At 35.3% G+C, this 72,089-nt stretch overlaps 3 protein-coding genes across 3 annotated transcripts in view; all 3 read right to left on the reverse strand.

The window, feature by feature from the left end:
• Positions 1 to 10,649: 10,649 nt before the first annotated feature.
• On the reverse strand, positions 10,650 to 15,351 carry LOC130247389 (uncharacterized). The gene is made up of 7 exons (XM_056480615.1): positions 15,339 to 15,351; positions 14,425 to 14,568; positions 14,157 to 14,360; positions 12,675 to 12,824; positions 11,135 to 11,308; positions 10,989 to 11,018; positions 10,650 to 10,882 (listed from the first exon to the last, which is right to left on the reverse strand). Exons 1-7 carry the CDS (start codon positions 15,349 to 15,351, stop codon positions 10,650 to 10,652), a joined length of 948 nt encoding a protein of 315 aa, XP_056336590.1.
• A 7,398-nt stretch (positions 15,352 to 22,749) lies between these two features.
• On the reverse strand, positions 22,750 to 56,973 carry adgrf8 (adhesion G protein-coupled receptor F8). Its single transcript, XM_056481117.1, has 33 exons — positions 56,928 to 56,973; positions 56,577 to 56,666; positions 55,227 to 55,330; positions 54,938 to 54,986; positions 51,743 to 51,886; positions 50,611 to 50,766; positions 50,379 to 50,525; positions 50,126 to 50,185; positions 47,725 to 47,868; positions 45,199 to 45,357; positions 44,943 to 45,089; positions 44,321 to 44,374; positions 43,597 to 43,746; positions 42,670 to 42,828; positions 42,330 to 42,476; positions 42,073 to 42,135; positions 41,676 to 41,813; positions 37,107 to 37,265; positions 36,832 to 36,978; positions 36,413 to 36,643; positions 33,756 to 33,856; positions 33,568 to 33,635; positions 33,334 to 33,470; positions 33,016 to 33,210; positions 31,222 to 31,422; positions 30,723 to 30,878; positions 29,490 to 29,665; positions 29,233 to 29,403; positions 27,601 to 28,962; positions 27,064 to 27,105; positions 26,621 to 26,680; positions 26,439 to 26,490; positions 22,750 to 26,297 (listed from the first exon to the last, which is right to left on the reverse strand). The coding sequence occupies exons 2-33, from the start codon at positions 56,587 to 56,589 to the stop codon at positions 26,212 to 26,214; spliced, it is 5,178 nt and encodes a 1,725-aa protein (XP_056337092.1). The 5' UTR covers positions 56,590 to 56,666; positions 56,928 to 56,973; the 3' UTR covers positions 22,750 to 26,211.
• Positions 56,974 to 62,845: 5,872 nt separating this feature from the next.
• The window catches only part of LOC130247390 (adhesion G protein-coupled receptor F4), a 17,409-nt gene continuing 8,165 nt past the window's right edge, over positions 62,846 to 72,089 (reverse strand). Inside the window, exons 9-17 of the mRNA XM_056480616.1 lie at positions 71,844 to 72,044; positions 71,589 to 71,738; positions 69,973 to 70,148; positions 69,716 to 69,886; positions 67,388 to 68,776; positions 67,016 to 67,057; positions 64,224 to 64,283; positions 64,062 to 64,113; positions 62,846 to 63,920 (exon numbers count right to left, since the gene is read on the reverse strand). Of these exons, the coding sequence (XP_056336591.1) occupies positions 63,829 to 63,920; positions 64,062 to 64,113; positions 64,224 to 64,283; positions 67,016 to 67,057; positions 67,388 to 68,776; positions 69,716 to 69,886; positions 69,973 to 70,148; positions 71,589 to 71,738; positions 71,844 to 72,044 (2,333 nt within the window). The 3' untranslated portion in view covers positions 62,846 to 63,828. The remainder of the gene's footprint in view (positions 63,921 to 64,061; positions 64,114 to 64,223; positions 64,284 to 67,015; positions 67,058 to 67,387; positions 68,777 to 69,715; positions 69,887 to 69,972; positions 70,149 to 71,588; positions 71,739 to 71,843; positions 72,045 to 72,089) is intronic.

Consider the following 72,089-nt stretch of genomic DNA (forward strand, 5'->3'; position numbering starts at 1 on the left):
GATCAGTGATCCTACTATCAATGCTGTTGATCTCAATGTCAATCAGATATTCAGTCAGAGGCAGAGACACTGTAGAAAAAGAGAGAAAAAAACATTCTGAAATTATGGCTGCTTTAAAAATAACTAATTCAAAACCTTTAATAATTTTAACATGTATTTAAGCATAATAATAGATTGAATCAACATTTATAGCAAGAATTACTTAGAAAAATCAAACAAACTACATCAACAACAACAACAACAAAAAACACCAACAACAACTAAACCATGATAAAAAAACATTTTGATATAGTTACCATTGCATGGGTTACTGTTGCTGACTGGTTGATTTCTGTCTGTTACAGTAAACGCACTCAAGCAGGAACAGTTGAAATTCCCAATTGAGTTGTTGCAATGAGAGTTTGGACCACAGACCTCTGATGACTTGAGACATTCATTGACATCTTTATTAAAGGAAGAGATGAAAAAAGTATTGTCAATTTTAGTAACAATGATGTAAATATTACGAGTTGAGTCATGTAAATTACAGTAATTTATAGTTTGTCACACTTAAACGAAAAAACAGAGAATGAATAAAAGTACAAATGCAGTTGTAAGAAACAATACTTGCTGTAATCATTGTAATTAATTGATTATTAAACCTGGTATTTTTAAAAGACAATGAACATAAAATTGAATACATTTAGTCAAAGAATCAAAACATTTAAAAAAATATGCAAAGTTAGTTTCCAAATCTACAAAATCACATGCAGGAATTTACCTTCACATGTGTTGTTGATGCTGATGGAGAGACTTGAGTTTGCTCCAGTGAAACCATCCAAACATGAGCAATTGTAACTTCCTATTTCATTTGTGCAGTTGGAATATGGACCACAGACAGGTGGACTGAACCGACATTCATCTATATCTATTAGAGAAACAACTGAAATATTATATACCTAAAGCTCACAGAAATGTTTACACAAACTGCAAACACACAGCAGCACTGGACAATAGATTTTATAACATGACATATAGAAATCAAGTTCAGCTGATAATATTTACCCCAACATGAGTTGTTGACGCTCACAGGACTGTCTGTATTAGAGACATTAAATCCATTCCAGCATGAACACATGTAACTCCCAATCCTGTTAGTACAGTCTGAGTATTGACCACACACTGATGCTGCATCTTTACATTCATTGATGTCTGAAAAAGAAAGAGCACAAATGCAAAAATCAAAGGTTTTAGAACCATCAAGAGTAGGTGTACATTTAGCGGTTTTCGTTACATTTAGTCGATCATATGTAGCCTATACTGAGTAATATCCTTATTAAATATACAACTGCCTGTTGAAAATAAGGAATATAACTAAAATGTCAATAAAAACTAACTAATCATGTCTACTATTATTATTATTATTATTTATTTTGCTATTCTGCACATGCATGGTAGTTCATCATTTGGTGTGATGGCTGTTCTGCTGCTGCGATGGCAGGGAGTTCACTTAAACTCGTCTTGTGTAGACAGTTACAGAAAGTATTTTCAGTCCCTTCTTTCACTTGTTTAGCCTGTGCATTTCAGACTCCTAGAAAGTTTTAGTTTTGCCCACCAGAGGGAGATGCTGTAGCTTGGTATTCTGCATGTTGGTTTGTTTTTTTGTGGAGTTTTGCGTTCTTCTTTTTGTATCTGTGTTATGCTTCTTTTTTTAAGAATGTTTAAATGCTGATTGCAATGAACTAACACTATTCCTCAAACCATTATTATAGAATGGAATAAAATCCACTTTAACCAACATTTATAAGAAAATTAAGGCATTGAAAAAATATCCCCCACATCGGTTAGTAGACAAAAAGTTTCTGGTTGTGAAGAAACACAGTGAGGTACAATAGCTGAAAGATGCTTGTCAAAAAAGAACCAGGTCAAAACTATTTTGTTTTATTTGAAACTCCATTTAATTTCAAGCTAATTTAGTCCTATAAAATAAGAGCATGAAGTTCTGCAGTTCTGCTTTCCTGTCAGTCAGTCCAGTTTAACACTTAATAGTTTCCTATGAATCACATAGCCAATCAAGTTGAAGAGTAATAGAGACTAAAGAACAGACAGTTCAAAATTCTTCACGAATTGTTCCTCACCTCTCTGGCAAAGTGAGCCCTCTGAAGGGAGAGCCTGAATGCATCCACAAGTGCTTCCCACAATGCTATCGCACACCTGATAGGCCATGCAGGTGTTACTGGGCCAAACATGATCCACCTCACACTTGCACTCATACTCTGTTCCATTCAACCCACACACTGTAAAACAAGGAGATTTATTTATTTGTGCTTAATCTATGGATTTCTGCTAAAACTAAACTCATCTTAGTATGTGACATGATGAACAGTTCTGCTCTCACCAGTATTCATGTCGATATCTGTGATGTTTGTGCTGCTGCTCAGAGTCAAAGGCAGGCTGATATTTCTGACAATATTTCGTAAGTTGTCCACCAGGAAAATGTCAAAGAATCTCACATCAATGTCAATCAAGTAGTCAGAAGAAAGAACTGGAGGAACAAATAGAAGCAGGTTAAAAAAATGTTTTCCACAATTATACTCCTGCATTGAAATAAAAAATCTTTATTTTGTTTCCAATAATTTGCAACAAAAACATCTCTAATATCATTTACCAAATAGCCTGAGATTAAAACTAAATGTTTGCTATTGTGTTGATTATATTTGAATGACAAAAAGTCAATTAAAAAACTTCAATAGACAATGTGTTTTTCACAAAGTTCTTTACAAACAAAAAACAAGCACACAATCTGACTGTTCCAACACTAGTTATAAAATACAATTAAAAAAAAAAGCAGGAAAGCAGCGAAAAATAAGGGGAAAGATTCACCTTGGCAGAACTGTCCATCAGCTGGAAGGCCACTGATACATGTGCATGAACCATTAGTGATGACATCACAGGCCTCATATGCATGACACGTGTCATTTGGCCAAACAAACAGACCCTCACATTTACACTGATACCGCGTTTCATTCAAAGAACACACTGGAGAGCAGAAGAAGAGTCCAAACATCAGATATCTTCATTAATGGAAGTATTTATGATGTATAATTTTAGATAAACAGCATCACAAAGCAGAAACAGAGATCATACCAGTAGTGATGTTGATTTCTGTAATGTTAGTGCTGTCACTGATTGTGTAGGGCAAACTGAAATTCATCAGAAGAGTCCTCAGCTGATCAGTGAACCTATTATCAATGCTGTTGATCTCAATTTCAATCAGATATTCAGTCAGAGGTAGAGACACTGAAGAAAAAGAGAAGAAAATACACAAATGATCAGTATTCCTTTTTATATGCATGATAATCAAAGTGAACAACACAAAATTATAAACAGACAATGATGTTTGGACCAACAGAATTTATCAAAATTACCTAAAAAATGCCTCCATGTATTTAAGAAACTTGAATCGTGGTTGAAAATGTAAAAAGCAGAAACACACACACAATGCCATATAATAGAATGAATTGTTATTTTGTTTCACATTATCTTAAAATAAAAATCCAATTTATAATAATTTAACAGGAACAATGCACTATAACATTGTTATAAGTTTAAACAGACAATGCTCCACAAAGAGGCTTCAAGCAAAATGTTAATTTACAGCCTCGGTCACACTGAGATGCATTTACTACATACAGCACTTACCATTGCATGGGTTACTGTTGCTGACTGGTTGATTTCTGTCTGTTACAGTAAACGCACTCAAGCAGGAACAGTTGAAACTCCCAATTGAGTTGTTGCAAACAGAGTTTGGACCACAGACCTCTGATGACTTAAGACATTCATTAACATCTTTTTTTTATGGGAAGAGTTGGAAAAAAAAGGTTTTGTCAATTTTAGTAACAAATAAGCAAACATTAAGATGTAAATTAATTTATAGTTTGTCACACATAAATGGAAAATACAGAATGAAAATAAAAGTACAAATGCAGTTGTAAAAAACACTACTTGCTGTAATAATTGTAATTAATTGATTATTAAAAATGTTATTTTTAAAAGACAATGAACATAAAATTGAATACATTTAGTTCCAAAATCAAAACCAGTACAAAAAATATGCAAAGTTAGTTTCCAAAAGTACAAAATCACATGCAGGAATTTACCTTCACATGTGTTGTTGATGCTGATGGAGAGACTTGAGTTTATTGCTGTGAAACCATCCAAACATGAGCAATTGTAACTTCCTAATTCATTTGTGCAGTTGGAATATGGACCACAGACCGGTGGACTGAACAGACATTCATCTATATCTATGACAGAAAAAAAAGAAAAATTATAGACCTAAAGCTCACAGAAATGTTTACACAAACTGCAAACACACAGCAGCACTGGACAATACATTTTATAACATGACAAATAGAAATCAAGTTCAGCTGATAATATTTACCCCAACATGAGTTGTTGACGCTCACAGGACTGTCTGTATTAGAGACATTAAATCCATTCCAGCATGAACACATGTAACCCCCAATCCTGTTAGTACAGTCTGAGTATTGACCACACACTGACGCTGCATCTTCACATTCATTGATGTCTGAAAAACAGGAAGATGATTCTGCATAAAAACAGTGTTTCTGAACTATCAGGAGTTACTGAAGAAACTCATACTGGTCATGTTACTAAAACTACATTCAGTGCATATGAAATATAATGGGATTTCTCACCTCTCTGGCAAAGTGACCCCTCTGAAGGGAGAGCCTGAATGCATCCACAAGTGCTTCCCACGATGCTATCACACACCTGATAGGCCATGCAGGTGTTACTGGGCCAAACATGATCCACCTCACACTTACACTCGTATTCTGTTCCATTCAACCCACACACTGTAAAACAAGGAGATTTATTTATTTGTGTTCAATCTGTGGATTTCTGCTGAAACTAAACTCATCTTAGTATGTGACATGATGAACAGTTCTGCTCTCACCAGTATTCATGTCGATATCTGTGATATTTGTGCTGCTGCTCAGAGTCAAAGGCAGGCTGATATTTCTGACAATATTTCTTAAGGTGTCCACCAGGACCAAGTCAAAGAATCTCACATCAATGTCAATCAAGTAGTCAGAAGACAGAACTGGAAGGTAAAAAAACAAACAACAAAAGAAGGTAAACAGAAATCTTTGTGCACAAAAACAATATGAAACAACACTAATATTAAAACACAATAACATAAACGTAAGAAAACAGAAAGTAATACTTAAAGGAGAAATGAGTGATTTTGCAGAATGATGTCATCGTCTCACCTTGGCAGAACTGTCCATCAGCTGGAAGACCATTGATACACGTGCATGAACCATTAGTGATGACATCACAGGCCTCATATGCGTGACACGTGTCATTTGGCCAAACAAACAGACCCTCACATTTACACTGATACCGCGTTTCATTCAAAGAACACACTGGAGAGCAGAAGAAGAGTCCAAACATCAGATATCTTCATTAATGGAAGTATTTATGATGTATAATTTTAGATAAACAGCATCACAAAGCAGAAACAGAGATCATACCAGTAGTGATGTTGATTTCTGTAATGTTAGTGCTGTCACTGATTGTGTAGGGCAAACTGAAATTCATCAGAAGAGTCCTCAGCTGATCAGTGATCCTACTATCAATGCTGTTGATCTCAATTTCAATCAGATATTCAGTCAAAGGCAGAGACACTGAAGAAAAAGATAAAAATATACATAAATTACAGCATATTATTAAAAAAAGTGTTAAATATATGGTTTTAAATATAAAAGTATTTTTAGATCATTATTTTTAGGCTAAAAGGATTAAATACAACTTTATTTCTATTCATCATAACATGTATTAAAGTAGATTTAATCAAATCTGATAATCCAGTAACAAACATCTAGTCAAATAATAGTCTAAATCAATATTTCAGCCAAGTTTACTTGAAAAATGAATAAAAAGATAATACAATATATTTTGACTTACCATTGCATGGGTTACTGTTGCTGACTGGTTGATTTCTGTCTGTTACAGTAAACGCACTCAAGCAGGAACAGTTGAAATTCCCAATTGAGTTGTTGCAACGAGAGTTTGGACCACAGACCTCTGGTGTCTTTAGACATTCATTCACATCTTTATAAGAAATTGAGAAAATAAGAATTGCTGATGTTAAATTACCTTTTAATGAACAAGCGTAAATCTATAAATTAGGATAATAATGAACTTTCACATGCAGCTGTAAGAAAGACTAATTTGAATAATTTTAACAAACTGATTTTAAAAATAAAAACATCAGAGGGATAGTTCACACAATACAGAAAATTTGGTCTTTATTTATTGACCTTTTACTTGTTCCAAACCTGTTTGCCTTTCATTGTTCTGTTGAACACAAAAAGCTTTTTTAAAGAAGGTTGGAAACCTGTAACCATTTACTTCCATAGTATTTGTTTGCCCTATATGCAAGTCAATGGTTACAGGTTTTCAGCTTTCTTCAAAATATCTTATTTTCTGTTCAACAGAGTAAAGAAACTTAATGCTTTGGAACAACTTAAGGGAGAGTAAACAGTTAATACATTTCATATTTGGATGAACTATCCCTTTTAGATAAAGCATATTACGTTATAATACCAAATCACAAAGTTCTTAAATTCAAAAGCAAAACACGACTAACTTACAGACAAAAAATTATTCAGAATTTACCTTCACATGTGTTATTGATGCTGATGGAGAGACTTGAGTTTATTGCAGTGAAACCATCCAAACATGAGCAATTGTAACTTCCTATTTCATTTGTGCAGTTGGAATATGGACCACAGACAGGTGGACTGAACAGACATTCATCAATATCTATTGAGAAAAAAAGGTTTCATTAATTTAAATAAAACTTGAATTGTAATACCAATATTGTAATGTTACTTTTTAATTAATTTAAATTGCTTATTTTAAGTTAGACATAAAAAGACCTCTGGAATCTAAAGAAAAACAACAGAAAAGACATCAAAACTAGCTGATAATATTTACCCCAACAAGAGTTGTTGACGCTCACAGGACTGTCTTTATTAGAGACATTAAATCCATTCCAGCATGAACACAAGTAACCCCCAATCCTGTTAGTACAGTCTGAGTATTGACCACACACTGACGCTGCATCTTCACATTCATTGATGTCTGAAAAACAGGAAGATGATTCTGCATAAAAACAATGTTTCTGAACTATCAGAAGTTACTGAATAAACTCATACTGGTTATGTTACTAAAACTATATTCAGTGCATATGAAATCTAATGTGATTTCTCACCTCTCTGGCAAAGTGACCCCTCTGAAGGGAGAGCCTGAATGCATCCACAAGTGCTTCCCACAATGCTATCACACACCTGATAGGCCATGCAGGTGTTACTGGGCCAAACATGATCCACCTCACACTTGCACTCATATTCTGTTCCATTCAACCCACACACTGTAAAACAAGGAGATTTATTTATTTGTGCTCTATCTGTGGATTTCTGCTAAAACTAAACTCATCTTAGTATGTGACATGATGAACAGTTCTGCTCTCACCAGTATTCATGTCGATATCTGTGATATTTGTGCTGCTGCTCAGAGTCAAAGGCAGGCTGATATTTCTGACAATATTTCGTAAGTAGTCCACCAGAAACAAGTCAAAGAATCTCACATCAATGTCAATCAAGTAGTCAGACGAAAGAACTGGAAAAACAAACAACAAAAGCAGGTAAACAGAAATCTTTGCGAACAAAAACAATATGAAACAACACTAATATTAAAACACAATAACATAAACTTAAAAAAACAGAAAGTAATACTTAAAGGAGAAATGAGTGATTTTGCAGAATGATGTCATCGTCTCACCTTGGCAGAACTGTCCATCAGCTGGAAGGCCATTGATACATGTACATGAACCATTAGTGATGACATCACAGGCCTCATATGCATGACACGTGTCATTTGGCCAAACAAACAGACCCTCACATTTACACTGATACCGCGTTTCATTCAAAGAACACACTGGAGAGCAGAAGAAGAGTCCAAACATCAGATATCTTCATTTATGGAAGTATTCATGATGTATAATTTTAGATAAACAGCATCACAAAGCTGAAACAGAGATCATACCAGTAGTGATGTTGATTTCTGTAATGTTAGTGCTGTCACTGATTGTGTAAGGCAAACTGAAATTCATCAGAAGAGACCTCAGCTGATCAGTGATCCTACTATCAATGCTGTTGATCTCAATTTCAATCAGATATTCAGTCAGAGGTAGAGACACTGTAGAAAAAGAGAAGCAAATACAAAAATGATCAATATTCCTTTACATGCATGATAATCAAGGCAAACAACACACAATTATTAACAGACAATGATGTTTGTATCAACAGGATTTAACAACTACTTTTTTAAAAATACACCTCCATATATTTAAGCAACTCTTTTCATAGCTGAAAATGTAAAAAGCAGAAACACACACAATGCTATATAATAGAATGAATTGTTATTTTGTTTCACATTCTCTTAAAATTTAAAAATCTAATTTACAGCCTCGGTCACACTGAGATGTATTTCCAACATACAGCACTCACCATTACATGGGTTACTGTTGCTGACTGGTTGATTTCTGTCTGTTACAGTAAACGCACTCAAGCAGGAACAGTTGAAACTCCTAATTGAGTTGATGCAATGAGAGTTTGGACCACAGACCTCTGATGTCTTTAGACATTCATTCACATCTTTATTAAAGGAAGAGATGAAAAAAGTATTGTCAATTTTAGTAACAATCATGCAGATATTAGGATTTGAGCCATGTAAATTTAATTTACAGTTCGTCCCACTCAAATGAAAAAATTAAGGATAAATAAAAGCACAAATGCTGTTGAAAGAAACAACACTTGTTGTACTCATCAATTGATTAATTGATTATTAAAGCTGTTATTTTTAATATATAATAAATATACAGTTGAATACATTTGGTTAAAGAATCAAAACTATTTAAAAAATATGCAAAGTTAGTTTCCAAAACTACAAAATCACATGCAAGAATTTACCTTCACAGGTGTTATTGATGCTGATGGAGAGACTTGAGTTTATTGCAGTGAAACCATCCAAACATGAGCAATTGTAACTTCCTATTTCATTTGTGCAGTTGGAATATGGACCACAGACAGGTGGACTGAACAGACATTCATCTATATCTATTAGACAAACCAATGAAAAATTGTATACTTAAACCTCACAGAAATGTTTACACAAACTGCAAACACACAGCAGCACTGGACAATACATTTTATAACATGACAAATAGAAATTAAGTTCAGCTGATAATATTTACCCCAACAAGAGTTGTTGATGCTCACAGGACTGTCTTTATTAGAGACATTAAATCCATTCCAGCATGAACACATGTAACCCCCAATCCTGTTAGTACAGTCTGAGTATTGACCACACACTGACGCTGCATCTTTACATTCATTGATGTCTGAAAAACAGGAAGATGATTCTACATAAAAACAGTGTTTCTGAACTATCAGGAGTTACTGAATAAACTCAAACTGGTCATGTTACTAAAACTACATTCAGTACATATGAAATCTAATGTGATTTCTCACCTCTCTGGCAAAGTGACCCCTCTGAAGGGAGAGCCTGAATGCATCCACAAGTGCTTCCCACAATGCTATCACACACCTGATAGGCCATGCAGGTGTTACTGGGCCAAACATGATCCACCTCACACTTGCACTCATATTCTGTTCCATTAAACCCACACACTGTAATTGAAAGATAAACAGGATACATTCATTAGGATCCATTAAAAATGTAAAAATGACATGATAAGTTCCACAAATGAATACTATTAAAGAAACTATTTTAATGTGGGTTGATGTGACACTGCTTCATGTTCTCACCAGTAGTGATGTCGATATCTGTGATATTTGTGCTGCTGCTCAGAGTCAAAGGCAGGCTGATGTTTGTGAAGAGATTTCGCAGGTATTCCACCAGGAACACGTCAAAGGAGCTCACATCAAAGTCAATCACGTAGTCAGAAGGCAGATCTACAATAATAATCAAAGGCATTTGAGCAGAATACAAAGTGAAACAATGTACTCTCATTCTAAAAACAACAAAAAAAGAAAAAAGAAAAAAACTGGTTTTTCTTGATGCCACTGCTGCCTTGAGTTCTAGAACATTGTTGTGATGCAACAGAGATCAACGGATATAGATTCATATTATTTTATAGTCATATACAATTACTGATATGCTGAAATGTAATTTGTGCTATTTTCACTTTTTCCCCACCATAATAACTGGATTATTATCAGATTAAAATATAAATATAATATTATGAATACTTGCAATTTTTTTCTGTATTATATTTAAAACAAATTGTCTTATTTGTTTTAAAATATCAAGTTTATTGAATAATATTGTTGCCTTTCAGAGTGATGAATGTAATTGCTGACCTTCTTTTAACTGGCAGAACTGTCCATCAGCTGGAAGGCCATTGATACATGTACATGAACCATTAGTGATGACATCACAGGCATTGTATGCATGGCACGTGTCATTTGGCCAAACAAACAGACCCTCACATTTACACTGATGCTGCGTTTCATTTAAAGAACACACTGGAGAGCAGAAGAAGAGTCCAAACATCAGATATCTTCATTTATGGAAGTATTCATGATGTATAATTTTAGATAAACAGCATCAAAAGCTGAAACAGAGATCATACCAGTAGTGATGTTGATTTCTGTAATGTTAGTGCTGTCACTGATTGGGTGGGGCAAACTGAAAGACATCAGATAGTTTGTAAGCTGATCAATGATGGCTGAATTCTCAGCATCTATCTGGACTTCAGTTATATATTCAATCGAAACTGGAGTCACTGCAAGAAAGACATAAGAGTCATAAATATTTACTCTTCTTTTAATGTGCATGAAAATACTTCAGTGATCTGAACACTGAGAATAACAACAGACATTTGTATGTACCTGTTGGTGGTTGTGCACATGCTGTGTTATCTTTTAGAAAAATAAGAGAATAGATTAGAATAAAATACTTGCACGCAGGTAACGTCCTGTAAGTGACCCACAACTCTTCTTTATAAATACAAATATAAACTGCGTTAAATTCTTACTTGTAATCTCACTGGCTGTTTGACAGAACTGTCTGTCACTTGGAATAGCACTGATGCAGCTGCATGTGTTGTTAGTGATGATGTCACAGCTCCCATATTCTTTGCACTTTTCACATGGCCAGAAATACTGATCCTCACAGACGCACTTATATCCACCATCGCTGAAATTGCACACTAAAAAAAGATACTCTATATGTAAATACCCAGCAAGCATTTGTTTGTGTTTAAAATAATCTAATAGACATCTAAACATATACATCTTGGTTAAGTGAAGTTTTACAAACTAATTTCGAGCGTAGCACGTGATATTATTGATTGCGGCTGGCCTCTCATCTTTAATTAGCAATAATGCAATCAGATTGATTCAAGCCTACAATAAATAGACCCCTTTCACCCTACTACCTTATCTCTGTTTTGGTAGAAAACCCCTTACCACCCCATCTCCTCCTTTTCTTCCCTTTACCAGGGGAAGCTCTAGAGATCTACCTGGTCTCAGACCCCCTTATATGCTTATAGACCAGGCGAGAGTCCTGGGCTTAATTATCTCCAAACTCAGGGTTCTCTCTTGGGACAGCATGCCAAACCTGCTATTAGAGTTCAACACATCCAAGTGTGAACTCTTGAAAATAATGCAACATTTGTGCAGTCAGTGAATATCTTATAAACATCTAACAATATTCCAAAAAAAGACTAGTATTCAATTAGACAGGAATGAATGACTAGTGAAGTCTGTCTAATATGTCTATTTTTGTTAGATGTCTATTAGATTTTCATGGACAGGCCAAATTTTGCCTTATTTTAAGCCAAGCCAAGGTGTCAACATTTAGATGTTGATTAGGTGAGGTTTACTTATAAACTAATTCCGAGGGGATCACGTGCTTATGATTGACCACAGCTGGTCCCGCATTGGCTAACACATGATTCACCAATAAGATGGTTCCAGACATACTATAAATAACCAGAGTTTCATACCTCAGTTATTTTCATCTTGAAGAATCCCACCCCTACTCCTCCTCCCTTTTCCTAGACAGGGTAACACAGCAGCCCAGTGATAGCACTGTTGCCTCACAGCACAGATGTCACTGGTCCAAGTACTTACTAGGCCAGTTGATGTTTCTGTGTGGAATTTACATGTTCTTCATGAGCACACATGGGTTTCCCCTGAGTTCTCTGGTTTCCTCCCACAGTCCAAAGACATGCGACATAATTGAATTGAATTGACCAAGCAAAACTGACACCATTGATGAGCTCTTAGTCAGCAGTATATATCTCTTTAGCAATCCCTATAATGTGATAAGCCATAAATAAACCAGGGGAGTTATCGAAATCTACCTGAGCTCAAACTCCTCTCTCATCCTGCAAACGGGAGGGAACCCCGGGCTGGAGGATCTTCTAAACTCAGGGCTCTCTCCCGGGACAGCATGCCAAACACACTTTATAATCAATCATCAGCTAAGCGTGAACTCTTGAGGCATGAGCACGTTTTAAACCAATCACTGTTACTGTATTTGTGTTTGCAGGGTCATATGATGTTCTTTACCTGTTGTGATGTCCACATTTAATACTTCAACCAGTTCATCTAACTGCAGTGGAAATGTGGTGTTCTGCAGATATCGCCTCATCTCATCAATCACTGAGATACTTGTCGATTCCAGCTCGATTTCAAACAGGAAGTCTGTGAAGGGTAATTCTGTAAAAAAAAAAAAAAAAAAAAAAAGAGTAAATATTTTGTACTTTTTTATTACAACATATACAGTTGAGAGTAAAATTATTAACCCTCTTACAAAATTTTTATTCTTTTTCAAATTTTTCCGAGGTGATGTTTAATTGAGATTTTTCACAATATTTCCTACAATATGATTTCTTACAATAAGTTTTATTTCTTCTAATGTGTATTTTATATAGCACATTTATCGTGTATGGCCATACACCCAAAGCGCTTCAATCATGAGGGGGGGTCTCTCCACACCACCACCAGTGTGCAGAAACCACTTGGATGATGCAACGGCAGCCACAGGATAACAGCGCCAGTGCTTCACCACACACCAGCTATTGGTGTAGTAGAGAGAAAGTGATAGAGCTAATTCAGTGAATGGGGATGATTGGCCAAGATGGGTAAGGGCTGATGGAGGGAATTTGGCCAGAACTCTTTACGAGAAGTGCCATGGGATTTTTAATCACCACAGAGAAACACAACATCAGTTTGACGTCTCATCCGAAAGACAGCGCTCACTGACAGTATAGTGTCAGGTTAAGCGCACCTTATCTAATGGCCTCACTAATATTAGCAACCTAGTTTTCCCATGTGGTCTCCCATCCAGGTGCTGACCAGGCTCAGCCCTGCTTAGCTTCAGTGAGTAACTGGTCTTGAGCTGCAGAGTGCAGAGCTGCAACCTTCTCTCCATTAAACAGCACTTGAGAAATGCTTTTAAAATAAAATAGAAATTTCACAGGAGGTCTAAACATTTTGCCTTCATCTGAATGCATAGTTATGTACAAATACATAAAAAGTAGTATTTATTATTTTCCAATATTTTTGTCAGTTGCCAGATAGGTAGAAACATTGTACCCCAAAATGAAACGACAAAATAAAGAAATAAATTATTCATTCATTCATTTTCTTTTCAGCTTAGTCCCTTTATTAATCTGTGGTCGCCACAGCCGAATGAACCGCCAACTTATCCAGCACATGTTTTATGCAGCGGATGCCCTTCCAGCTGCAACCCATCTCTGGGAAACATCCATACACACTCATACACTACGGACAATTTAGCCTAGTAAATTCACCTGTACCACGGCTTAGGACTGTGGGGAAAACCAGAGCACCAGGAGTAAACCCACGCAGGGAGAACATGCAAACTCCACACAGAAATGCCAACTGACCCAAACAAGGCTCGAACCAGTGACCTTCTTGCTGTGAGGCGACAGCACTACCTACTGCACCACTGCATCGCCAGAAATAAATTAACTTTTTAAAATTTATTTAATTAAGTAATTTAAAGGTTTTTTTCATGACTCTTACCGCTCTTCAGCACACACATCTCTCCATCACTCGGGACACCGCCGATACATCCACATGAGCCGACAATGATGTCATCACAGGCCTCGTATGTCTTACAGTTGTTGTAGGACCAAGCATAACCATCTTCACATACACACTGGTATTCGGTCACATTTGGCTGGCACACTAATGGAAAATAATAGTTATTGAACAGAATGTTTACACCTTATTAAAGACAAAGATATAAGAAGGACGTAAATGGTTTTGATCACTGGTTTAACCAGCTCACCTGTTGTAATATTTGCAGCAGTAACCTCAGTATTGTTATCCAATTGAAGAGGAAACGTAATGGAGGCCAGTGACGCTCTGATCTGTTCAATCACCACAGCTTGAGATGCATTTACTTCAATAACCACAATGAACTCTTGTAGCTCTATGGATATGGGAAAAATAATGAGATTTTAATAATCAAGTAGGGCTGTTGAAGAACAAGAGAAAAAAAAATGCCTAAAATCAACGGCAAATAATATGAAGTAAATAAATATTGATTCTTTACAGCTATATTATTACAAAAGAAGTCAAAAAAAGAGATTCAGACCTGTACTTCTTGGCATTCTGTGATGCAGTTGCCCATCGATGTAGTCAAACTGGGAAAGATACAACATGCATTGATTTACTTTACTTGTTTATAATGTGAGTTGATTATGGCCAATGAATTATAATTTTTGATAATTCGTTTTTATCCCTTCTAAAATGCGAAGACACTTTTAATATCTTTTTTGCAAGTGAATCTAAAAATGTCAGGAATCTGAATGTTTTATGTTCCTACAGTATAAATAAACCATCCCCTACCTGTAAATTAAAACTTGTTTCTGGGATGTCAACTGTTGCCACAACACACACATGACTCAGCAGGACCGACAAGATGATTACCGCAAAGTACTGTAACATTTGTCCTGTATCTGAAGAATTGAAAATTGAACACAGAATGTGTATCATGCAAACAGTAAACAAAAAAACAACAACATTCATGAGCACTTATTTTAAGACTGATGGTCTTGAAAAATATATTGAAAGAAAAATAGAATATTTGGACTGCAAGGAAAATAATGTCATTATATCAGAGCTATAGTATATTTTAGGCTGATGTAAACTGTGGAAAAAGTAGCTACAGTGAGACAAAAAGTAAGCAGATTTTTGTACCTTGATTGCCCATGTTTCTCATTGATGTCACTCAAAATCCCTTAATATTATATCCTCCGAGCAAAAGGTAATTGCATGGCTCATCCTGAGACCTTAAACCTGTAAAATAAAATAAAAACTTTCATATAGGGTTTTTTTTTTACAATAAAGTACTGGTTAATATGTTCCTAAAATTTTAGTGACCAGTAAAAACTGATTAAAAAAAACCAAAAAAAAATGTCTATGTGTTATTAAAGGTTCTGTATAATTTAAAGAAAACATGTAGACCATGTAATCAAATTTAAAGATTACATATCAACCTTCTTTACTTAATTTAAAACAATTAAAAAATAACAAAAACAAAGATTTCAGGTATTTAGTCATTTTCTTCTGTGGTCAAACAATTCATAGTCTCACATCATATTACAAATGCAACATAGAATACATTTTATAACCTTAAAAACATACTGTAATCCTTTAAAATAGCATGTCAAACCCTACAATCACTAAAACATGTAACACACTTGTCAACTGCAATCGCTCACCTAAATTGAGATGTAATATCTGCTCTTTTACAATAATAACAAACTCCAGCAAGGACAACTTCTAAAGGTACAACACATTTTCAAATCAAGTTTTTTGTTTTCAAAAATATACTTCAAAAGGCATTCTAAAACAATTTTACGTTAAAAAGAATAAGCATGCAGGCTTGTCAATCTTACCTTGCCTCTGGAAATAACCACAGAGATGCCAAACTTGTTTCTCAAGGTCTGAGATTTTGTTTCCTTGTTAATTCTGAGAAAATTTTGTAGGTGGATCATTTGACGTGTCTTTGTGCAGGTCGCCACAATAACATGACTGCGTGTGGGTCACCTGCTAAACAAGTTTGATTCCCTCTATTATTTCCTTGTTCTCTTGTGTAAAGAGAACATAGAAGAGCAGTGATTAAAAATAAAACTGAAAGTATGAGCCATATTACTAAGAGGCAAATCACATCTTATAAAAAAAAACTTGTTGGCATATTATGGATACAGACAAAATAAACTTAATAGCAAACTTCTTCCGGCTTTGTCTATCTTTGTCTCTATAAATTCAACAAAATGCTACCATATTTGAACTGCTATTAAAAACCTGCTGTTTGTACAGTATACAAGTACAAAAAGCATTTTATGCATTTAGGAGTAGTATAAAAGCTATTATCGTCATTGCATGCTTGTATGTTCACGCTTAACAGTTTCTGTGAAAGAGATCGTTTGATAATTGTTCTACAGAATTCATCAGATTCCTTTATGCTGAGAGAATTCACCCATTGTGTCAAAGCAGTGGTACAGGGCTAAAAAGGTGATAATAGAAAATGATTAATTTTATGAAGTTTCATCAATGTAATCAAGTAAAAGATATTAAGCAGTTTAGTTGTAGTTTTTGTCAGAGTCAGTTCAATATTATCAGCACATAAGCAGCAAAAATCAACAGCCATGATTCAAAGTCTATAAAAATTTCAGGAGAAGCCCGATCAGTGTTGAAGAGGTTAATTCATTATCGACAACCATTCTATTATCCAATCAGCCTAAGACCGAACCCCTATAAATAGTCAAACACGTCATACAGAACCTCTGTTTTCTCTTGACTTCAGCATCCCTTCACCACACTATTAAACATAATACCTCATAAATCTAAGGAGGGAGTGTTCTGGAGCTGGGTTAGACAATGTGCTCGTACCCCTATCTCTCTCTATGCTGATAAGAAGAATAACACGAGTTAGGGTATCTTTCCAAGCTCAGAGCCCTCTCCCTTGCCAAATATACATATTCTGTTCAGTCAAATATCTGTGAGTGTGAACTCGTGAAATACTGGTAAATCTACCCAGGTAATACTGTTCCTGATAGAAAGACGTCAGAACAGAGTGCACTGTAATTTGTTGCATATAGGAATGTGTAGACTTACGCCAAGTGCCTATGATGACCCCTGTTGATTGTATGTAAAAGTATGAAAGTATGTGAAGGAAAGAACTGAACTACAAAGCAATATAAAAGATGGTTGCTCGGTTTGACATTTTCTAGTAGATCAGGTGCAGGTAATTGCCTTGGGCCTCTTCAAAACAAAAGTTTTTTTTCTTCTTTAAGGATGACCCCAGAACAAGAGTTTTACTATTGCCTGGAGCCTCAGAATCCCAACCCATCCTCCTTGATTGTAATGCGTGGAACAATATGTGAAAACAGCTGTCATTTTATGGACATACTAGACAAAACTAGCCAATTTGGACTACAGTAGGCATAGAATGATAACCAGTTTCAAGGTTTACTGCGGTTTGGAAAAGTCAAGGAGTTAAAACCGCAAAAATGTTTTGTTATACTGTTTCTAAGGTATAATGTAAAGTTTTTTTTATGTATTGTAAGGAATTTTGTGTTTTTGAAGCTAATGAAGATAGTAGAAGTCAATGGCTTAGTTTAATTATGTAGCCTGACATGTTTGCTGTTCCAAAATATTATAAATGTTTCCTAAAAGGTAATATATTGTGTTAAGTGGGGAAAAAAGTTGCTGTTTTACCAAGATATTTTTACTAAGACAAGTTTTTACAGCAGTAAACACAATACTGTGATACTGTGAAACCGTGATATTTTCATCCAAGGGTATAATATCGTCAAAAACTTATACCAGCCCATGCCTAGACTACAGACACTACGAAATTGTGGCAGACTACATAAAATCCCTATATAACAACAGTGATCCCCAGCAAAATTGTCTCTTTCTGAGGAATAACACTCTGCTGCAGTTTAATTGCTAAGAAATGGTTTGTATATTTATTAGCATTGAACTACACAATAAGATAATTACTCTACAAAAGTATCCACTCTGAAAATCCAAAAATCCTTTTATTTGAACTTTTAATCTCTAAAACTGAATTCTGTATAAAAGGCGTGCTAGGTAAAGCCATCAAAACAAGAAGCCCAAAGATAAGATCCAAACAGACGGCATTCTTAATTCAAAACTATTTTAGTTGCGCAACCATTTTCTCACGATTATACAAGTTGACTGTAAAATACAGAGATTGCTAAAAAATGGCGATGCAGGAACTTTTTTTTGATGTAATCAAGCATCTATGTTGCCCATGATTAGAACTGATATGCAACTTATTTTATTTCTGAATACTTCAGAAAGACTAAAACAAATAATTTTAACCAGTTGTTTGCTTATGACAATGCCCTATATATATATATATATATATATATATATATATATATATATATATATATATATATATATATATATATATATATATATATGGTTATTATCAGTTACTGAAAGTTTGATATCATCAAATTAGAGGCCCAGTACTTATGTGACCAGAATAAAAGCCAAGTGATAGTGTAAAGGGTCATCAATGCGACTGAAGTCACTGGTGTTGAGCAATTATTTGCAGACTACTTACATAGAAGTTGGTTTTATTTTCACACACTTGGACTTTCTCCTTAATATAATTTCAGAAAAGTATTGTTAGCAAATTCTGAATAGTGAAATCATATTAGCAGCCAATGACCAAAGTATAACATTGTTTACAGTCAAATAAATAGAGCTAATGCCGTTTTCAAGTCATATTCACATGTGATTTCAGACCAAATATTCAAATTAGCATGGTAAACAATATAGGGAGTGTGTCACAAGTTGTCACTGAATGAATATGCCAATGTAAAACCAGCTTTACCTCAATACTACTGACAGCCAAAGGGAGTGAATAGTATGGGTCCACCAACTGAATGAAGCATGACTCTGGGGGTTGAGGATCCATTTGCAAGCTTTTATTTACATGCAGGAGAGTGACACACTAAATTACAGAAACACTTACTATGCAGTGTGATTTAGTAAGAGCATTTCCAGAAAGAGTCCAATCGGTGCTCAGGGAACACTGGGAATATTTACAGGCAAGATTCCAGGCTAAGGTTTGTGCAGGCAGCATCACAAAAGAACCATGCAGTGGGCACTGGTAACACAGACCTACAGTAATAATACAACAAATGTCTGTAAGGCACAGCAAGACTTCACAATATTTTGATATGAGCCAATGTGTGTGTGTGTGTGTGTGTGCGTGTGTGTGTGTGTGTTTACCGGATGTGGTACGTATTGTCATCAGGTGACAAGTAATCAGCACCAGGCACGTGGTCTAGTCCAGAGAGGTTAGTTTTCAGATGATGATGAGGGCCTCTTCTGGTTGGTGAGGGGATATGCTGAGATGGGACCAACCACGTAAGGAAACCTGCTAGGCTGCTACTATTATTAACCAACAACAATACATCAAATGTGCATATTGTTGAGCTTAAGTTTCATCACAGAGCCCACTTGTGAAGTATTCACATAACACCTGAAAGGAAACATGATCTGCTTTATCTCGTCAAACTCAATGAAACTGCTTCATCTGAACTTGAGCCAAACATGCCTTGTTGAGCATTTTGTTTCCCCCCGCAGGCAAAAGCTGAAGAATGCTGCATTGTAAGCATACAACCGTATGACGGGTACATACCAGGCTGTCAGCATAAGCTCTTCTGCTATTCGATGACACTGACCCCACATTTATAAATATTAGTTAGCCCAAAATATGAATAACAATACTCTTTTGTTTGTATGTTTGTTTGTAAGAAACACGCCCACATACACACGAGCAATGAGATTGTTTTTAATTACTTACTTGCAGGGATCCATATAATGGCAGTGAACATTGCTAACAGTTTAGCTTTTACATGCCCGTATATTTACAAGGATTCGTGGCTTGATAAACCTTGCTCCAACTTCCACCTTACCTGAGAAACTTCCCGTTTAGAAAACAAGGCCGCTTCACTGCTGTCATAATTAATTATGGGTGGGATGTAGTTTTGTCATGTGTTTGTTTTTAATTGTGGTAGTTCACAAAACTTATGTGTAAATGTGTAAATAAATGCGTAAATAAATCAACAAACACGTAAAACACTCCCTGGCCGTTGTTAAGCTTATTACTGCCATCGTTGTCAGGACAACGCGCGCTTTGCCGCGAAAACGAGAAGTCGCACGCTTGTTCATCACATGGATTAAATATTTCCTTATGTGTAATGAAGAGCTTATTTGCTAAACAGGTAACTTTTTAGGTCTTTTTTTGCCTTGTACTCTTCAGGACACAATATAAAATGATGAATATGAAAATTGATTTGTTATAAACAGTACAAAACTACTTTTATAGTTAATTTTTCAACTAATTAACATGTTATAAATTAAATTTTTACACCAGTTGTACTTCAATGTACTGCAGATTGCTCTTGGGTTGCTTTAGAAAACGCCTAAGGGACTTTGGTCTACATTTCAACAGCAATCAAGTTTTTTTTTAATTCAAGTTGTTGTTTTTTGTTCTGTTTTTAGTCTACTTTACTGTAGTATGGTTCGAGACCTGTCTTTTTTATGTGGGTTTGTTTTGATTTAGCACAATCAAATCCCTTTCCATGGCATAAGCTGATGTTTGCATTAAAACACATTAAATTTCAGTTTTGTTAGGTTGAACAAGTAGAAAATAGATGTTACGCATTCTTATATATATATATATATATATATATATATATATATATATATATATATATATATATATATATATATATATATATATATATATATCGTCTATTTTAAAAGCACGTGCTAATTGCTATTCACTCCCATTAGATATTGCGGCAAAAGAAGGGCACACATTGTATGACAGAACAACAACAGGGTGAGTAAATGGCTTTTTTGTCATTATTTGGGTGATATTTGATTATTCTGTGAAACAACAGATATAACCCATTGTTCTAGACCCATTGCTAATAGGCCGTTGTGCTAAGTGACGTTAGCCTATATTTGTGTGTTTTACTGACGTTGTTGATGTTTTTGGCGTGATTACCTTGCAATGTTGATATTTTCGATGGTGCTTCTTTCAATAATGGTTATATCGATGGTAATTATCTCAATATGTTGATGGTGGTTCCGTGTTGGTGTCACTGGAACTAAAGACAGCACCCATAGTGCCAGCTTAAAATCATTAGATTAAAAATATTCTTATCCAAATAAATAGGAGACCAAGCAATACATTTACATGGAAAATTGCTGGAACGTAATCGTGTTCGGGACATATTTAGGCAGTGTTTAATTCAATCTATGTTTATTTATATTGCTTTTACAATGATCGTGTCAAAGCAGCTTAACATAGAAGTATATAGGCCTATCATACAGCATATCTTATCACTGTCATTCTGATTATGATGGTACACTTCCATATTACATATATTCAGCCGCTTAGTCTAAATACCAGAAGCAGTTTTTGTACTCATATTAATTTAGTTTCTTAGTCAATGACGCCCCCTCCAGGTTGAAACGTTCTTGTCTTTTGGTTTATTGTCTGGTTTTGTCCCTGGTTGCATAGTTTCTAGTAAAGATGTATATACCATGCCAGAGTTTACTTAGTACTTTATGCAAACAAGAAACTAAGAAATCAAAAATCCAAATAAAGGTGTCTGATTTTTATTTTTTCCTATTAATTACTATAACTAGAGGAAAAGGAGTTATGAATATCCATAATCTTATTTTAATATGCATAAAAATACTGCAGGGATCTGAACACTGGGTTAACAGTAGATATTTTGTGTACCTGTTGGTGGTTGTGCACATCATGTATTTTCTTTAAGAAAAACATTGAAATGTTCAAACTCATGTCCAAAGTACATTCAGTACACAAAGTACACTCTTATGTATGATTACAAACTCTTTATTGAGTATAAATTCTTTTATTTGTAAAGTAGGCTGTTTTGATAGTTTAATAGACAAATTTTGGTAATATAATAAATATATTTTTGCTGATTTTAAGAGTAAACCATGTTAAATGTTTATCTATCTATCTATCTATCTATCTATCTATCTATCTATCTATCTATCTATCTATCTATCTATCTGTCTGTCTGTCTGTCTGTCTGTCTGTCTGTCTGTCTGTCTGTCTGTCTGTCTATCTATCTATCTGATCAACCGTCCCTTTATAAAGGATCACAATGTCCTTGCATATAACATTAAATGAATATTGTTCATCAGGATATTTTAAATATTAATGACTCAAATTGCTGTATTTAAACCTACTTAATGGTTGGTTTGTCCAACTTAAAGGATTATTTAATTAGTTTGATGCATCAATTGTTTAGCCACAGTAGACGTGCTTGGCTTGACGTCTGAGGCTGCGATCCCCTCAAGCACACGTATGTCTTTGTGGTCCTGGAACTGTCTGTTATGTAAAATAACATCTTCAATATATGTCTTAGGACAGCTCAACACTTTAGTTGTTTAGGTTAAGCCAAGCAACAACAGTCATGTTTAGAACACAATGTAAGAGTCTTTAATGCAGCTGTGAGGATTGACGGCTCTCTGGCCATCAAAAAGTAGAAGGCGGACAACCGAATATTTTAAAATAATTTTAATAATGAAAATATACATAAAACAACTGGCCAATTCAAAGGGGGAACTGAAAGTATGACAAACATAAATTATCCAGGCCTGGTCCTTTCTCGTCTTCCTCTGTAGTCCCTTTTCCTTTTATTCTTCCGCTCCTCAATGAGACTCAAGACCATTGAGATTAAAAGAGTTCAGATGGCAGCGCAAATACATGCAGGCCTAAAGGCCTAAAAGATGCGCCAAAAAACACTTTACAAATTGAAACATGGTAATAATAAAAGTAATAATATCATTCAAAATTATACATTATATATATTATGTCAAAATCATATATTGTGTAAATGATGTCATTGCATATTGAAAAAGCAATTATTGCATAAAAAGGCATGTCAAGTGTATACAAGTGCTTAAATTGTTTGTTTTCAACCAGGCAATTTAATTGATCCAGCAATTAAAAAAACTATTGACAGGAAACACAGAATTTTTAAAAAAAACTTACTTAAAGGCACAATATGTTTTGTCATCATTAAAATTTCCAAAAATCACTAGAGCAGTCTTATGTATTTTATTGACTTATGTACTTACATTATACCAAATGTTTTAAAGAATCATACAATCCAGAGAAATAAGCATTATTAACTAGTGATATGGACTGAATCCTGTGATGGCGTGTTAATGACATCTCACACTCTCAATTTCTAGTTTGGTTTTATATACAATAGGAAAACAGCAAAATGATATATTTTGAATTTTATTAGACTGCAATAAACAGGTTGACTTTGGCATAATAAAAGCTCAGCTGCTTTCACGCCACATCATGCTCATCCCTCATTAGCAGTTGCTTGAGTCTCATTTTGCCTCTGTGGCTTTCAACCTTCAACTCTCTGTTTCACCATGAGAATAAATATTAAATACTTCAGCTCATCCCTGAACATGGTTTCAGCAGCAGTCCTGTGGAACGTAATGAAGACCACAACTCCCATGATTCCACACACAATCTACGCCTTCATTTGATGTGAACACTTGCCCTCTAGTGGTGAAAACTACATATTTTGCCTTTAAGGAAATGCAAAAGCATTCAATAATTGACCCTTCGCTAAGCCCCGCCCTCCTTAGTTACTGATGCTACGCCTGTCAAGCTTTTGTGCCTGGCACATCTTTTACAATGTGTATGCGCCGGTGTCAGACATTGCCAGGGATATAATTAGTCATTTTTGGCGAACAGGTGAGACATCCGAGAAAGCCAGACAAAAAAGGACTGCAGTATGCATTACAGGGGTATATTTACGGCATAATAAGCAACCAATTAGAGAATAATTGAACCAAAATTGAAACTAGCTTAGCCTAGCCGCCTCATACGCTGACCATTCAACAGCTCAATTTATGGACAGCAGGAGAGGTGAAATTTAAAAATAATCTAATAATAACAAATTAAACCTTGATTTTATCTATTTTTAGCCAAAAAGCCTGATAGACTATTGTTGTGCAATGACTTATAGCGTTACTAACCAATGAGGAAACACGCATGGACAGTGCTTCTACATCATTCATTCATAGAAAGAGCAGCCAGAAAGGGGAAATTGATGGATTTGTGCCGAATATTAGCATCAACTAGATCAATAACTTATGACCTATTCGCCATTAGTATGACTAGCGTTACTATGGTGAAGGCTTAAACGAAGCAGTGCTCATAATATCAAGCGGAAAAAAAGAAAAAGACAGCTGTGAAACATAACCAGCTTTGTGTTTTTGTAGAAAACAGTTTTGATCTGTTTAGCGTAAGAGGTGTGTGAGTTATTGCCGTCGGTCTATCACTAAATGTGTCAGGAATATCAAAACCAGCTTTTAGCACCCCTCACAGAGCTTGATCCGCGCTGGCATTTCTCCTCTTGGGTTTTTGGTTTTGAAAAGGGAAAAAATTCCACCACCCTGTCCAAACTTTTAGGATACTGGGTGTCAGATTTGCACAATCCATATGCACAATGCTTTGGCTTGGTTCCCTCACTCGAAAGCTTGACAGAGCCCCTGCGCATAGCTACGGTTGCTAAGCCACGATTGGTGGGTGGCGGTTTTTGGGTGTGGCTTAGCGAAGGGTCAATTGACAGTTTCACAGTAGCATTTGGAATTGATTATAACAGAGCAGAAAACCAAGATGTAACCAACAGGAAAATAATTCCACATACAGTAAGTCTAATTTAAAGAAAACAAAACAAGGCTCCTGTCCACTGAAGCATTATTCCTGAACTTTTGTGTAAAATCGCAGCTCCATTGATAAATAATATACATCGAGAAATAGTACATTTTCTTTAAATGCAATCATTTATTAGTTTATATACATTGACCTTTTTTTTTACATTTTAAATTATATACTAGATATATATACTAGATTAAAGTATAAAAAATTACTCATTCATATTGATCATATTTCTCAACTTAGGAGCAAATGTTTGATAAAGAATGTAGATATATAAAATAAATAGTAATTCAATATAAAACAGTTTTCAAAAACGAATGATTATGGGCTCAACATAAAATTTAGCTAAATAAAATGCAAAATGTAAAAATTATACTTTCAAGATTGCAACTTTCTCATGTTCTCATGTTATTCATGTTTCTGTCTACGTTCCTGTAATGGCGTGTGATATTGTGCTAATACAAGTTGTCAAAAAGTATTATAGCAAACACTGTATATTTCATTACAATGTATAAACTATAGAGCAAAATATGAAACCATAGACTTTTTATAGTATCCGTATGATTATATGTTAGGCATGGGCCGGTATAAGATTTTGACGGTATGATAACCTTGGATGAAAATATCATGGTTTTACGGTATTGTGATTACTGCTCTAAAATATATTCTTTTTAAATGTCTAGGGTAAAAAAACAATAACTTTTTTCCCCTTTGAACACAGTATATTTTATTTTAAGAAACATTTAAAATATTTTGGAGCAGTAAACATGTCAGGCTAAATAATTCAAATGAATCATTGACTTCTGCTGTCTACATTAGTTTTAAAAGCACAAATTTCTGTACAATATAAAATGACATCTTTGGATATCTCTTCTGCTGGAGATAAAAAAAAAAACGTTAAAAAAATCTTACATATACCTTAAAAATGGTTATCATCCCGTGCCTATAATATATATTGTCATATTGCACAGCCCTAGAAGTGCTGCATTCTTTAAAAAATGCCGATAGTGCCGTTGTCATTACATATTACGCTCAGTGCTGAGCACTCTGTGTTTTTTAGAATACTCTATGAGTAGGAGAAGAGCTTACATCTAAGCGATTTTTAGATAAGCGCTAGCATTTATAGCACAAAGGAGTCAAATTTACAGTCCTTAATCACATAACTCATAAGTATTAAAGAACAAATCATACTGTGAGCTTATTTTCAGACTAATCATAACACAAAACAGTAACAGAAACTGTAACAGTAAAAACAGTAACAGAAACGGATGTCCTTTAGGTGTCTACAGCTGAATATGAGCCGCTCATGCCCTCTGAAGTAAATCTCGAGGCACTGTTGGGATCCGACACATTGTACACATCTGCAAATAATTACACACGTTATTCACAGAAATGCATACTGGAATGTCTAATGTCTTCACGTTAATTAATTTAGCCAAATGTAAAACTTTATTAATGATTCATGTTCTAGAAAATATCTTGTTAGATTTATGTCATCTTACTCCTCCGTGGTCCCCTTTGTCCAGCTGAAGATGATGCTCCTCCACTGGTGCTCTGTAAGGAGATAATCAATCAAAATCAGCATAATTGTAAAAGTCAGTGGAAAAATGTTTAAGCATTGGTTTAATATTAATAATTAAAGTCTTTCAGATAAGCATGTGTGTCGTTACAGAGTGGCATTTACCTGGGTAATTCGGGAAGTGAGTTTATCTATTTGCAGTTTTCCTCGTAGTGCCTCTCGAACCTGCAATCAAAGATTGGCTTTATTATCAAAAAGGCCATACTGTTGTTGCAGTGTTTTTATTACTGCTAGGCCTAATGAATGTGGTTATTTTTTTTCTTATCACAATTGTAAATCCTGTAGAAATGGATTAAAATGCTCAATATTCAGTATTGTATGTTCACATGTTTGGTAGGAGCCTTGTTAAAAGCAGGAAAATATAGCATAAAATAGTGTAAATAAGCCCTGCAGGGGGATGTGCTGTTGATTGTTTGTGCTGCTGTTTGTTGTTTTGTAATTTTTGGCTTAATGTAACACATATTACAGCAGATCTTTGGTTTAAATGCAAAATCACAAAGTTAAATGTCTTTAGTACTCTTTACAAAGCAAAAGATGTAAACCCATACCTTGGCATCTAAAATTGTTCCAAACAGCAAAATAAAGAATCCCTATTAAAGGAAAATGTACATAAACATGGTTATCAGTTGCAACTTTAAATTGATTGATAAATTTTAAATTCAGAAAATTGACATTTGGGGCCAGATTTACAAAACAGGCCAAATCAGAGTGCAATGCATTTTCATAATGTCTAACAGTGCATAAACCTGAGTAGATTACAGTAGGTAACAAGAAGCAGAGCCGACCATTATAAAGTTCATGTCATTTACTAGAATTCAGGTTCAGAAAGTTTTAACATGCTTTTTTGAGTTAAAATGACTACCACAAACCTTAGTAAATCATGTTTTGAGAAACAAAAGTGCCATGTCCATGTGTTTTCAGCACTGTTTCACTATGTGTCTTCAGTAATTGCTGATAGTAGTTTTTATTGCCAACAGTGGGACTACACTAACACAAGCAGTTTGAAAATCTGGCCCACAATCAATACATTACACAAATTCTAAGCTTGCTATAAAATTTTTTTTTATAGAGACAGATAATGATACCTGAAAGGAATTGAAGAGTGTAAACAACACATGAACGGCTAATGCACTTGACACCATGGTTCCAATTCCAAATCCCCATGTTAGACCAAAAAGAGGAGTCAAAAAGGCCACACATCGGACAACGACAAAAAATGTATGTTTCTCATTTGGTTGCGTTGCGGCACCAACTCCACTATGTAACATCTTGTACAGAACCACAACCAAAACCACAAGGTTTATGGCTACAATAGTGAGAGCTGGAATCACAAATGCCAGCAGAGCCCTAGATTCATTCCAGTTCAGCCAGCATGCTTGTTTGGAAACATAATTCTGTGGTCCAGCTGTCGATGCAACAGTAATGGACGCTATGAGCAAAGGTGCGCCGTAACCGACTGAGAAGGAAATGATTATCATTTTGATTCTTGACATTTGGGAAAATACCATGACTGTCATGTATAAGAGCAGCATCCCTGAAATTAACATCCAGAAGAAAAGTGCCAAGTAAAAAAAGTGTATGAAGAAAACCACTGGACTGCAGCGACCCACGGGGGTTGGCTTTTCTTGATCTGAGATTGCAGCTCCAATGAAAAAACAGACGTTTGCGATGAGCAGGGAGATGGCAATGTTGACTAAGGAGATATGTCGCATGTAGGAGCTTACAACTGTAACACCTCTGGCAGATGTCACTGATTTCCAAACGATAGCTTCAATAATGAGGCATAAAATCAAGCTGGCCATTGAAATAGATACGCCAATGTAAGTTATATAGGCTAAGATTAAACTATCAAGAATAAAAGGTGACATTAGAATTGAAAAAGAGGTTGTGTGGTTGCATTCACATGTAATTTTGCCAGAGTCATTTCCTACTTGCTTTACTTCACATCCAGTGGAATCCCATGCGTTAAGGTTAAAGTTCCAAAAGACACACTGAGGATTTCCCAAAGATTGATTAGTAATGTCAAACGCAAAAGAAATGTTGTTAACTGTTTTATCAACCTTAACAACAACCACGTCTCCATTGATACGCTGATTTGATATTCCGCTGCTGTTATAATTAGAAATATCACGGGTTGGAAGGATATTGTCAAGAGTTGTGAAGATTATGATCGTTGCTGTGGTCGGCTCAGAAACCTGTGGTATCACAATCTCAGTAGTTGAGTTTGGCAGTGTTGATGTTACACTGAATGAGCTATTGACTGAAGTTCTGCTCAGCTGAATGGATGTTAGATTAATCGTAAACTCATCTTTGAGGTGGTCACTTATAATTTCAGTGGCGTTCAGAAGTTTAATGTTGGTGTTTTCTGTAGTGTTGTCATTATTCAGAGTGTTCCATGTCTCGGTGCTATTATTTGATACAATGATGTCCAATGTTTTTAGGAAACTCTGGAATAAGAAATATAAATACATGAAAAATAAGTTTATGAAGTTATTTGGATACTGTAATAAGACTAATAAAATAGGGTATGATAATATATGATGCATGAATCAGTTTAATTCATGATGGTAGTTAGAGTGGCTTTGCACAACACCACTATGCCCACTAAATCAGCTCTAGCATATATTAACTAGATATCTAAGTAAAAATTCACTTCAATACATAAAGCATAAAACATTTACAGATATAATTGTACAATAAAATGTGAATATACATACATTCATCACTGGCTGACCGATGAGTGTTGATTGTGCCAGGTCAGCAATTTTAAAAAGTATATCCACAATTGCTTTGACAGTAGCAGGAGACTGAGTTATATTAATATTATTCTGCTCCGTGACGAAACTGAGGTTAGCCATGAAATCTGGGATCTGTCCCACTTGCAAGACCTAAATCGCAAAGTACAAAATATAAATGTTGGAATAATATATAGGCAAATGGATAAATAAGTGTAGATACATGATCAATTGATTACCTGAATTTGGCTAAGTAAATCCCTGATAACTCCAATTATACAGTTGTTCTTTATTGCTGTCCAGCCACTTGACTCACATCTGTAAGTTATGATGCCTTTTGTGCCAGTTGGACAGATTCCATCCTTCTCATCATTTATATTTCCAATTCCAAGTTCATCATTTCGACAGTCATATGCTGAAAGAAAGTTTGATAATGATATTCAGACGGAAAAAAAACAGAGGCAGAAATAACAACTATGGAGTAATTACAAAAAGAGCATTAGTATACAATAATAATAATAATTCCTTAAATGTATACAGCGCTTTTCTGGACACTCAAAATACATTTTTGGGTGGAATCTCCTCATCCACCTCCAGTGTGTAGCATCCACCTGAATGACACGACTGCAGCCATATTGCACCAGACCAGACACCACACACCAACTGATTGATGGAGAGGAGACAAAGTGATGAAGCACTCTGAATTATGATATGGGGATGGTTAGGAGGCCATGATGGACAGAGGCCAGTGGGCAAATTTGGCTAGGATGCTGGGGTTAAACCCCTACTCTTTTTCAAAGGACATCCTGGGACAGTCGGGACCTCGGTTTTAACGTCTCAACCAAAAGACGTTGCTCACTGAGCAGTATAGAGTTCCCTTCACTATACTGGGGTGTTAGGACCCACACAGAGTTGCAGGTTGAGTGCCCCCTGCTGGTCTCATTAACACCACTTCCGACAGCAACCTAGCTTTCCCATGTGGTCTCCCATCCAGGTACTGACCAGGTGCAGCCGTGCTTAGCTTCATTAGGCGACCATGTGAGAGTTGCAGAAAGCTTGCCGCTGGCAATAAGTGCACCACATAGAATCTCCTTTTCAGCAGAACTGATTTAACTCTCCCAACTCCAGCATCAAGTACAGTATCATGTTTAAAGTCAGTAAGAACTATTGCAAAGTAGTGCATTACAATGAAGTGGAAATAACATTTGGTTGTTCCAAGGATACTGTGGTTATTGGATGTTATTACTGTATACATTCAAGAAGTTACCACAACTGTTTAATAATAAAAGCAATTGATCCAAGGATGACAACTCCTTATATATATTTTACTTTATTTTACTATATTAATTGAATATTTGCATGGGGTATAGGCATGGTGGCGCGGTTGGTAGCACTGTTGCCTGTTGTAAATTGCCTGTTGTAAATTGTCCATAGTGTATGTATGTGCAAAGGGTGAGAAAATTAAGGCTTACCTTCATTACTATTCCTTACTGTGACACTGCTCTGGCTATAACTGTATGCGAGTAGTTGTGTCAGACCCTTGAGACGACATGTAAAGGTTTGATCTGTACAATTTCCATTTTGATTTGTGTATTTTAATGTGATACCGATACCGTCTGCTGCAGATCCTGTAAAAAAAAAAAAAAAAACATGGTAGATTTTCAAATGATAATTCAAAACATGAAGGTTTATAGGTCACCCAGAAATGAAATGTACTCTGACCAAGTGGTTGCCTTTAATGAGTTTTTTCTTCTGTTGAGCACAAAGAAAATATTTGGTAGAATATTGGACACCGGCAGCAACTGACCACCAAACTCTCCACCAGGTTACCACATTATTCAAAATATCCTCTTTTGTGTTCAACAGAAGTAAGAAACTTCAGGGAGAATAAATGATGACAAAATCATTTTTGAGTGAACTATCTCTTTCAATTTTTTAGGGAAAAACAAAACAATGACTTGAATGAACAACCTGAAACCTGTACTGTTTCACCCTGGACCCACTCAATACTGTAGCCAGCATCAACAGAACATTTCAGTAAGACACTGCTCCCATCACATGGAATAACACGGTTATTATTACCCACATCGATAGTGGGACGTTGTTTAATAGCAATGTTTTGCCACTGAATGTAAGGTATTGTGGTCCTTTGTGTGATGCATGAATATTGACCTGCATAAGCACAAAAAAATCAATACAGAATTAATATACTTTATACTTTCTTTATTGAAATATGTTTCTTAATATGGAAGAACTATACTTTTTATTGCTCCAATATTTTATAAATGAGTGAAAGATTTTACATTAGTCCATTATGTTTAAAGAGCCCATATTATACATGAAATAGGGTCATATTTTGGTTGTAAGGGTCTCCAACAACAGTCTAATATGCATGCAAGGTCAAAAAACACTTTCATGGTCTTATAATCTGCATTTAGTTTTACCTAATTATCCCAGCGACTCCCATATGAATCGTTCAGCGATTCATTTGTTCCCAAACCCCTCCTCAGCGCGAAGCTAATTTGCTCTGATTGGACCGATGACAGCCTGCTGCGATTGGTCGACAACACTGACAGGCTTCAGCATGAGACAGAGTGAAATGCCCAGCAGCTAATCATCAATATAAATGTAGTCACAGTGCATACACGCTTCAGAACAGAGAGGGCTTGTCGGCGACACCTCCCTCACCACCCGCGTCCTCAGTTATATCCGCGAATACCCCCCCCCCCTTCAATTTTAACCGCGTGGCTTTACACGCAATATGAGAAAAAAAGAGATAACCTGATACAGCACACGCGGTTACAAGTAACAAAACACAACTAAATACATAATGTGCAAGCTAGAGTAAACGAGGCAACAGTTTTAATCGCACGTACTTACACTTGTGAAATGGAGGAAAAAACTGATTCATGATGCACTGATCAATGTTCTGACAGTCTTTACTGATCCTTCCTTTAACAAACCGATGAAGTCTTCTTTGTAAGCATGTCATTTTCAGAAGCACTCGATCTGCTTAAGGCTGGGCTATATTGCTGATGTTTCATCTTTGGGGAGACTGTCAATAATATCCATCTGCACAGCGTGACTTCATTCGACCGATGTTTGTGTGTCTGTGTGTGTGTGTGACTTTTTTTCTGTTAGTGGGCGGGGCCGCAGATTTCAAATCTCCCGGGTTTGCGCGCACAACTACTTGTGTTTCGTAGCCACGTCATCACGAAACACCTAATGACTCATTATCAAGACGACTCGTTTGAAGCACTATGAGTCGACTCTTTTATAGATGAATCAATAGTTTTAAACACTGTACACTTACAGATTTAAGCCTTAGCTGGACATTTCACTTCACTTAGAGCTATGTTACACTACATGGAAGGGCATTTTCAAAAACCCATAATATGGGCTCTTTAAGTACTTTTTGACTGATTTATTAGCTATGCCATTTTTACCTCATATTGTACATTCACACAACATTGTATTGAAATATGCAAGGGTAGATCAATGGTAATGACACAAAATTCAAACTTTGGCACAGTTTTACACCACTGTAAAAGTCATTAGTTACTTTACAAAAAAGGTGAGCACACTTGTTGTAACATGGAACTGTTAAGCTGACTTAATTTTTATGAGTTTGCACAGTTTATTTAATTATAAAACTTTAGGGTTAGGGTTAAGTAAAGTCAACTTATTACTTTTTTACAGTGAGTAGTTGCTTTTAAATTAGTGATAGTAAAATGTAAAAAATAAGATAAATGTCATGTCACTCACCACTGTCAGTTTCAGTAATGTTTTTCACTGTGAGAGTGCTATTATCCTCTGAAAGAGAGTATATTGTGTTGTAAAGTGCAGGATCTATGTTATTTACTCTCCATGTTATTTTTCCTTGTGCAAAGTCTGGCTGTGTACATTTCAGGTCCAGCCTTTGCAGAGGATAAACTTGACCCATTGTGAAGTCCTTTGGATCTGAACATAAAAACCATACAGTTCACTTCATCTTACAACAAACTAAACCCATATAACCTAATAAACAGGATGCATTGAAGACATGTGAGAGGTTTAAGATTAGCCAGGGAATAATATCCTTACCACTTTGAGCAAAAGCATCTGCAGCTAAAATTATTCCTTGTGCCTGTAGTGAGTTGGAAAGAGCTGCATTTGCTGATGAAAAATCAAGGTTATTGGATGTTGCACTTATTGTGTAGTCTGCAAATACACTACCAGGCCTGTGGAGGAAACACAAAACACAAGACACTGTATTTGATAGAAAGTAAATAGGAAACATTGCTTGAAAAATGGGAAAATTGTAAAGGTAAATCATACCTATATGCATTAACCTTCACAGACTTACTAATGTAGCCTTTTAAATTAGTAGTATAACTTGAGTCAATCTGTAAAAAGCAAATATATATTATATATATTAACATAATATTTTTTCAGAAATATTTTCACAAAAAAATTACAAATATATAAGAAATAAATAAGAAATAAAACAAACATGGAATACTTACAGATGATTCTAGCTTTCCCGATAAATCTTTGAAAGTCTGGGTCGAGGAGTCGGCAAGATTTGTTTCAAAAGTCTGAGACATTTTCAATGACATTCCAATAACTGTAAAACAGTATTTTTTATGTGCATTGTATCCACATATATTTGCAGCAGTTCTCAATATCAATATTAATCACAAAATAATACTCATAGGATGGACATTTAAAAATATTAGCTCATGATGACCCAGTAATTGTGCAGTTATATTTAATAAATGCCTTGCTAAACTAAATATGTGCATTCAGGCATCAGATATATTGGTGATGTTTATATTTAAATGTGCTGTGCTGTTGTTAACACTCTAAACACTATGTTATTACAACAAGAATTTAATTGAAATGAAACATTATCACTTTAACTGGCATTAAAACATTCTTTGTAGGGCTAAGCGTATTTTTAACAATACATTTAGGAATGTTAGCATTTTTTTATTTAACCACTTTATTTTAATTTACCAACATTACTAAGGCAAATAGTTTTAATAGTCAAAAACAAAAATATTTAAACAAAATATCTGATCTCTTTATAATAAAATAAACATAAGTGTTAAAGAGACTGTTAAACTTGATAATAATGTTACAAAGTGTGTGCAATGATAAAGCATAAATACTGAACAATTAAAGAAAACTGTGTATTATGAATAATAATGATACACTAAATCCAAACTCTGAGCTTTCAAGTAAAGCAACTAACCATCATTATTCAAACACTTACTACAACATTACAAATTGTAAAGTTGAAGGACTACATTACCCCCTATTCTAAAAAATCTTTCAGAAGGGGAGCTAGTGGCTGGCATGCACAAGAAAAGAAACCAAAAAGCCACTCTGGTGACATCCTTACATCTTTTTTATTTACAATCTCCTCACTGCTGCTATACGGCAATGATTTTCGTGTGTGTTGTTATTCTGACCTGAAGTGACAAGCGTGCGCGTAAACTGCTCACGCTCCCCTGGCGTCTCTCGTAACTAGGCGACCATCAAGTGTTTTTCCGGAGGATGACAAATGAACAAACCATTGCTGCAGTTTCGATAAAAGTTTATGGAGAAAAGTAAAAAGCGCTGCAGTGTTTGAATGCGCTGTGTTTGTCTGAGGTAATCAGTCTGCCATTATTACTGAAATGTGTATATTCCACACAAAGTATGAAGCAGATTGGTTAGTTCTACTTGCATGAATCGCAGTGCACACGTGGCATTCAGAAAAGATGAGATGTTTTCAACTAGGTCTGGCTGGTAAATGTGCGTTGTTCATGTGTATAGTCCACAGATATGTACACTAAGTATTGCATACAAACACTGATCATGCGTCAATAGCACCACCACATTTGTACAGTACTCCCAGACAAATGTCATCAAACCGCACTAGTCAAGACTAAAGCCAATGTGAAGATGCTGGACTTTTTTCGCTGTGTACGGGTGTAGTAACGAGCAAACAAAGAAAACAAAGCATAAAGGCAGAACATTTCATAGGTAAGATTTCATTTTTTACGTTTTTTTATGTTACAAACTTTTGTGCTAAACAAGTATTAATGATAATACAATCTCTTACTGCCATGACAAGGCAAAGTAGCACCAACTAGCACTAAATGCTAGGCTTATGCTAGTTTTGTTAAATAAAGTCAGCAAACAGTGTAAATGAAATATGACAACAAGATACAGCAGTGCTGTATTATTGTTGGCTAAGTGAACAAGACGTTCATAATGGGGATTCATTCACAAATGGATTAGATCAAATATAACAGGTAGGGAGGATAATACATTTCTATGCACACAAACAAATGCTCTTACTGTTATTATGCTCTTAAATTATAATTTTCGTAATAAAAAAATAAATAAAAAAATAGCACACTGGCCTCCGGGAAAACTCCCGATCATAGATATATGTGTATACTGTATATCTCTGGCTCTGGATGGCCAGTCCTCCACTGCACCTTGGGCCCATTCTGTACTAAAATGGCAGCTCTATTGATGCATTCCCTCCAAAAGACAAAAATAGTGTAGGTGACATCTAATGTAGATATCTATGGTGCAAGTCGCGCGCCTTGTTGGCACTGCTTTCAAGGCACGCGCTCAGCAGCCACATTTTAATAAAACTATAGCGCTTCATACTAAAACTACACACCGAATCTTTTTTTATCGATATTGACAATGGTGTTTGGTCAATAAATATCGATACCGATTTTATCGGCCAGCCCTAGTTCTTTGTACATCTCTCTCAAAAAAAACAAAAAAAAAAACAATTTTTTTTTCCAAATCTTGAACTTGTCTCGACAAAGTATGTATGTTATGCATATACCACCTTGAATTTTCAAGTGTGAGTTCCAAAAGTGGGGTGACAGTTATGTGGTTAAAATGTAAAGTGTCTTATAGATCTATACTTTGCTTTCATATGGTACAAAGTAACAATTTACTGTGTCAATTACTGGGTCTGTTTATCTTTACAACCCATGTTAAAAAACAGAGTTGGTATCAAATATAAAGGGACTGTCTCTAACAAAATACCTGTAAACATTCTTAGGCATGCATTGAATCATGAAAGGTTTAAGCAACACAAATACCTAATATTATTCTTCATCATCATCAGCATTAGATTATCAGATTTAGCTTTATTGGTTTATACCTGTTGTTGCAGTTGTTGTTGTTGTTGTCGTCGTTGTTGTTGTCGTTGTTGTTGTTGTTGTTGGTTGTGTTGCTGCTGTTGTTGTTGTTGGCTCTGGTGTTGTTGTTGGCTGTGGTGTTGTTGTTGTTGTTGTAGGCTGTGGTGTTGTTGTTGGCTGTGGTGTTGTTGTTGGTTGGGGTGTTGGCTGAGGTATCATTGTTGGTTGGGGTGTTGGTTGTGGTGTTGTTGGTGCTGTTGACAGTTGTTTTGTTGATGGTGTTAAAAGTGGTGGTACATGTAAATAAGAATGACATGGCTTGGTTGCAAAATTCTACATTTAAACTATTTATTCAGGTTAAAAGGCTGACAAATCAGCATTTAATGCTCTATAAAAAAGTATCTGATGTAATAATTTACACATATCTGAATACAGAACATACCTGTACATATGTTATCACTGCTGACTAAGAGATCTGAGTTTGCCGCAGTGAATCCATCCAAACATAAGCAACTATAACTTCCTATTTCATTGGTGCAGATGGAATTTGGACCACAGACAGAAGGGCTTAGCTGACACTCATTTATATCTGGATAGGAAAGGTGGGTCAAAAAAGTGGGTCATTATTTTGAACACTTTGTTTGCACTTTGTTGTATAAATTAAACTGTTTTATAGTGTCAACAACATCACAAAAATGTTAACATTCTATGATTTACCTTGCTGGCAAAGTGGCCCCTGTGTAGGGAGCGATTGAATGCATCCACAAGTACCTCCTACAATGTTATCACACACCTGATAGGCCTTGCAGGTGTCACTGGGCCAAACATGATCCACTTCACACTGACAGTCGTATTCTGTTCTATTCAAATTACACACTGTAATAGAATGGTGAGACAGTACAGTCACATTAAAATATGTATTATAGGGCACACAGTTTACCTCTTTTTTATGATTTAATATTAATATTATGGTTCTTCTGAGTGTGCCAGTTTAGGTTCAGTTCAAAACACAATTCAGATTTTTTTATAATAATGTGTTAAAAAGTGTCATGTTGGGGGTGTGTCCACAGCTCGCTGATTTAGGGGTGTGTTGCTTCACATGTAGATTAGTTTCGGCTTCCCGCCCAACGTAACAAGGGGGTGGGGCCATGAGCTCACCAGCTCTGTATTTGGGCAGACTGAGAGAAGGAGCAGGAGTGAGAGGATCAGCAATCAGTCGTACATATACGACTCTGACACAGACCAAGCAGAGAGTACAAAATCATTTGTGTCTTTGTATAGTTTTACAGCCAACTGTGTGTTAGTTTCCAGTACCGAGCTTTTACACCGAGACTAATAACCACGCACACTGAATTAACTTTGACTGAGGCACGGGATGCGTCGCTCGAAGCTGCGACACGGCACACCAGACACTCTCTGTGGCGCGGCAGATACATGAAGTGTCCCGAATTGACGCGTTGTGTGTACCCTGATAGAACCTATGTTTAGAATTCTAAAACGCATGGCACAGCATCAGATACAGCAGCACCTAGTTAAGATCACAGGGAGCTTCTGTGATTGCGAGAAATGCAAACGGCTGAAGTATAAGGTAGACTCAATGAGAAGTACACATGTTTGCAAACCTACCTAAAGATACAACCAATAATTCCGATTAGAGCGATAATGTGGAGAATATTGATCTTGTGTTGAGCCCAATGAGCCTTGCATCTAAAAACAGAGCAAGTGTGTTCCTTTAGTGATATTGCTTCGACTCACGCTGAAAATGGCGGACGTGAATCAACAAACTGAGGATATGATGACGCGCCTGTCAATCAATATTGGTGGGCGGGGGGACCGCACTCCTACGTAAAGTTGCGGTCAATCTGAAAACCGCTCCAATTGGTCCACCGTTTTTTATGTTGTTAAATTGAAAAAAAGCAATTTAACTATAACAATATTTTTTTCCAAAAGTGTGAAAAGGTTTGGTAAAGAAACACTGACATTTATTACTTTTTTAGCAGGAAAACAGAGGCAGCATTAGCTATGTTTCCATCCACCTATATATATGCACATTTTGGATATGTGCATAAAAAAAAAAATCAGTTGATGGAAACGCCAAGATGCGCATAAATTTTGAAAATGCGCTTAAAAACCACATGCGCATAACTGAGTAGGATAAACTTTTTATTCGATAAGAAAAGATGCACATAAACTACGATGGAAACACTTTTACCAAACAAATTCCAAGTATATGCATTAAAAAGGTCATGTGATTTTGTGTTCATGTCATAATGAAAATGTGTGTGAACGGACAAACCAGAAGACTGATCACACTGTAAAACATCTGAAATGTTGTTTTGGTTATTTTGGTTATATAACCATTTCAGTATTAGTGTTATTATATTATTAATTACCTCCAGAATTGTCAAGAACATCTGTGCGCAAAGTGACACAAGAAACTGTGAACTTTTCCTTGTTATCGGTACATTGCTATGGACAACAGCCACCTAATGCTGTGATTAATCAGTCAATCATCAAACTTAATTTCCAAAAGGTTGTCTAATTCTAATATTTTTTAGCAAATGTTTTATTTTTTTTCACCAGACATGGCAGACTAAACTCTAGAAATACAGTTCATGCTTCAACCTACATTTCTGCTAAACATTTCTTTGTTTGCTTTAGATAAAAGATCCACTAGAGGGCACTGTCATTTTATAAATTATAGGGTTTCTGCAGGTTTCTTCAAGTCAAATTTAAGATTTTTTTAAGACCCTTTAAGACCATTAAGATTGAAATTTTAGACTTATACAGGGTTAAACATTAAGGGTTTTTCTAACGGCCTAGTTACTTTTATAAATAGTTTATATATTAATAAAAGATCATGTAAAGGGATGTGTTGCTTTAGTTTTCTTTTCCTGATTAGGGAATTTTATTTGGAGAATTTGCTCTAAAATGTCTATTTGCTGTTGTGAATTGTATATCTTTGCAGTAAAAAAACTTAAATATAAAAAAAAGCTTTAAAAAAAGCTTTGAAATGGATTATTGGTAATTGGTCTTGGCCTGGGGTGTTTCTGAAAACCATCGTTAGCATCGTTGCGACTTAGGTCACAAGTTCCGTCGTTACAAGCATAGTTTGTTGATTTGGCATTTACCAAATCCATCGTTCCAACAAACATTCGCAAACTGCGTCGCAAACTTGTATGTTTGCAACTACAGTACATCTCTAAAGCTGTGGTTAGAAACATAGTTCCTGGATGTGTTCTGTTTCCAGTTATCCCCCTATGCCCTATTCGTTTCTAACATTTAACATTCTAACATTTAAACTTGGAATGATTTTAAAGAAAAGCATTAAAGTCATCTCGCTTAGGTGTAATTTGCTTTCAAAGTATTTTTACAGTTCAGTTTTAGCAATCTTCATGTTTACAATTGTGTTCCCTTCACAATACTCTGAAACATTGATGTAATTTTGAACACAGCCGTGGCTCATGACGAAAGCTATAGGTGACCTATTATTTAAAAGCGGAATTTATGCTACGTCTCCAAAGCTTGTGAAAACAAAAAAACATAGCATACGTTAATGTGTTTAATTTATAGTGGGTTATTTATTAAGGATCTGTACTGTATACGACATGATTCTGTTGGTTAGAACATTTCTGCAGTGGTTTACATCTGTAAAAGTAGAGCTTTCAAAAAAATTAAATAAAATAAACAATATCCTACTTAATAATAAAAATAATAATCATGATGATCATCATTAATATTATTAATAAAGTATTATTTTTTTTCATTTCCTAATAAATATTAAATTTAATTTCTTTCCTTTATTTATTTATATGATTTAATGATATTAGAATACATGTTAGCTTTTTAAATGATTTTATGTTTTAGAATAGAATATGTAATGTTCTCAATAATATTTGTAAAGGAAACACAGGCCCTATATGTGCCATTTACAGATATTTCAATTAATATGGAAAACAGGTGCATGTTTTTACCAAAACTAATATTGATTTTTTTTTTTTGTGCGTGTAAAACAAAATAATTTGCACAAAGAAATTATGGGGTTCTTCTCTAAAGAAGCTGTTACACCCCCCCATTTGGAGCATCATTATGGGCGTTTTATGGTATAACTAACATGGTTGAAATTATGGATCTGTGACAGAGAAACTACGGGTTTTGGGAAACACTCGTCACTACATCATTCTTTTCCTAAACGATGCATCATACTATAATAGCTCAGCTACGAGTTACGTCGTTGTTTGGAAAACACATCCCTGATTGAGTAGCTTTACTTGGACATAGGAATTAAGACCTTTTTAAAATGATTTAAGACCCACAACACAATATTTTATTGAATTTAAGACTTTTTAAGGCCTAAAATTATATTCTTGAAATGTAAGACTTTTTAAGACCCCGCTGACACCCTGGAATTAGTAAAACGTTACTCGGGTTATGTTTTGTTTCATGCTTCAGATACATGTCCTTCGACTACACATCCACAAGAAGGCAGTGCTTATTTATTCAGATTACAGCAAACCACTGACCTGAACCCAATCAATAATGTTTCCAGAAGCAGAAGTAAAAAAAAAAAAACAACTGCACTGCAACAATGTATGTGTACCTTGACTTTACAGCACTCTTATCTCTTGTGAAACCGTGCTTCACCGGTGCACTCTGCATCGAAAGTACAACCCCGTGCAAAGTGAGCTATTAATTACATTCTTATTTGATTGCCATTAAAAGAAACCGTTGCATTGTTTCGTGATATTAATTTGGAACTGCATGAAATTGGTGCAGGTGATAATATGTTCCTGTAAATATTATTAGTGTGAAAAGGAACAACAGTTGTTGGTGTCATTCTGCCTCGTAGCATTCATTTTTCCTAGAACTACAATCAAGTTTATGTTAAGTACATTTTTCACAAAAATGTTCAGTAGAAGCATGATTTCCAATGTGCCTGTGTTGCATACCTCCCTGCATAGTTGTTGTAAGGTTGGTGGGTGGTTGGTTGGGGAAAGGATGTTTAATTTTTGTTTCCTTATCATTTTATGACTGTTGTTTTTTTTCTTCTTCAGTTTTTTTGAATGTCTAATTATTAAAATCTAAGTTTCATGTTTGTATTTAAAAGGTGTATTTACAAGTGAATGTCTACAAAGATTTCTGATTATAAAAATGATTTAAACCAATAATTGTTGGAAGGTTAGCTTTTGTTTAAATAAATAAATAACTTAAATAATTAATTAATTAATTAATTAATTACAGGAACCAGGTGGGGATGTTAAAAGAATGTTCTGTGTTTGCTCTTACCAGCCGTCAAGTCAGCATTAAGTAGATTTATGATGCTCAGAGGGTAAGGCAGTGGGATACTTGTGAGGAGAGACCGTAAGCTGCTCATTGGGTAATCGCTAAACAAATCTATTTCAATGTCACTTTCATACTCAAAAACTGGGGGAAAACAAACAGAAGAACATCTGAGAATCTGAAAATATTAAAACAATAATCTTGAATGCACAACAGAACTCCATAACATCTCATTTATTAAATTAACATGTTTCAATATTATTTGAAATCAGTATTAGGAACAATGTATGCAAAAAAATAAATAAATAATGAATGAATGAATGAATGAATGAATGAATGAATAACTAATATTCCATATCCTCATCACATACATTTGTCCTGTTTGTTGTTTTACTGGGCATACCTTTTGTTGTTGGAGTTGTTGGAGTTGTTGGAGTTGTTGGAGTTGATGGAGTTAATGTTGATGCTGTCAGGAAAAAACAAACTTGGTTTGAAAATTAAAATTCTAATTTCTTATACTTTAAAATCAAATCTGGTAAAAAACACTGACAAATCAGAATAAAAATATTCAAAAAGATACACGACAAATTATTTATTTGTTGTTTATTTTATCAAATTATTTAAGCTAATGATTTACACAAATCTAAATACCTAACATACCTATACATGTGTTATTGATGCTGGCTAATAGATTTGAGTTTGCTGGGGTGAATCCAGACAAACATGAGCAATTGTAACTTCCTATTTCATTGGTGCAGGTGGAATTTGGACCACAGACAGATGGAGTCGGCTGACACTCATTTATATCTGGAAAGGGAGAAAGAAATTAAAAATAATAAGAATAAAATTAATAATATATAACATTTTATAACAATATAAAACAATAAACACTAATATAATATAATATAATATAATATAATATAATATAATATAATATAATATAATATAATATAATATAATGTCAATAACATCACACAAACTTGCAAATTCAATGAATCACCTTTTTGGCAAAGTGCTCCTCCTGAAGGGAGAGTTTGAATGCATCCACAAGTGCCTCCAACAATATTATCACACACCTGATAAGCCTTGCAGGTGCTACTGGGCCAAACATGATTCGCCTCACACTTGCAATCAAAGTCTGTTCCATTCAGATCACACACTGTAACAGAATGGTGTGACAGTACAGTAATACATAAATGGTTAAAATAAAAATGTATATGAATAAAAATTATTGTACCAGATGGATTTTTTTTTGTAATGATGAATGGTAAACTGCTAGTATTTCAAATAACATGGTCAAGAAATGTAGGTTTTATATGAATGCTCTTAATTATAATCACATTTGAAATCTTCATCTAATCAATTTCAATGTAGAAAATAGCAACAATATTACACTATTATCTTTACAATATTATTATAACATTATTTTAAGATCCTTCTCATCCATCGCTTTGTTTCTCGTGCCATTTTGTTGTTTCTATGAGTAATATGTTGTTGTTTTTTTCTTTTATTAAATAAAGACTTTGGATTCCAGCAATGTTACTTTTCAATTTAAATGTTGAAATTTATTCAAAACTACAGTATTTTCATTAATATCATGCCTGTCATGATGTCACAAGATGGTGCAATTTAGCTATAATAGTTGTAATATGAATATTAAGCTCCAAACGCCACCTACTGTAAATCAGCAAAAATCATATTTTCACCAGCCATAGTTAAACAAATAATAACTCAAAACAACCAGCATGAAACCTTTATAGGTTTTCTGTACGTTGTTGTTTCAAAAAACCTCTTTACAATGTTCTTGATAGGTTAGGTTCGTGTTGCAAAAAGAAATAAAGTTTCTAGAATGTTCTTACAGTATACGTTTGTCTCAAAGCATAAACAGGAATCATATGGAAACATTACTATCGTCCTTTGCTCTTACCAGTCGTCATGTCAACATTAAGGAGATTTATGTTGTTCAGAGAGTAAGGCAGCCAGTAAGTCAGTGTTGTGAGGAGATAGCGTATGCTGCTTATCGGGTAATCGATAAACAAATCTATTTCAATGTCACTTTCATACACAAAAAGTGGCCCTGGAAGAAATTGAACAGTAAAACATTTGAGAAGCACAATCTTTACATCTTTCATCTGCTAAATCTATAACATTATGAATCATAATATAATACTATAACATAATATTGCTGTATGTAGTATCCCAGCAAGCTTTTTTGTTTTTAAAAGATGTCCAACAGATGTCTAACAGATGTCTAAACATAGTCGTCTTGGCTAAAATAAAGCTAAATTTGGGCTGTCAGTAAAAATCTAATAGACGTCTAAGAATTGGCCAAAACTAGACCAGTCATCAAAAAAATGACTACACATATAATGTCTGTCTAATCTGTCTAATTGATGACTAATCTGGGTTTTGGCTATTCTTAGATGTCTATTAGATTTTCACTGACAGCCCAAGTTAAGCCTTGTTGTAGCCAAGCTGTCTACATTTAGATGTCTATTAGACGTCCATTAAACAAAATTGTTTGCTGGGATTCCTTTTAATTAGCATTAAAAACATGAAATGCTCTGAACAAAAAAAAAATTTAAAAAATTAATCTTCACTTTACATACAGATGTTGTGCCATGTCTCAGATTTTGTTTCACTGGACATACCTGATGATGATGGTGTTGATGTTGGTGTTGTTGCGGGTGTTGACGTTGTTAGTGCTGATGAAAGAAAAGTGGCATGACATAATTTGAAAAAATTCCATTCCCTCTTGTAGCTATACAGTATATATTTTTAAAACCTTTTAAAATTATAATAATAATTCATACAAGTCGACAAAAATGACATTTAAAGCTAAAAATAAAAATAAATAAATCCCATGATTCATTTTCTTTTTGGCTTAGTCCATTTATTAATCTGGGGTTGCCACAGCGGCTGAACCGCCAACTTAGCCAGCATATGTTTTACACAGTGGATGCCCTTCCAGGTGCAACCCATCACTGGGAAACATTCAAACTCATTCACACACATACACTACGGACAATTTAGCTTACCCAATTCACCTATACCGCATGTTTTTGAATTTGTGGGGGAAACCAGAGCACCCGGACGAAACCCACGCAAACATGGGGAGAACATGCAAACTCCACACAGAAATGCCAACTAACCCAGCTGGGGCTCAAACCAGCAACCTTCTTGCTGTGAGGTGATTGTGCTACCCACTGCGCCACCGTGCTCCCAAATCTTATTGTATAAACAAATAATAACAAATCTGAATACTGAACATACCTGTACATGTGTTATTGTTGCTGACTGACAGATTGGAGTGTGTTGGACTGAACCCATTCAAACATGAGCAACTGTAACTTCCTATTTCATTGGTGCAGGTGGAATTTGGACCACAGACAGATGGAGTCGGCTGACATTCATTTATATCTGAACAGAAAACAGCACATTTTTCAAAAAGACCTGGCTATTTAAAACTATTCAAAGAATTTCAATGTCAATAACATAAAATGTTTATCATGCAAATTTCAAAACTCACCTCTCTGGCAAAGTGACCCCGCTGAAGGAAGAGCCCGAATGCATCCACAAGTTCCTCCTATGATATTGTCACACACCTGATAGGCCGTGCAGCTGTTACTGGACCAAACATGATTTGCCTCACACTGACAATCATATTCAGTTCCATTCAACTCACACACTGTAACAGAATGGTGTAAGATTAAGTTTAAACACTATTGATTAAACTTTATATTCAAATTATTATAAAACATACTTATTAGAATGTTTGGGTAAAAAATAAAACCTTTTTTCCCCTTTGAACACAATATATTTTATTTAAGAAACATTTTAATTATTTTGGAGCGGTAAACATGTCAGGCTAATTTATTAAAATGAATCTTCACTATCTTCATTAGTTTCAAAAACACAGATTAAATAAAATTATTAAAACTGCAGCTTTGGAAATCTTTTCTGCTCAAGATATCGTCATAAAAAAAACATTACAAATCTCACACATACCCTTTGAACGGTATAGTAGAAAATTTTGGCGGCTTTAAAACCTTGACTTTTCAAATCCACGGTATACCTTGAAAACGGTTATCACCCCATGTCTAATTGTGAGCCAAGTGACTAGCGTTAACAGTATGTTGCAGCAAGGACGTAAACAAGTATGTAAACAACAGGAAATGCTGTTTGGCACGTTAACAATTAAGCCACAAATTCAAATTTGCCACCAAACCGCTGTAAACACCCACAATCTTCACCAGCGCTGCTGTGTCTTTCTATGCGGACGCTTTCCGTGCATTCTACATCTCGAATAACAAACTCGCAAAATATATGTGAAGGTTTAATATTTCTTACACATGCTTATTCTGAATATATGTAAAAGACACTTGTCAGATATTATTTTAGAGAGCAGACGTGAGGTTCAACTGTGTCCTCTTCATTTTCTGTCTGATTCAGACTGATACAGCTAGCAGCTAAACTGACTGACAGTATTTACAGAGCAGAGGCACAGCGCATGCTATTAGAGGTGCTATGCTTTTCTGGTGATGTGGAGCCAATCTGCAAATCACAGCAGATTATGTTAGCTGACCAATCAGAGCCTCTTGAGGACAGGCCTTTTGGGGGAACTAGAAAATATGACCGTCATTTTCATGTTAGCTGAGTAGCTGTATATAATCAAAGTAAGAAATATGAAAAAAATAACATGATTTTTTTACAAGTGAAATTTTATAAATTTAGCATTTTGCTTTGCATCTTATAAACACAACCAAGCCTTAAAAATACACTCTGGACCACCCCTTTAAGTTCTTTCTTTTTCCATGTTTGGTTTCTTTTCCTAGTCTTTTGTTCTTCCTACAAGTTTTCTGTTCAAGGTGGCCTTATCTAATATGTATGTACACTGAATTTCATTAACTTATTGTGAAAAATACATATTTTTACATTGTACTTATGATTGATTTAAATACATCATGTATTTACTTTTAGTAATTCATTTTTGTTATTACTTTGTAATTATGCTATTGACCATCACTGTACATTGTATTTATTATTTTGATGCAAGTACATAGTAGTTAAGGGCACCTAATATAAAGTGAGACCAGTTTTCTTCCTTGACACAACTAGATTTTAGGCAACTATTCAACAATTTAGATTTGCGCTTCCCAGAAACTGATAACCAAAAGTTATTCAAAACTATTTTTGATTAACAAAGACAGATGTCACATTGAGTCCCAAGATGACGCAGTTGAACTATTCTACATGCATCTGCTTAAACTAGTCTTACAAGTTCATCATGTGAGTATCTATAAGACTGCATCTGATAGTGACAACTTGGCGAATATTTATTTCTACAAATCTAGCAACAAATGACTTTAACAGTTGATAATGTTGGTCCAACACTTGCATATACTAAGAAAATGACAACAAAGAGCAACTTTCAGATGCCATCTTTATTATTTTTAACTTAATTAGCACTGAATTGTATACTGTATTAGAGGCAGTGGAGTGTCTATGATCTCAGTAGACAGTATGTGACATGGTCATTGGAATCTGACATGTCTTGTTGTCTTAATCTTAATATTATTATTCAGGTTTTGGTCTTAACAGTACATATGTTTATGCAGCCAGTTACAGATCACAGAGTTACAAAAAGTTGTGTATTATTTTTTTCCCAAACATCTATTTTAGACATGGTAACAGAAATAAAACCTCAAAATATCATGCTAGGAAAAGTTTCTAGGAAAAACTCTAACAGTTTCTGGGTTGTTTTAAAACAAGAAGCTGCAATGTTCTTGCAAGGTTATCTTTGCATTACAAAAGAATCTCCTAGAAACTTCCTATATTCATCATTCAATTTCTTTTCGGCTTAGTCCCTTTATTAATCTGGGGTTGCCACAGCGGAATGAACCGCCAACTTATCCAGCATATGCTTTACGTAGCAGATGCCCTTCTAGCTGCAACCATCACTGGGAAAACGTCCTATATTGTTTCACAAAAAATCAACTTAAAGGAACCATATTGAACATTAGAAGAACATTCTCTGTTTGGGGTTTGCTCTTACCAGTAGTCATGTCAAGTTGAAGGATATTTATGCTGCCAAAAGCAAAAGGTGGTTGGTATGATATGATGACATACTGTAATATGTTCACAGTGGAAATATCAAATAAACTGACATCAATTTCACTCTCATACACAAAAAGTGGCCCTACAGGAACAAAAAGAAATATAATTATGCTTACAATAGTAAAAAAACATCTTCAAAACACCATAAATGCAAATTGTCTATAAACTATTATTATCATCAAGGTTTTCCTGTTTTTTTATTATTATTAACCAATGACACCATATGTGCAGACATACAGAGAAACTGAAATATTGTTTCTCGTCTCTCTTTATCATCCAGTGTTTACATCCTCACATCTTAGCTATGTAGTTAAAAAATTGGGAGTGAATTTGGACAGTAGTTTAAAATTTGATTAACAGGTAAATTCAATGATCAAGGCAAGCTTTTACCAGCTTCACCTTCTTGCCAAAGTCAAGCCATTTTTGAGCCAGTGATCCAGAAAGCCAATCATGCTTTTATCAGCTCTCATCTGGACTCTTGCAATGCACTTTATGTTGGAATTAACCAAACCTTTGTCGGTTACAACTGGTGCAAAATGCTGCTGCTCGCATGCTGACCAATAGTTGAAAACGTGAGCACATCACACCTGTCCTTTACTCTCTTCACTGGCTCTCTGTTAAATTCAGAATTGATTTTCAACTAATGTTGTTTGCTTTTAATGCTGTTAATGGTCTAGCATCTTCATATTTATGAAGGAATTGTCCTAATGTGATCCGAACCGTGAGATGTGTAAGATTTTTATTTATTTATATATATATACACACACACACACACACACACACACACACATTTATTTATATATATATATATATATATATATATATATATATATATATATATATATATATATATATATACACTTATATATACATACAGTTTAATAGTTTAATTCAGAATTATCAGCCCTATTTTTTCCCCCACTTCTGTTTAACGCAGAGAAGATTTTTTTCAACACAGATCTAAACATAATAGATTTAATAACTCATTTCTAATTTATTTAATCTTTGCCATGATGATAATATTTGCCATGTAGATAATATTTGACTAGATATTTTTCAAGACACTTCTATACAGCTTAAAGTGACATTTAAAGGCTTAACTAGGTTAACTAGGCAGGTTAGGGTAATTAGGCAAGTTATTGTATAATGATGGTTTGTTCTGTAGACTATCAAAAAAAATTGCTTAAGGGGGCTAATAATATTCACCTTAAAATGGATTTTAAAAATTCAAAACTGCTTTTACTCTAGCCGAAATGAAACAAATAAGGCTTTCTCCAGAATAAAAAAATATTATCAGACATATTGTGAAAATGTCCTTGCTCTGTTAAACATCATTTGGGAAATATTTAAAAAAGAATAAAAAATTTAAAGGGGGTGGGGGGTGGGGGGGGGGGGGGGGGGGGGGGGGGGGCTGATAATTCTAACTTCAACTATGGTGTAACGGATCACAAATCTCACGGTTCGGATCACATTATGGTTTTTAGTCACAGATCAGACCATTTTTTTGGATAAGATAAAGAGGAGGAGAAATATATTATTTGCTTTCAATTTATTACAAAACATTTTCAATAAATGATTCAGTTATTCATTTTCTAAAAATTAAATGTTTCTTAGATGGATAATTTTTGAAGAATTATTCTGTGGCATATTTTGCTAACCTATTGGTTACATACATGATTTCAATCTTTACCATAAACATCAGTGGTTTTATCTAAACTATAAACTGTTATCCCTGTACTTCTGTGTTATTTGACTGTTTGTAACTTTATAACTAACTCAAAAGACTAAAGACTCAATCTCTGTTTTCAGATTTGAATGCAGTGATTTGAAGGATTAATAAACATATGCAAATCACCATCATTTATAATATATATTATGTGAGATCCCTACCTTTTAATGATTAATCTTGCAGCTTACACTAAATGCTTTGATGCAGACAGACTAAACTAGTGACAAAAACACTTTTAATGAAACCCACCACATCATGAATAACCCACCACAACTTCTTCAAACTTGTAAAGTGCAAAATATACATCCAAAAATATGTAAACATCAGTATTGTCAGAAACGTGTGTACAAATTGATATTATTTCATTTGTATGAAAAAGTAAGATTCCTTAAACCTAGCCCTCATTTGGGGATGAGCAAATCATACTAAACTGCATGAATGAGATCGTACAAATTTATAAGTATTTGCCACTGTAAAAGTTACGCTTGTTACGAAAAGTTAAGATTGTGTAGGGTTCATAACATGTCAAAAAAGTTAAAAAAAACATTGAAAAATGTCAGAAATCTAATCTTTACTTATTCACATTTCAGAAATGTTTTACTGGAAATACCTGCTGTTGTTGATTGTGTTGGTGATGATGGTGATGGTGTAGGGGTTGTTAGTGATGGAGCTGTTAGAGGAAAACCGACATGACTTGGTTTACAATTCCCACATACATATTAATTCTTTAAATTTAATCAACAAATTAAAAATGATTTAACAGAACAAAAACAAAGCAGAAGATGACAAGATTTAAAATTCCTTTTTGATAGGAATCAAGGAAGGAGGAAAATAAAAAAGTCAAAATACAGAAGATAGCCTACCTGTACAGATGTTATTAATGCTGATTGTGAGATTTGGATTTGTTGCTGTGAATCCATTCAAACATGAGCAGCTGTAACTTCCCATTGTATTTGTGCAGTTAGAATTTGGACCACAGACAGGTGGATTGACCAAACATTTATCAACATCTTTGCAAAAAGAAAACCAAGATTATAACCAAGCTATTATAAATCAGAAATATGTTGTTTCTGTACAAATTAGCAAGTATCTCACCTTGGCAGAACTGTCCATCAGCTGGGAGGTCATTGATACATGTACATGATCCATTAGTGATGGCATCACAGGCCTGGTATGCATGACATGTGTCATTTGGCCAAACAAACAGACCCTCACATTTACACTGATACTGCGTTTCATTCAAAGAACACACTGGAGAGCAGAGGGAAAATGCCAAATTGTAGATAGCTATTGCTAGCAGTAGTTATTCTCATCTTTATAACTTGATTAGCGTCACTACTTACTTACCGGCCACTTTATTAGGTACACCTGTCCAACTGCTTGTTAACGCTAATTTCTTATCAGCCAATCACATGGCAGCAACTCAATGTGTTTAGGCATGTAGACATGGTCGTGACGATCTGCTGCAGTTCAACCCGAGCATCAGAATGGGGAGAAAAGGTGATTTAAGCGACTTTGAACATGGCATGGTTGTTGGTGCCAGAAGGGCTGGTCTGAGTATTTCAGAAACTGCTGATATACTGGGACAACCATCTCTAGGATTTACAGAGAAGGGTCAGAAAAAGAGAAAATATCCATTGAGCGGCAGTTTTGTGTCGCAAATGCCTTGTTGATGCCAGAGGTCAGAGGAGAATGGCCAGACTGGGTCGAACTGATAGAAAGGCAACAGTTACTCAAATAAACGCTTGTTACAACCGAGGTATGCAGAGGAGCATCTTTTAACACACAACAGAGGATGGTGGATAGGCTACAGCAGCAGAAGACTACACCAGGTGCCACTCCTCTCAGTTATGAACAGGAAACTGCAGCCATGTCAAAAAGCGTGAATCATCTCAGACTGGTTTCTTGAACATGACAGTGAGTTCACTGTATTCAAATGGCCTCCACAATCACCAGATAACAATCCAATAGAGTACCTTTGCGATGTGGAGGAACGGGAGATTCACATCATGGATGTGCAGCCGACAAATCTGCAGCAACTGCATGATGTCAATATGGACTAAAATCTCTGAGGAATATTTCCAGTACCTTGTTGACTCTATGTCATGGAGGATTAAGGCAGTTCTGAATGCAAATGTGGGTCCAGCCTGGTACTAGTAAGGTGTACTTAATAAAGTGGCCAATGAGTGCATAGCTAAAACATAAATTGAAAGAAAGGATCACTAACCTGTCGAAATATTCACAGCTGTAATTTCCGTGCTATTGTCTGCTTGAAATGGGAGTGGAACGGTGGCCACAGATGATATGATTTGGTTGAGAGCTTGAATGTCGGATACATTCACTTCCACTACCATTACATACTGCACTTGATCTGTCCATATTAAAACAAAATTGGATTTAGAAGCTTCATCAATTCATTTTTTCTCACCAGAATACAGCATTCAGATCTACATTTAAGACATCAATGAGTATACATTTCAGTCATTTATTGGGAGTGGCATCCCTATTGTATAACCAAACTCACACACCAAGTTTCATGAGTGACGATGTATTCAAATATGCGAGTGAATCACTCGAATTATGGTGTGTATACAAGCTACAACTATATTGCAAATCTTCATGTTAATTCTAAAGTTGTGTTTCCTGTCTCCTCGGGGTCTGCTTCTGTTCACAGCACGCTATTAAAGATTTGCCATCCACTTTTGGTGCGGATCTGAAAGCGATTAGTGTGTTCACTAAACAAACAGAGCTATTCGCGAAAACACCTTAGGTTCTGAAACAAAGATGCATTTGTGAAAGCACCAATATATACACAAAATTTTAAGACCAAAAATGTGAACAAGTCCAAGTAATGTGTTGTCATCTCGACACATTATTACGGTAATTACAAGGGTTTGAAGGCAGATATAATATGCACATACAACAGGGCGACATGTCTCATCTGTCAAAATACATAATAATAAGAAAGTCAAAACTAATACAATGCCAAATAGCACATGTACATCTGCAAGACGTATTTTGAAAATTGTTTACATTTGTGGAAAGATCCTATAGACATCTTTAAATGGTCTATTTCATAAATACTCTAGCCTAATTCTAAATATCCTGAATGTCATATTTTAAATGTCTATTTAATGTCTAACAGGAGATCATAGATGTATTGCAGATGTATAGACCATTTTGAAGGATGTAAACAAAAACAATGGTCCCAACGGATTTCCCGTTTTACTTTTTTAATTTCTATAGCTCCCATGAATCCAAAAAGAGCCACATATTGATAAATAATTTTATGATAGCTGTTTTAACATTAAGTTATGATTGAATTGCCTCTTGTTACAGTTATGAAATTGTTTGATGACAAGCAGGAAATGATCACGGGGCAATGACATGACCACATTGAAATGGTCTATTGTAGAACTCCGATATAACCAAAAACATCAAATAGAGAGTGTTCTGCGATGTATGTATGCTATCAGGAATAGGGTTTCAGCATCTTCAGTGCTTGGAGTCTTATGTTAACAGCCAGTTGTTCAGATTGGTACTTGTGGCACATTTTTGGGCATTTTGAAAAGTAATTCAGGTACTAAATACTAGTCACTCTGATAAGTTACTGCGTAATACGATGAAGCACTAAAAGGTGAACGTGTGTATATGGAACAAACAAATTCTTTCAAGTGAACTAATTGCTGTTTGATACCATTTTGCTGGTAGGCACCACGTAATAATGGCATTTACAATACAATATGAATCCAGTTAGCGTTCATACCCTCCATTTATAACCGCAGCTAATGTTTTCCACTCAAGCTTTTGTAATCAGCACGCAACTCAAATGCTTCACATTTTTAGAAGTACACTGTACAAAAATATCTGTTAATTAAAAGTTTCCATATTTTGTGATTCACAGGTGTTTTCCCTTTATTTACAATTGTGAATTGCATTATGGGTTGTTGATCTCTGCTCTGTCCACGTTTGATGTTGAAAATTCAATTCTACAGTTTAACAACTTGACTTTTGTTGACATTTAAGTAGTTTGAGACAAGATATTAAGAAATAATATATAGAGAATTAAGTTTTTTGGTAAATACTGTAACAGCTTATTACAAGTTAAGGTGACTCAAACCATTTGAGGAAATCGATTGCAACAAACCATTTAAGTTCAAAAACGAATCCTAATGAGTACTGTGAACTTAATCCGTTTGAGTAAATGAAGCAGTTTGAGCACAGGAAAACCCAATAAATGAAGAGAACTAAATCCAACTAAGTACTGTAAAACCCAATGGTTTAAGGCAACTCAAACCGTTTGAGGAAACCGATTGCTTTAGATTTTTAACTCAAATAGTTTAATCTATATGAGTAATTTAAACTTACTCCATTTAAGTTGAAGTATTGAGGTATTTAATTAACTCATTACCTTCAACACTTAATTCAAAACTCTTTTCAAATGAGTAGAATTAAATTTCAGTCAATTTTGAGTTAACTACACTCATTTCACTTGATTAAGTTGACTGTTGGGTTTTACAGTGCAGGTTTTTGTACCTTAATGTGTTACACCAACCCAGACGATATATCACTTTAAACTATTAAAAATGCCCCCCCAAAATTTTTTTTTTCAAACTGTTCAACTTCAAAAGCTTTTGGAGGAATGATCAAGGTTCCATAATGCAATTCAAAAGCATGAATAAGTATAAAAAAACATGAATCACAAAATAAGGAAAACTGTCCAAATATTTACAGATATTTTTTACAGTGAAGTCTATAAATAAAGATAAAACTTCTATCAAATAATCAAGTTTTGAGATTAAATCATGCACCAAATGAACTTTTGTTTTGTGGTAAGACAGGTGATCATCATTAAAATAATTCTTTCTGACTTGACTTCAGCTGCCCGTTTTACAAGCAGTATTCATGCTGCGTTTATATACATCTGTGTGAACATGGCATTTTAAGACTCAACACCTATGAGTAAACACTGGTCCTAAACACTGACTGTGTAAACATAAGCAATAGATAATCACTCTCTTCAAACAAAAGGCTTTCTAAAGGGATAGTTCATCCTAAAAGGAAAATTTACTCCCCATATATACGTACTCAGACATAGGTTCAACAGTTTCTTTCTTCTGTTGAAGAAAAAATTTAATATTTTGAACAATGTTAAATGTAATCATTGACTTCCATAGTATTTGTTTACTATGCAATTCAATATTTACAAGTTTTCAGCTTTCCTCAATATATGTTCTTTATTGTTCATCAGAAAAAAAGAAAATCGTAAAGGGTTTGGAACCATTTGAGGGTGAGTAAATAGTGAGCTAATGTTCATTTTTGGGTGAATTATCCCATTAAGAAAAAATAATTCATTCTTATTTTCATACAGAAAGCATCATTATTAATGTATTTTAGAAGAGAACACAAATGGGAACCAGACCTGTGCTTCTCCGTCTTATATGATGAGCTGCACCATCTGAGTAGCTAAACTGGAAACACGTATAAAGAAAGAAATATTTTGTTCTGTGTTCTTACTGTTAAAGAATGCAGCTGATTTCATAAATTTTACATATAAATACTTGTCCTTATATATTTAAGACATGACACAATCATCTTTGAGGACAACATGTATGCCTTAAATGATATATAAGTCTTAAAAAGTCAAATTAGATATCATTTTGAAAATATAGTTATGATTTTCCCTGTCTTATGTAACATAATTTCCATACCTGTAAATCCAGACTTATGTCTGAAAAATCAAGAACTTCCGCAACACACTCATGGTTCAGCAGGACAGCCAAGATGATTCCAAATAGATATATAGATATTTTCCCTGACATTGAGAAATTGCAGTCATTGTCAAGCCAAATGAGTTACATCAAGTTTACACCATCTTATTATTTATACTTATAATTAGGGCTGCACGATTAATCGAAAGCAGATCGTGATCTCGATTCGAGCCCTTAGACGACCTTAATCCAGCATTTCTACGATTCTGACAATTATATTTTCAAGTTCAGGAGACAAATGTAAAGCAACGTAAACATCTCCAAACGGTGTTGAAAGAGTCACATACTGTATTTCTGTATATCATAACAGTGTCAGTATAACTACTCTAGCCTACAAATGTCTCATTTTACCAATGAAATAAAAAAGGTCTAATAATATTGTCAATGAAAGATTGCAAGCATATGCTCATTCATTCATTTTCTTTTCAGCTTAATCCCTTTATTATTCAGGGGTTGGCACAGCAGAATTAACCGCCAACTTATCCACATGTTTTTACGCATGTCTTATGCCCTCCCAACCGCAACCCATCCCTGGGAAACATCCACAATCATTTACACTGATACACTATGGACAATTTTGCCTATTCAATTCACCTGTACCGCATGTCTTTGGACTGTAGTGGAAACCAGAGCACCCGGAGGAAACCCACGCGAACGCAGGGAGAACATGCAAACTCCACACAGAAACGCCAACTAACCCAGCCGAGGTTTGAACCAACGACTTTCTTGCTGTGAAGCGACAGCACTACCTACTGCGCCACTAATAATAATTAAACTTGGGAATTCTGAATAGTTGTATTCTAATAACTTTACTGTGCACATTACCAGGACACCTTTAAAGCCTATTCAAGTCTACTGTTGCAAGTCTATACAAAATGTAGCATTTTAACCAACATTAGACCTACAGATAATATTATTATTGTTGTTTTACCATATGTTTGAGAAATAACAACAGTCTACTCATATTAAGCTTTATTTTACATCTACAGAATCGTGAGAAAATCGTGATCTTGATTTTGAGAAAAACAAATTGGGATTTTCATTTTAGCCAGAATCGTGCAGCCCTACTTATAATAATAGAGTAAAAAACGAAGAAGCCATTAATGAAGAAAATTGATGTTGCATGAGGAAGGGGAAGTTATTTTCATTATTAAGAAACATAAATAATAATAAAAAAAAAACAGTGCATTCATGAATAGTAAATAGTGGAGTATTCCATAAAATCTTAATATCACATGTCATGTAATAGATTATGCTAAATTTCTAAGTAAAATGTGTGGTTTATTGTACCTCCACTGTCCATGTTTTACATCCAAGGTAAATTACAGCATATTTCTTCAGAATATAATTTTTTTGTTCACTCAGAGATCCAGAACATTTCTGTAAAACAGTCATGATATATTCTTTTTAAACAACCATATGTTTCATACTGTACATGTGCAAAAGAAAGGAATACTGATAATGATATGTCAGACGGTTTTAAAAGAATGATGTTTTCATTTTCAAAAGCATTGTCATGATAAAGGTCATTGTAAATGAAAGTGAAATGTATGTATCTCAAAAACATAAACATTTCTGTTCTCATAAATGAATTAGCAGATATATTAAGATATTCTTAAGAAACAAACACAACGCTCTTACCTTGCATCTGGGAAAACGCACATACTGCTACGCCAGTCTGAAGTCCTGAACTGACTCTTTACAGTAATCTGTTTGAAGATCAACATTTTAGTTTCCTTGTCTGAGGATCCACCTACAAAATGTTTCCCCTTCATTTTTAAAAAAAGTTGACAAACTTTCCATGCATCTCACGTCAATTAGTGCGCTTTTTCAAAACGTATTGTACCCTCTAGGATTGTATTAGGTTAGTGTAGTGTTAGTGTTTAATTATTAATATATTAAACGTTAAGTCTTTAAATTATTAAGCTTTCTGAATACTGATTTTAAATACAAACTTGCCAAAGTAGGATAATCCACTTGCAATGATTCTTTCTGCTACTAAGTTTTCATATCGACTGATCACCAAATAAAATAAAGTCTTTATTTTGTCTTTATGTCTTGATGACTAAATGTGACATGAAAAAAACAAACAAAGAAGACTGCAAGTTTTTCAGTTCCTGACTGACTGCATTCTTTCTTGCTCTCTCTCCCTTTTTCTCTGTCTCTCTCTTTCTCTTTCTCTCTCTCTGTGAAAGCAGTCTTTAAATAAGAACTCTTTACATACAATGTTGATTGTCCTTGGTGGTCCGTCCTCCATTTAAAAGAGAATGTCAATTAGTCACCTTTTCAAGTAAAGGTGGGAGATTTACAATGAAGAATCCTGAATGACGTCATAGCTGTGAATGCTTATGTTTTAAATATAAACCCAGGAAGCAGTGTCGGATTAAATAGTTAAAAAAAATCATTGACTTCTGTGGTCTTCATTCATTTCTAAAACACAGATATATTTTTATTTAAAAGTCTTTGGACGTCTTTCTTTACTGGATATTAAGTAAAGCCCCTGCACTGTTCAGCTCTAAACAACATGATTGGATGTTGGTTTTTTTCAGATGTTTCCTGAATTGTAGGCTGACAGTAGATTTAGATTATTTTCAGATGGGGATAATGTTGCCCTAAAAAACTAAATAAAAGTGTCACCAAAAACATATATTGTAACTTCTATGCAACTTCCATATACCGTAGGAACAGTATTACAGAAAATTTGAGTGGTTTTAAAATCTTGACTTTTCCAACCCACTGTAAACCTTGAAACCAGTTATCGTCTCATGTCTGTTTGATGCTATAAAGGGTTTTTACGGCATTTTTTTCTGTTGATAGATACAGGTTTACAAAATTCTTCAAAAATCTTGTGTGCTCAACAGAACAAAATAACCCAAACTGGTTAGGTACAAGTCAAGGCTGAGTTAATGATTAAATGTTTATATGTTTTGGTGAATTATCCCTTTAAAGGTCTCCCTCTCTTTCTCTTTCTCTCTCTCTCTCTCTCTCTCTCTCTCTCTCTCTCTCTCTCTCTCTCTCGTTAAAAGTGAAGTATTATAGAATCTGATATGGTACTTTTAAAGCTTACATTTTTCTGCACCTCCCAAGACATTTGTTTGCATATTAGACAAAGTCTACTGTTGTCATAATAATGAATTTTAATACCAAGCATTCCTTATGTACGATTTTTAGAACTGTTTAATAACCAGCCTAAATATAAACAGTGTATGGTGCTCAGCATATAAGAGTACACCACCTACAAATCTCTCCTTTAAATTTATATTTTCTATAGGAAGCTTTACAATATTATATTTGTGCATAAACATTAGTTTAGTCAGTACTGAAGCCAAATCTGGAGCTAATCTGACAAAATAACATACAATAATGATTTAAACATTTCATTTACATTTAGCAGATGCTTTTATATAAAGTGACTTACAAATAGGGACAAGGAAGCAATTTACACATCTATAAGAGCAGCAGTGAATAAGTGCTATAGACAAGTTTCAGGTGTGTAAAGTCTAAGAAGCACAGCATTAGTAAAGTTTTTTCTTTTTTTTTTTTTGAGAGAGAGAGAGAGAGAGAGAGAGAGTACAGTTAGTGGTATAGCCAGAGAGGCAGTTACAGATTAGGAAGGAAAGTGGAGACTAAATAGTTGAGTTTTTAGTCGTTTCTTGAAGACAGCAAGTGACTCTGCCGTTCTGATGCAGTTAGGGAGTTCATTCCACCAACTGGGCAGACTGAATGCGAGAGTTCAGGAAAGTGATTTCTTCCCTCCTAGGGATGGAACCACGAGGCGACGTGCAGATACAAAGGAGCAAAGCCAGAGGTCGCTTTGTAAGCAAACATCAGAGCTTTGAATTTGATGCGGGCAGCAACTGGCAGCCAGTGCAAACGGGTGAGTAGCGGAGTGATATGTGCTCTTTTGGGTTCATCAAAGACCACTCGTGCTGCTGCGTTCTGAAGCAGCTGAAGAGGTTTGATAGAATTAGCTGGAACCGGCTAGTTGCAATAATCCAGTTTGGAGAGAACAAGAGCTTGAACAATGAGTTGAGCTGTATGTTCAGATAGGAAAGGTCGGACCTTTCTGATGTTATAGAGTGCGAATCTGCAAGATCGAGCAGTTCTAGAAATGTGGTCAGAGAAGTTTAGTTGGTCATCAATCGTTACTCCAAGGCTTTTTACCATTTTGGATGCAGTGATGGTTGCTCCATCCATCTGGATTGAAAAGTTATGGTGTAGAGTCGGGTTGGCAGAAACTTCAAGCATTTCCGTTTTTGCGAGGTTAAGCTGAAGATGATGATCTTTCATCCAGTGTGAAATGTCTGACAGGCAGGCTGAGATGCGAGCTGGAACCGAGGGATCATCAGGGTGAAAAGAGAGGTATAGCTGGGTATCATCAGCATAGCAGTGGTAAGAAAATCCATGTTTCTGGATGACTGTTCCTAAAGATGTCTTGTAGATGGAGAAGAGAAGTGGCCCAAGAACAGAGCCCTGAGCTACCCCAGTGTTTAGATGCTGTAGGTTGGACACCTCTCCCCTCCAAGACACCCTAAATGACCTGTCCGAGAGGTAAGAACTGAACTATTGAATAACAGTGCCTGCGACGCCCAGTGACTCAAGCGTAGATAGCAGGATCTGGTGGTTTACAGTGTCAAAAGCAGCTGATAAATCCAGCAAGATGAGGACAGATGATTTAGAGTCTGCTTTAGCCAGTCTGAGATCCTCCACGACCGAGAGCAGGGCAGTCTCAGTTGAGTGGCCTTTCTTAAAGCCAGATTGCTTGTTGTCCATGAGGTTGTTTTGAGTAGGAAAGTCCAGGACTTGATTGAACACTACTTTCTCCAAAATCTTGGCCATGAATGGAAGCAGGGATACCGGTCGGTAGTTTTCAAGTAGCGTTTGATCCAGGTTGAGTTTCTTTAGCAGTGGGGTTACCCTAGCCTGCTTAAATGAAGTAGGGAATAGACCAGAGTCAAGAGATGTGTAATTATGTGAGTCAGTGTTGGTATGACTGCAGGAGAAATGGCTTGCAAGAGATGAGAAGGAATGGGATCAAGCGGACAGGTGGTTGCATGGCTAGATAGCACAAGATTGGACACCTCAGACTCAGAGAGCTGGGAAAAAGAGGTGAGTGTGTGTGGTGTTGGTAGCACAAATGTATATGTTTAGGGAAAATATAAAATAAAGTGTTCAAAAATAGCAAAAATCAAGAGAAACAAAAAATATATACAATTTTGTAGAAATGTTGCAGTTTGTAATATCTTTTGGCAATATTTTGCATGAATTTAAATGTATTATCTTTCCATTTCTAAAGATGTTCTGTGACTAAAATATTATTTTAATAAATATATTTGTTTAATAAATCTATTTTGTTCAAATGCACCAATATATGTTACCCATATTCATTGAAAAATGGATAAAAATATACATTTTCAAAATGGGGTGTACACATTTATGCTGAGCACAGTATATTTAGAATTTGATGACTGTAAATAATGGAAAAACAGAAAGTTATTCAGATCCTGACTGACTGCATTCCTGTTGTATTTTTCCTTAAGGCACCAGTCGTGACGTTTGAAAGAATCTTTTTCCTCTAGCATGCTTTCTGATAACATCTGGTTTATTAAATAATTGCTTTTGACCTAATTGTTGAGTAAGGAGTTTGATATGAGGAACTGTATCTAAAAAATGCAACCAGTTTTACAGAACACCGCTGCTGGAGTGGTGTTCTTCCTCCTTTTCTATGGTTTCCGGGACTTTAATGGACCTGCATAGTTTATGCAAATATATTTAGAAATGAAACACTTTAGAGAATAAACAATGACTTCAAAATCATTAGCACTTCACCGCACATATTTGTAGGCTCACACAAGCTTACTGGTTGAGATGGTAATACAAACACAACTTGCGTTAGCACACATACAACCTGTTTTACAAGAACATGTATGACCTGTTTTTAAGGGCCACAAAAGCTATTAGCATGCATTTTTGCTGCCCCCTGCACCTTGTAGAGCAAATTATGCCTGTGTGTTTCGCTAAGAAAGGCCAGACAATAGACTGATGTTTTAGATGTTGTTCAACTTAAACAACCTAATAGGTCATTTGTCAATTTTCTGAAATATGGCCCAAGATTGTTTACTAAAATAGTGCACCTACTACAAAATAAGACCTAAATCATTGCACTTTTTCAGCAAAGCAAAAAAAATAAAATAAAAAAATGTGTTAGCTCAAAAATCATGGATTTTTGTCGCAGAGTCATACGTAATTCATGACAACACAACATTTATCATAATTTTATATCCGCTAGAGAGCGATCAACTGTCGAAAATATAGATTTCAGTAAGCTGCTGCTTTCACAACATTTGGTCGTTTTGTTGTTGTTGTTGTTGTTGTTGTTGTATTATGAAACTCTCAGTGGTTCACAGCATTGTTGTTGTCTTAGCATGCATCTTTGACAGCTAAAGAAACCGCCTTTCCATTTGTTTGTTACAGTGACATGAGCTTACCTTACAACTCATGGCAGCACACTCCCCCAAGAGGTTGAGAGTATGTAGTACAGTTTGAACATAATTAAACAGATCATACAAAATGCATCCTATTTTTTTATTTAGTGCTGACCTGAGTAAGATATTTAGCATAAAATAAAAATATTATTTTGTATTAATAGATAAATAAAATAATAATATAATATAATATAATATAATATAATATAATATAATATAATATAATATAATATAATATAATACACTATATATACACTAACCGGTCTGCTGCAGTTAAAACCGAGCATCAGAATGGAGAAGAAAGGTGATTTAAGTGACTTTGAACGTGACATGATTGTTGGTGCCAGGGCACTTTTGCGATGCGGTGGAAAGAGAGATTCACATAATAGATGTGCATCCGACAAATCTGCAGCAACTGTGTGATGCTATCATGTCAATATGAACCACAATCTCTGAGTTGAAGTCAGAATTATTAGCCCCCCTTTGATTTTGATTTTTTTTTTTTTTCTTTTTAAAATATTTCCAAACAGATTCAGGAAATTTTCACAGTATGTCTGATAATATTTTTTCCTTCTGGAGAAAGTCTTATTTGATTTATTTCGGCTAGAATAAAAGCAGTTTTTAATTATTTAAAAACCATTTTAAGGTCAAAATTATTAACCCCTTTAAATTTTTTTTTCAATATTCTAGAGAACAAACCATCGTTATACATTAACTTGCATGTATATATACACACACACATACATATATATATATATGCACAAATCAAAAATTTATAAAATAACTGTTTTAAATGATTTTTAATGCTGTGTGCGGTTACCTGCTGTATGATCAGCATTTTTTCATCTTTAAAGAAAGCCCCTCCATGTTCTGCAGATTCTTCAGTTGTCAAGCATATTTTGCATATTTGAATGCAGTAACTATGATTTCAAGATCCATCTTAAAAACATTTTTACAAAATTGGACATGTCCAAATTCTTATTTTGAGGAAATATCATTTTATTTAGATCATTTGATTTAGATCTTACCTCACAATTCATGGCAGCACAATCACCCATGAAGTTAAGAGTACTTTTGCAGTAGTGATAAATGTCAGTAGTTAAAAAAAAATGAAAGCGATTATACAAAATGCATGCTATTTTTTATTTACTAAGTTTTATTTAGACTTAAGATATTTTACACAAAATATGTATATTAGTTCACAAGACTGCACAGTAAAGCATTATTACAGAAACCTATAACAGAAACTATTAAAAGCTCTGCTGCTCAAGTCTCTCTCATCAGCAGTTGCTTCAGCAGTCTCGATTTGCTTTGATGCCTTTCAGCTTTACTCTGCTTCATACAACCATGATAATAAGTTTTGAAAACTTCAGCTCATGAACAAGATTTCTGCAGGAGTCCAGTAGAATGTAATGAAGACCACAAATCCCATGATTCCATAAATAGTAATGGCATCATTATTAAAATATGTCTTTGTTGCCCTCAAGTGGCAAAAATTACATACTGTGCCTTTAAGTGAATTCAAAAGCATTCAATAATTGACAATTTTGCAGTAACATTTGGAAATTTCAGAAACATTTGGAATATATCATAACAGAGCTGAAAACCAACTGGAAAATAATCCCCTATATACCCAATATAAAAAAGAAAACAAAAGGGACCTTACTTGTGCTTGTTAGGGCACCTGCTCACCGAAGCATTTTTCCCAAAACTTTTTTTTCTGTCGCTGTTAATAGAAGCGCTGTTTTTTTGTTTGTTTGTTTTTTTATGTGGGTAGCATAGCAAGGCACTGAGCGTGCATTATACTGCACTCATCGTTAGAAAATATCTAACAGTTGGACAGGTGAGCATTTTTAGAAGAGCACTGGCATTTTCAGCTCTTCGTTGGACATGCATGTTTAATGACAAATGAGCTGGTGTAAATAGAGCTTATTGTCCTTAATCACTGAACTCACAAATTATTAAAGACTTTATCATGCTGTGAGCTTATTTTCACACTAATCCTCCCAGAACACAGAATATCTACTCCACAAAACAGTAACAGAACCTGTAGGTGTCTACAACTGGGTGTCTACATCTGAATATGAGCCATTGGTGCCCACTGAAGCAAGTCTGGAGGAATTGTGGGAATCAGGCACATTGTTCACATCTGCAAACAATTACACACAAGTTATTCACAGAAATCCACACTGAAATGTCTTCACATTAATTTCTTTAACCAAATGTAAAATTTGACAACATTCATGATTCATATTCTAGAAAATATATTTCTAGATTTATGTTATCTTACTCCTCTGTGGTGTCTCTTGTCTAGCTGAAGATGATGCTCCTTCACTGGTGCTCTGTAAGGAGATAATCAATCAAAATCCATGGCAGTGTAAAAATCTTTAAACAACAGATTAAATTTGACAATTGAAGACCTGTAGATAACTACGTGGGGTTTGACATTTACCTTGGTAAAACGGGAAGTGATTTTCTCTAATAGCAGTTTTCCTCGTAGTGACTCTCGAACCTGCAACAAAAGAGTTCCATGTTAACCTATAGAAATCTGAACATTTTCTAGATATTTGCTTATTACAAGACTCATTACAAGATATTACTGAAATACTTGATTTTGATACATCAATTGCAACATGCAGTAAACGCATTCATTCATTCTTTCATTTTTCTTTGGCTCGGGATTGCCAAAGTGGAATGAACAGCCAACTATTCCGGCATACTATATGTTTTACACAGCAGAAACCCTTCCAGCCGTAACCCAGTACTGGGAAACATACACTCTTGTATTCACACACACACTCATACACTAAGGCCATTTTTGTTTACCCAATTCACCTATACCACATGTCTTTGTCATGTTCTCCCCCTTGTTCGCGAGTGTTTATTTCGGGTGCTTCAGTTTCCCCCACAGTTCAAAGACATGCACTATATGTGAATTGGATAAACTAAATTGGCCGTAGTGTGTGAATGCAAGAGTGTATGGGTGTTTTCTAGTGTTTGGTTGTGGCTGGAAGGGCATTCGCTGCGTAAAACATATGCTGGATATGTTGACGTTTCATTCCGCCGTGGCGACCCCTGATTAATAAAGGGACTAAGCCTTCAACTTTTTACCAGAGATAATTTTATTTCTAGCAATTGTAAGTTTATTTTAATCTTACACTTGACATTTTGAATTTTAAACTTAATATTTCATGGAAAATTCATGGAAATGTATAATTGATTAAATCTTTTTCTTTTTTGTTTGTTTTTTACATTATCACAATGTTTAAGTCTGAATTCCCAAGTACAACATTTAAATACAGAATTGAGAACAAGTCTTTCATTTTATATATATATATATATATATATATATATATATATATATATATATATATATATATATATATATAAGGCAAAAAGGGCAATAATAATGTGTGTGTATGTCGAGTAAATTGACTACGGGATTCGCTTGGGACCAATCACTCTGATTTGTATAAAAACAGACCAGTGGAATGCATATGAAATTGGTGAGCACAGCTCTCACAGGTATAACCACTTCACAATTAGGAGTATAATAGGATGCCTTTAAGAGGGCTCATAAAACTACTCGCTGAAGAACCGAACCCACCTGCATTCAACGTCAGATTCAACTTATGTGGCAGGGAGACATAAATGTCTCTGTTCCCTTCCTTGGGAAACGAGGGTTATGTACGTAATCCAGACATTCGCCTTCAGTTGATTACTATGATTTTACATCAAGTTGATTGACTAGGGAAGCATATCCTAAGCGCTACAGGAGCTGAACCCATTACGCAGTTTTACCCAAGCACCACCAAAAAAAAAACTATCCAACGTCCCTGGCTCTAATTACCAGGTAGCCAGCCCATTCATGCTGAGGCGAGCCTTGTTCAGGGAATTGAACAACTGGCAATGCGTGGTCTTGGCTGAGGCAAACAAGTCAACTGCAAGACAGCAAGGTTTGACCATGGTCTGAAACATCGGCAACACAGTGGAGTGATGGTCATTTGTTGGGTGCTTGTGCGCCCTGTTGAATTGCTCCAGACAGGCCAGCACTGACGAGGCATGCTCTCCGGAGAGCCACATGCTCATAAAGCCCAAGTCCAGCTCCACAATTAGATAAAAAGGGATGCTTTGCATGGTAAGATTAGCTCTTTTCCCATTAGGCTCAGGTACACCAAATCCCTGTGCATTTCCAACTGTCCCCAAGATTGAGCTAGGATAAGCTAATCGTCAAGGTACAGTAGTTGAGAATACGAATACCTTCCTGCCAGAGCAGCAGTAGGTCACTCTCCACAACCTTCGTAAAGACTCGTGGAAACGGGTAGAGCTTGAAGGGGAGGACTTTATATTGCCATCTTTGACCTTTGAACACAAACCATAGGAACGGCCAATATCAAGGAGGTATTGAAACATGTCCAATTGCTGCAAACCAATCCTGGAGACGAACACATGCGATAATGTGCTTATGCATGAGCATCCTGAATGGTATCCTGTCCAGATACCATTTAAGACGTGCAGATCCAGGATTGGTCTCGACCCACCGTGCTTTTTGGGAACAATGAAGTACGGGTGTAGAACATTTTGGCTGGAGAAACCGGCTCAATTGCATCCTTCGCCAGTAGGACTGCAATTTCTTTGCACAAGACAGGGCAGGATTTACCACTGAGAAATGCACGTACTTGGGAGGCAGTCGGGTAACTGAATCGCCATAGCAGAGGCTGATAGTACGAATGAGCCACAGTGATGGGCTGGGCAGTAATAATCACACCGGCAAAGCCCGCAAGAGAGGCACCATCCGAGTGACCACTGCTGTACCAGAAGGGGTAAAGCTTGCAGGAATCTGAGGGCCACCCTTGGAAGGTCAGGAAAGTGCACGGGGGTATTTGCCTTGTGCCTCAGACCCTGACCAGGGGCCAAATCATGCCTGGATAGCTAATTTTTTTGTATATGGCCATACACCCAAAGCGCTTCACAATCATAAGGAGGGTCTCTCCACAACACCACCAGTTGGATGATGCGATGGCAGCCACAGGACAACAGCGGCAGTGCGCTCACCACACACCAGTTATTGGTGGAGTGGAAAAGCAGTGATAAGGCCAATTGGGTGGATGGGGATGATTGGGAGGCCATGATCGTGACCTTAATGGAATGCATATAATAGCAGATGTTCATGTTAAATACAAAATCACCCAAGTTAAATGGCTTTAGTAAAGGTCTTTACCAAAAAAATGAATGAACCCATACCTTGCTGTCTAAAATGGTCCCAAACAGCAGAACAAATAATCCCTATTAAAGGAATAATAACAAATAAATTTAATTTTGATAAGTAATATCAGTTGCAATTTTAAATTCATGAGAAAATATTTGGGGCCAGATTTTCAAAACAGGCCAAATCAGCATGCTCATGAGCTACTTTTACCTTCATGCTCCTTTTACCTTTTCAGCACTAATGTGTATTCAGTGAAAACTGACATTACTTTTTAATGCCAAATTAAATGCCAAATGAGGGTTTGCTCTAACTCAAGCATTATGTAAATCTGGCTCACAATCAATACATTGCCAAATTAGAATGCACAAAAATATAAAAATGGATTTTATAGAGACAAATTACGATACCTGGAAAGAATTGAGGAGTGTGAACACCACATGAACGCCTAATTTACGTGACACCATGGTTCCAATTCCAAATCCCCATGTTAGACCAAAAAGAGGAGTCAAAAAGGCCACACATCGGACAACGACAAAAAATGTACGTTTCTCATCTGTTTGCGTTGCGCCAACAACTCCTCTTCTCAACATCTTGTACAGAACCACAACCAAAACCACAAGGTTTATGGCTACAATAGTGAGAGCTGGAATCACAAATGCCAGCAGAGCCCTAGATTCATCCCAGTTCAGCCAGCATGCTTGTTTGGAAACATAATTCTGAGCTCCAGCTGTCGACGCAACAGTAATGGCTGCTATGAGCAAAGGTGCGCCGTAACCAACTGTAAAGGCAATGATCATCATTATGATAATTGACAAGTGGAAAAATACCATGACTATCATGTATAAGAGAAGCATCCCTGAAATTAACATCCAGAAGAAAAGAGCCAGGTAAAAAAAGTGCATAAAGAAAACCACTGGACTGCAGCGATCCGCATGGGTTGGCATGTCTTCATCTGAGATTGCAGCTTCAATGAAAAAACAGATGTTTGCTATCAGTAATGACATGGCAATGTTGACTAAGGAGACATGTCGAATATAGGAGGTGTCATTTCTGACACCTCTGGTTGATGTCACTGATTTCCAAACAATAGCTTCAATAATGAGGCATAAAATCAAGCTGGCCATTGAAATAGATACTCCAATGTAAGTTATATAGGCTAAGACTAGTCTGTCAATGTCAAATGGTGACATTAGAATTGAAAAAGAGGTTGTGTGGTTGCATTCACATGTAATTATGCCAGAGTCATTTCCTACTTGCTTTACTTCACATCCAGTGGAATCCCATGCGTCAAGGTGAAAGTTCCAAAAGACACACTGAGGATTTCCCAAAGATTGATTGGTAATGCCAAACGCAAAAGAAATGTTGTTAACTTGCTTATCAACTTTAACAACAACCACGTCACCATTGATAAGCTGATCTGATTCCCTGCTGCTGTTATAATTAGAAATTTTACGGGTTGGAAGGATTTTGTCAAGAGTAGTGAAGATTAGGATGGTTGCTGTGGTCATCTCAGGAAGCTGTGGTATCACAATCTCAGTAGTTGAGTTTGGCAATATTGATGTTACACTGAATGAGTTACTTACTAGAGTTCTGATCAGCTGAATGTATGTTTGATTAATTTGAAACATGTTTATGAGACGTTCACTTATATTCTCAATGGCGTTCAGAAGTCTAATGTTGGTGTTTGCCGTGGTGTTGCCGTTGTTCAGTTTTTTCCACGTCTCAATGGCTTCATTTGATAAAGCAATGTCTACTATTTTAGGAAACTCTGGAAAATTAAAAGAAAAACATGAAATATAAGTAATGCAAGTACATAATGATCAGGTGATCACGCATAGCAACACATCTCTTTCTCATAGTTGTTGATTGTGGCCAGTGGATTGTTGGTCCACTCCTCTACAATGGCTGTGCGAAGTTGCTGCATATTGGCAGGAACTGGAATATGCTCTCATACTGTATATGCCAATCCAGAGCATACAATATATGCTCAATGGGTGACATGTCCAGCAAGTGTGTGGGCTACGCAAGAAAGAACTGGAATGTTATCAGCTTCCAGGAAGTGCGTCAGATCCTTACAACATGGAGTCATGCATTATCATGCTGTAACATGAGGTGATGTTATTGGATCAACATTTTTTACAGAACCACAATCAAAACCACAAGGTCTAGCTAGTGGTGGTAACTCTGTGCCTTGAAAATGCCATCAATAACATGCAGCTGAGTACGTTATCTATAACATACACCTGCACATATCATAAACTCATCACCACCATGGGCCACTTGATGCATAACATTGACATTTGCAAAGCATTCACCAACACTGAAAAGTTGCATACTTCCTTAAAATGTCCTCAAAACTTCCAGCCAACATTCCACAGGCCACAATCAACAACTTGATAACTCAATGTGAAAGAGATATGTTGCACCGCGTGAGGCAAATGGTGATCACCATTTTTGCTCCCCTGGGCCAAAAAAATTAATAAAAAAAGGTCAAATTTGCATTTATATTTTTGTTGAGTGTATATAATATAATAATATGTTAAATAATAATAATAATAATAATATAATTTAATATATAATGAATCTGTTTAATATTATGAACTATGCAGACTAAATCACCACTAGCTTAACAAGATATCAGAATTTAAAGCCACTTCAATGCATCAAACATAAAACATTGACAAATATAATTTTACCAAAAAAAAAAAAAAAAACTTAAAAGTGAATATATGTACCTTCATCACTGGCTGACCAATGAAGATTGCTTGTACCAGATCGGCAATTTTAAAGAGTATATCCACAATTGCTCGGACAATAGCTGCAGACTGAGTTATAATAATAGTATTCTGCTCTGCTGCGAAACTGAGGTTAGCCATGAAATCTTGAATCTGTTCCACTTGCAAGGTCTAAATTGCAAAATACAAAGTATTAATGTTGGAATAATATTTAGTCTAAAGGCCATTTAATTGTAGATACATGATCAAACGATTACCTGAATTAGGCTAAGTAAATCACTGATAACAGCAAGTATACAGTTTTCCTCTATTGCTGTCCAGCCATTTAAATCACATCTATAAATTATGATGCCTTTTGTGCCAGTTGGACAGAATCCAATGCTCTCATTGGTTATATTTCCAATTCCAAGTTCTTCATTCAGACAGTCATATGCTGGAAAAGTATTAGATAATTATAGTCAGACAGAAACACTTGTACACTATGCAGAAGAGACAGAAATAACAAGGATCAAAATATGGATGCACTGATGTATCGGCTGCTGATATTTATCAGCATATATTAGATTGATTTGAATTGGAGTTATTTCCAAATACACATGCTATGCCTCATATGGTCCAAAACCTGACAAATCTAAGCTTGTTTTTAATAAAAACTAATATAAATATGCATATAATAAATAATACTACTACTAGTAATAACATTATATTATTATACAAAAGCAAGTTGTCGTGAATAACTGAAAAAGCCCCCCGAGGTGAAGAAGGGTGTATGATAGGGCCCTTAGTGTGTAGTCAAAATAATGTTTTGCTGCACAGGATCGGCTTGTTAAAAGCTGCACGTGTAACAGAACTCGTGATTAAACATCTCTGGTCACACATTGTTAAAAAAGTGCCATTTAATAATCTCAAGTCAGAATTGTATATTTAGGCAGAGGCCATTTGAAATGTATTGCTAAGTTCATTGCACCAAACGTCTTTGTGGTGGTCATGGCTGCAAAATTCTTGTCTAGTGTAGTAAAGGTTCAGTGCTAAGGACATTATATGTGGCTGTGAGTGAGTGTGAGCATCTTTATGATGACACTGCATATGCAGCTCCTAACAAAAGGCACTGGCTGAAATTGGCCAGATGACCGGCCAGTCACCTTTCAATCAGTCATGAAAAAAGTCAGCCGATTCCAGTCTCTGGCCAGTTGATTGTTGCATCTCTAGTACTGTATGCAGTTGACCAATATCGATATTCGATTATTATTACTATTTTTTTTATAAATTGGTTTATAAAAATTCTAGTGGTGCATCCCAAGATCAAATAAATTTAAAATGCAAAAAAGCTGTCAAAACCAGAAAAACTGGTGTGATGTGATTTAAAAAAAGTGTGATGCATTAATGCAGACATTAAAACAGTGTGTGCAATACATAGAATCTTTTTTTCTGCAGAATTATAGATCCATGTCATATACTGTAACTTGCATCTAGGAAGGCCATGAGAGAAGAAAAATAAATCTGAAACTGATTTGGTTATTCTAATGAGGCTGGTTATTGGAGATTATTACTGTATACCTTTTAAAGAAGTTACCACACTGGTTAAGAATAAAAGCAAAACAAGGAAGGTGGCTCCTCATTGTTTATAAAATAAAAAAATACACCAATAGGCCAAAGGGAAAAGTGTCATAGATAGATATTACTATTATTATTATTATTATTATTATTATTATTATTATTATTATTATTATTATTATTATTCTCTCCTAAGTGTATTTTTTATTGTCATGTATTGTGTGATACAAAAGTTAAAAGCTACAATAAACAAATAAATCATCCAATGTTACTGCACAACAGTAAAAAAGCTGAAAAGGATGAGAAAATAAAGGCTCACATTGATCAGTATTCTTCACTGTTACTCTGCTCTGGCTATAACTGTATGCAAGGAGTTGCGGCAGACCCTTGAGGCGACATGTAAAGGTTTCCTCTGTACAATTTTCACTTGGAGTAGTGTAGTTTAATGTGATGCCATCAGGTCCATTCTCTGTTAAATCATAATTGGTTTTTACTAAAGGATGGTGGATTTTCAAAGCATAGTGACTTCTGAAATGTTATTGGTAAAAAAAGACCACCAATTTGAATGAACAACCTGAATCTTGTACTGTTTCACCCTGGACCCACTCAATATTGTAGCCAGCATCAACAGAACATTTCAGTAGGAAACTGCTTCCATCACATGGTAGAAGACGGTAATCATTACCCACATTTATGGTGGGACGTTGTTTAATAACAATGTTTTGCCACTGAATGTATGGTATTGTGGTCCGTTCTATGAAGCATGAATACTGACCTGCGAAAGAGCAAAAAATCAAAATAAATAATAATAATAATAAAT

This window comes from Danio aesculapii, chromosome 20 (assembly GCF_903798145.1).
Source record: "Danio aesculapii chromosome 20, fDanAes4.1, whole genome shotgun sequence".
NCBI lineage: Eukaryota > Metazoa > Chordata > Actinopteri > Cypriniformes > Danionidae > Danio > Danio aesculapii.

Bases quoted from the DNA above. Each gene is read 5' to 3' on its own strand.
- adgrf8 (XM_056481117.1), bottom strand. The intron at 50,186-50,378 runs GTAGGCTATCTT...TTCCTCTAACAG, and splicing joins CATTAATAACATCTGTACAG to CTCCATCACTAACAACCCCT. The intron at 47,869-50,125 runs GTATTTCCAGTA...TTGTTCCTGTAG, and splicing joins AACACAATCAACAACAGCAG to GGCCACTTTTTGTGTATGAG.
- LOC130247389 (XM_056480615.1), bottom strand. The intron at 14,361-14,424 runs GTGAGCTGGTTA...GTCTTTAATAAG, and splicing joins TGCTGCAAATATTACAACAG to GTGTAAACATTCTGTTCAAT. The intron at 11,309-12,674 runs GTAAAGAACATC...ATCTTTTTTTAG, and splicing joins AAATGTGGACATCACAACAG to TGTGCAATTTCAGCGATGGT.